Source organism: Physcomitrium patens, chromosome 9 (assembly GCF_059467195.1).
Source record: "Physcomitrium patens ecotype Gransden chromosome 9, ASM5946719v1, whole genome shotgun sequence".
Lineage (NCBI taxonomy): Eukaryota > Viridiplantae > Streptophyta > Bryopsida > Funariales > Funariaceae > Physcomitrium > Physcomitrium patens.
The window spans coordinates 2,531,218-2,592,165 of record NC_143418.1 but is presented as its reverse complement, the minus strand read 5'-3'; the positions used below and the strand labels follow the sequence as shown (position 1 = coordinate 2,592,165).

At 38.0% G+C, this 60,948-nt stretch overlaps 6 protein-coding genes and 1 pseudogene across 9 annotated transcripts in view; 4 read left to right on the top strand and 3 right to left on the bottom strand.

Annotated features, from left to right (window-relative positions):
* The first annotated feature begins 2,732 nt into the window (after positions 1-2,732).
* Positions 2,733-6,299, top strand: LOC112286773 (proline transporter 2). The gene is made up of 7 exons (XM_024529029.3): positions 2,733-3,786; positions 3,950-4,269; positions 4,413-4,605; positions 4,768-4,895; positions 5,105-5,323; positions 5,586-5,816; positions 5,952-6,299. Exons 1-7 carry the CDS (start codon positions 3,621-3,623, stop codon positions 6,099-6,101), a joined length of 1,407 nt encoding a protein of 468 aa, XP_024384797.1. The 5' UTR covers positions 2,733-3,620; the 3' UTR covers positions 6,102-6,299.
* Positions 6,241-9,203, bottom strand: LOC112286772 (uncharacterized). 3 transcript variants are annotated; one of them, XM_090252913.1, is made up of 3 exons: positions 7,114-9,203; positions 6,821-6,946; positions 6,241-6,552 (listed from the first exon to the last, which is right to left on the bottom strand). In XM_090252913.1, exon 1 carries the CDS (start codon positions 9,059-9,061, stop codon positions 7,391-7,393), a length of 1,671 nt encoding a protein of 556 aa, XP_090109039.1. In that variant the 5' UTR covers positions 9,062-9,203; the 3' UTR covers positions 6,241-6,552; positions 6,821-6,946; positions 7,114-7,390. The 3 variants fall into 3 exon arrangements, with proteins under 3 accessions (XP_090109039.1, XP_024384795.3, XP_073392442.2); XM_024529027.3 differs by lacking the exon at positions 6,241-6,552 and having other exon boundaries at positions 6,625-6,946; positions 7,034-9,203; XM_073536341.2 differs by lacking the exon at positions 6,241-6,552 and having other exon boundaries at positions 6,625-6,946.
* Positions 9,204-13,164: 3,961 nt separating this feature from the next.
* Positions 13,165-19,280, top strand: LOC112286602 (uncharacterized). Its single transcript, XM_024528621.2, has 15 exons — positions 13,165-14,007; positions 14,363-14,414; positions 14,619-14,701; positions 14,967-15,212; positions 15,529-15,600; positions 15,733-15,860; positions 16,134-16,172; positions 16,313-16,408; positions 16,631-16,733; positions 16,985-17,082; positions 17,191-17,322; positions 17,625-17,739; positions 18,032-18,160; positions 18,502-18,646; positions 18,906-19,280. Coding segments are annotated over exons 1-15 (1,716 nt in total). The 5' UTR covers positions 13,165-13,731; the 3' UTR covers positions 18,908-19,280.
* A 1,236-nt stretch (positions 19,281-20,516) lies between these two features.
* Positions 20,517-23,328, bottom strand: LOC112286601 (FACT complex subunit SSRP1). Its single transcript, XM_024528619.3, has 2 exons — positions 21,118-23,328; positions 20,517-20,985 (listed from the first exon to the last, which is right to left on the bottom strand). Exon 1 carries the CDS (start codon positions 23,181-23,183, stop codon positions 21,159-21,161), a length of 2,025 nt encoding a protein of 674 aa, XP_024384387.1. The 5' UTR covers positions 23,184-23,328; the 3' UTR covers positions 20,517-20,985; positions 21,118-21,158.
* Positions 23,329-43,126: 19,798 nt separating this feature from the next.
* Positions 43,127-45,661, bottom strand: LOC112287012 (uncharacterized). Its single transcript, XM_073536433.2, has 2 exons — positions 45,366-45,661; positions 43,127-45,093 (listed from the first exon to the last, which is right to left on the bottom strand). Exon 2 carries the CDS (start codon positions 44,939-44,941, stop codon positions 43,916-43,918), a length of 1,026 nt encoding a protein of 341 aa, XP_073392534.1. The 5' UTR covers positions 44,942-45,093; positions 45,366-45,661; the 3' UTR covers positions 43,127-43,915.
* A 3,731-nt stretch (positions 45,662-49,392) lies between these two features.
* LOC112286491 (isocitrate dehydrogenase [NAD] catalytic subunit 5, mitochondrial) lies at positions 49,393-52,998 on the top strand. Its single transcript, XM_024528418.3, has 7 exons — positions 49,393-49,798; positions 50,073-50,393; positions 50,723-50,884; positions 51,069-51,143; positions 51,624-51,733; positions 52,070-52,142; positions 52,478-52,998. Exons 1-7 carry the CDS (start codon positions 49,595-49,597, stop codon positions 52,667-52,669), a joined length of 1,137 nt encoding a protein of 378 aa, XP_024384186.1. The 5' UTR covers positions 49,393-49,594; the 3' UTR covers positions 52,670-52,998.
* Positions 52,999-54,697: 1,699 nt separating this feature from the next.
* The window catches only part of LOC112286490 (protein ACTIVITY OF BC1 COMPLEX KINASE 8, chloroplastic-like), a 7,216-nt pseudogene continuing 965 nt past the window's right edge, over positions 54,698-60,948 (top strand). Inside the window, exons 1-17 of the transcript XR_016504670.1 lie at positions 54,698-54,943; positions 55,890-56,025; positions 56,187-56,353; positions 56,484-56,604; positions 56,694-56,794; positions 57,210-57,301; positions 57,492-57,602; positions 57,824-57,931; positions 58,119-58,188; positions 58,390-58,463; positions 59,089-59,172; positions 59,350-59,483; positions 59,779-59,856; positions 59,997-60,057; positions 60,251-60,305; positions 60,456-60,554; positions 60,674-60,763. The product of XR_016504670.1 is annotated as a protein ACTIVITY OF BC1 COMPLEX KINASE 8, chloroplastic-like (transcript). The remainder of the gene's footprint in view (positions 54,944-55,889; positions 56,026-56,186; positions 56,354-56,483; positions 56,605-56,693; positions 56,795-57,209; positions 57,302-57,491; positions 57,603-57,823; positions 57,932-58,118; positions 58,189-58,389; positions 58,464-59,088; positions 59,173-59,349; positions 59,484-59,778; positions 59,857-59,996; positions 60,058-60,250; positions 60,306-60,455; positions 60,555-60,673; positions 60,764-60,948) is intronic.

Sequence of the window (60,948 nt, the reverse complement as noted above, 5' to 3'; positions counted from 1 at the left end):
ATAAAATTACCACAATTAACTTATCATTTTTTTTATTTTTTTTATTTTTTTTATGTTTCCAACATTTATCAGTGTAAACTGCAACACAGTCATATAATCCAACACTGGTAGGTTTTCCTTTTCTCCTCCTGCATTCAAAATTTGACGTCGAAGCTTTCCTACAAACAAACATTTCTGATTTTTCTGGTTACTTAAGTAAAAGCCAAAACACCGATCTCAAAGTAAAAGAGTTGATAATTAAGTATAATAAAGATAATTACATGATTATTTGCATGAATGCGGAATTAAAATATGGGTTTACTTCTAAAAACTTAGAAAAACTATTTCAAAATTGGTTAAAGAACCAGCTTGAAAGAATTGTATCCCATAAATTTATTTCCTACGAATTTGTCAGTCACAACGTTCTACAATCGTCAAAAACATATGCATTGATATCGACCCATATTAATATCACATGGAGAGAAGGTCAATGCAAACATCTTTTTGTGCATCCTGAAACTTTGAAATTACAATAAAGAATTAAAGTGAGACATTTTCTTTCCAAATAAAACAAACAGGAATTTTGTTTCTTAAGTATCCACAAAACCAACTATTCAATGCAAGAAATAATTATATGATTTGACATAAAACTTTTAAAACGTATGAATACATACCTATAAGTTTTATGAATAATTGTATAATTTAACATGCTCTCACTTCCATGTTTTCTTTTCACCCTTTCTCACTTCCTCCTTTATCCTCTTTAATATTTATAGGGTTCGATAAAAAGTTTAGTATTCAGAGTCTGAGGTTTACAATTTAGAGTTGTAGAACAAATCATGTTCATTTTGAAATAAAAGAACTTTGCTTAGCACACACAAATCAGTAGTTTTTCCTTCATTTCCTTCCTCCTTCTTACACGTCAACTTGGTGGATCTCATTAAATGTTATCACCCAAAATCATTGTCCCACTAACCAACATTTGGTGCTATACTTTGCCAGCTCAGCCTCACTCGCCTCTGCTAAATTCCAACCACAAAGTTTGCCTGATTCAACGCCCTCAGTTGTACTTTTTCATTCCATTATAATACAACTATTACTACACGCTTTAATAATATTAATATTATTGGGAGGGGGGGGGGTATTCACATGGCAAGCTCAGTTAAGACACCAGTTAAAGAAAGCAATAGTGAATGAAGAAGAACCAGAACCCTGTCAGACCCACTTTGAAAAATAAACAAAATAAACATTAAAAAATGGAAGTCGGTATGATTGAGCCAAAAACTCATTATTTTTTTTTTATAAAAAACAAAAAACTGCAACAGAAAGAGGAAGGAATTTGACCAGAGATTGAACATGAGGTGAAACTATGGCTGAGGCAATGCAGATTCAAAGCACCGGAAGCTCTCACAGCTTCCAAAACCTGCAGCTAAAAATAAATAAATAAATCAATCAATCAATAAAACTAAAAACACTGCAAATGAAATTCCTTGACGAAACCTTTGTTACAGAAAGCCAGGTGTGCCTGGAGATGGGGTGAAGCAGACTTCATCCGCAACTCCAGCAGCAGGCAAAATCTGAGAGCGCAACAATCGATGCGAAGCCGTGGGTTTAGTTATAACACTCATCATCCAACCAAGGATCTGAGTTCACGGCAATCGAGACCTGAAGCTCTAAATGGCAGTACAAGCTAAGTACAAAGCAGAAAGCTAGAGATTAGGAATAAAAAATCAGAGAATAAGAGAAGGTAGAGAATGCAACGGGGGAATGATTTTGTGGCCGAGTGGGGTGGTGGTGCTGAATCCGATGCGTGAATGATTGAGTCCTCCCATCCACGAGTAGATCCATCCCAAAGGCACAAAAGAAGATTGTGGCATCCGCAAGCAAGACCAGTCTGGAGGGGGAATTAAAGGCTTTTTGTTTGTTGAGGTGGGTGTGTGTGTGTGTGTGGGATTGTCAGTGTTTGTCAGAGTGAAACCATGGCCCTCTCTGCGGGTTTTGCAGAGCCATCACATGCTTGGCACTGAAGCAGCAGCTGCGTGCACGAAGAACCAATATTATTGAGTCCCTGCCCTGCCCCTCCCCATTCCCTTGAACAACTGGCTTGCTATGGTCCGAGCAAATATAATTGAACTCGGAGTTGAGGGCGAGTCTTCGCCTTTTCCTGCAACAATTGCGACTCTACTCATGAGACAGGGCTTGCTTGCATGATGAATGGGCGTCGGGGTTGTACGCCACGTGATAAGTTATCTGTGATTTTAACGCACTGCGTTTGTTTTCCTGAAGTGGGAAAGAAAACTAAAAATTACAAAATTACAAAAAAAAAGAGCAGTTGTGGGTTCTGAAAAAGCTTGACTTTGGTGTTGGACTTTGAGGGTGGTTGATTGGGGGCGTGAGTTCACGCACTGGTCACGAAGCGGAGAGTGAGAATAGGGCAAATAGATCGTGGTTCGTTTGTTTAACGTCTACTGAATCCTGGGTGTTAATTTCTGAGGTTTTTATGTATTTTGTGCATGGTTTTTTTTAATTTTTAATTTATTTCTTTGTTTACAGTTTAGTGATTTGTTTTTGTATCACTATTATTATTATTATTATTATTTAATATGTCGTGATGATGTTCAGCAAGTTGGGTTTCGTGTGACGATTGTGGCAAGACCTGTGTTGCGGGTCTGGCAGCAGCGGAGCGCGGGCGCTGGTCCCCAGGCTCTGCCATAAAAGCTCCTCGCCTTCTCTGCCACGATGGCCAGCTTCTCGGCGCAGCGCATCGTCTTGACTGCAGCTCTGCACCCAGCCCATGAGGAGGAGGGAGAGCTTGAAAGAGACAGAGTGAGAGAGAGTGAGAGAGAGAGGCGAGTGTTGTATGTGTTTTTCTATTCCTCACGAACTAGTTATTGCACTCGGTTGAGTGTACTTGGCCTAAAACTTGACTGAATTGTCGCTGGTTTCGAGACCATGCATTACTCTCGCGGTATCCGAAGCTGAGGATGATTCTGGTTACTCTGCATGTATGTGTGTGTGTGCGTTCGGGTGTGAGAGGGGTGAGTTATAAGTGTCAACAAACTTCAATTCGGAAGTTGGCACTGCAGGTTCATTTTCGACTGTGGTGGAATAGAATTTGTAAATAGCCAGGGACTTCTCGATAGCTGGACGATGTGATAGGTGTTGATGCGATATAACGGTGTGATCGAACTTCGCATCGTTAATTGGCCACAAGTGCCCTTGATCACTGTGATAGTTCCCGAACTGTAAAGCACTACTTTCTGTAAAACCAGTTGGATTGATACGTGCCCAGTGAATGCAGTTGGTCTTTGCAGCGCATGCAATGCGTTGAGTGGGAATTCCATTAACAGCCACTTCTTCTTCTTCTTCTTCTTCTTCGATCTTCTTGGATCTTCTTCATCATCATCTTCTATTACTCCTCTCGGCTGGGGATTCTTGTATATTCCATGGCCGTTTGTTCACAGGACAATCACACACTAGATCGTATGAAAAATCCGTCCTTGAAATTGTCAATTCTGCACGCAGCACAAATGAATCAGTCATGCTAAAAGGCTGGTCCCTTGTCAATTACTAAGCTCGAATCTCGGCCATCGACCAAGAGTTTCAGGTGACCAACTCCTTGGGTGCAGTCACTGGAGGCAATGGCGTTCTCCGGGGCAGATGCAGATGAAGTTGCGGTAACCACCGCAGAGCAGCCACCTTTTTTCCGGGTCGCATCCTCAACCGAGACGGCTCACGATCAGGAAGCTGCCCGCAGTAGCGACATAATACCCCTCTCCAAAGAAACATTTCACCGCGTGGGCGAAGGTAAATCTCCGGTGCAGGTCAATCTTCACAATTTGAGCTGCAATTACTGGTATCTAGCACGCTTACAGCTTTCCGTTGGCTCAGAAATGTTGGCACTTCTTCAACTGTGGGTCCTGCTGCATACCGCAACTGTTTGACGTTGCTGCGAATTGTGCGTGAACAGACACTTGGTACGAAGTGGGATTCCACATCATTGCTGCGCTAAACACAGCGTTCATCCTTGGTTACCCGGCGCTGATTATGGGAATTCTGGGCTGGATTGCTGGACCCATCTGTCTAGTCGGAGGCGCTGTGATCTCATTCTACAACAACTATCTGTTAGGTGGCCTGCACGAGACTGGCGGCAAGCGCCATGTCCGATACCGAGATCTCGCAGGCTACATCTATGGGCCCACCATGTACAAACTTACATGGGTAGCGCAGTTTTTGTGTCTCATCGTCATCAACATCGGAACGATCATTCTGGCCGGGCTATCTCTGAAGGTAGAAGTCTGCATCAAAACTGTGTGAATTCCTTGCAAGTCTGAAAAAAACAGTTCTAGCAATCAATCACCCCAACTGGCACCCATTTGCTGAAGAGGAGGGGGGGGGGGGGGGGATGGCCAACTTTTTGTGACTCGGTGCAGAGCATGGCCAGAGCATTCTCAGACGGCTCGGAAATAGTGAAGCTGCCAGGTTGGATTGCAGTCACAGGCGCTGTGGTTTGCATTTTCGCGCTGATGGTCCCAACCTTGCACGCGCTGCGGTTCTTTTCCACCTGCTCCTTGCTCTTGAGCAGCATCTACACGTTCATAGCCATTGTCGTCGCCTTTAAGGATGGTACCCAATTCTACACCCCTCTCCCAACTCATCCCTTTCAACCCATTTCAGTTGATTCCCCACTAGCACGGCCTGTCCTAATGCTCTCTCTCCGTCCCCTCCTTCCGATGCACGCACCTCAAACCATTGACAGGATTCTGCTTTGTGTCTCCGTGGTCACAGGATTGAAGGCTGAAGGTCCTCGAGACTACTCTCTGAGGGGGAACGTCACTGACAGGACTTTCAACGCAATCGGGGCGCTGGCAACTATCGCCTTCGCATTCAACACTGGAATCCTTCCGGAGATGCAGGTAGGGTACACCGAAATCCCCGAGATCCATGACTCACTGCTGAATTCATGAAGCAATCAGATCTTCTGAAGGTGTATGGCAGAGCTGGAACATTCTCATTCATTACCGACAGTTTCGATTGTGTGGTGACTATTTTCGTAATGTGAATCGAATACTATGAGGTTGCGCTAAAGAATGGGTTTCACTTGCTGTCTACGAATTGAATCTAGGCAACAGTGCGGCAGCCAACAACGAGGAACATACGAAAAGCTTTGGGATTGCAGTTCACTGTGGGCACTTTCCCAATCCTTGTGCTCACTTTTGTTGGGTACTGGGCTTATGGCAACACAGTCTCGGTGTACATGTTCAGCTCCGTGTCCAGGCCCAGATCCACTGCAGTCACTGTCGCGAATGCAGTCGCTTTCCTTCAAGCTATAATAAGTCTTCATGTGAGTGAACTCCTGAATCCCAAATGAACAAGAAAACGAACAATGCTAAGGTCGACCCCTTGATTGACTATCGCTGGAGTTCAATAAGTACTGTAGCCATGAAAACTTGTGGATGTCCGGACCAATTCTCAGTCACAGTATATTTATCAAGATAAGTGTAGATCTTGCAGTGCTTGCAAGCTTATTTTAGATCTTGACCTCAGCGTAAGGTTCTTTGTTCTTTTTTCTTTTTTTTCTTGATTGTAATTTGGTTTGATTCCAGGTTTATGCCAGTCCAATCTATGAGTTCATGGACACGCAGTTTGCAAGGAAGGGGGATCATGAGTGGTCGCGTCACAGCGTGCTTGTGCGCTTCTTCACTCGCACCGCATACATTGGAATAAGCACTTTCTTGGGGGCCTTGCTGCCCCTTTTTGGCGACTTCATCGCTCTTACTGGAGCACTCGTGGCGTTCCCTCTTGAATGGGGCTTGATACACCACATGTATTTGAAGGTACCATCACCCCTTGTCTCTTACTCGTCGCCTCGATCTCCTCTCTTTTCGTTGCTGCAACTGAAAGCTATCAACTGACGGAGGGAAGTCTGCCAATTGCTAGTACATGATTTTGGTGTTGACTCGGATCTTCAGGTTAAGGGCAAAGAATTCGGGAAGGGCCGACTATTATGGCATTGGAGCATGATTGTGATTGCAGTCGTCCTGACCTTCACAACCGCCACAGCTGGTTTGAGATTCATCATCTCCGACTCAATTCTTTATCATGAATTTGCCGACTTGTGAAACACGTTACGGTTATTTCGAGCACTTATAGGTTTATTCTAATGTCATTAATGCTTAACATATAACCCTTACTTAGGGTAACAAGTTGGGAGCACCCAATTGGTTTGAACCATCAAGGTTCAACCCTTACAGATCAAAACATTTGTAACCAGAGTGTTAACAATTCCTGTATAAATAAAGTGGTCGTACATTGTACAATCTTGACACATGCGATGCCGTGACTTTGCACGTCCATAGAACCTTGCTATGTGGGAAAAGCCAGAACAATAAGATTATATAGCAGCTGTTGCGTTAGTGTGTGAAGCAACCTCAAAATTTACAGTCTCCAACAGAGTGTTTACTTTCAGTCCAGTAAAATGGACTTCCAGACACAAGAAAAATTAAGAGAGAAAGCATACCAATAGAATCTAGGTTCCAAGATTACATGCGAGAGAGAGCGAGAGAAACTCCCCTACACATGACAAAGGCAATTTACCAGAGATGTCAAACAACATGCAAGAAAACTCACAAAAGCAGGCCATAATTCACATGGAAAGAAAGATCGGAGTCATAAATTGTGAACAAATAATTTTAGGGACATGCCAGACCCTGTATCAAAACAGTAAGAATCATTCCCATCATCTTCAGGGAGGGATTCTTTCAGCTGAAACTAACCCCAAGTGTCATCCGTGTACATACGTAAAGGCAGTATCTATCAGTTTCAATTCATGCTTCTATACCTGTGGAGCAATGGTGTGTGATTTTATGTGCATTCGGGTCCCAGCATGTGGGTTACTCCCGGAAGCTCCTGGCCAAGAACAATTGGAATGAATCTTCTATGCTCGTCATTCAGGCAGCAACAGCAGCTGCAAAGAAGTTTGTTCCAAACAAATAAGTATCTCCGATTCACGAATAACGATGAACGTCTCTGAATTCAGCACTTTTACACATACCTGTGACAAGAACGAGTTCATTGCAGGATTGAACTTTCAGAGATTTAGAATCAGCGAGGTTGTGAGCACCGGGAGAAGACCTAGCTTGTTCGCAAACATTGCCCTCGGCTAATGACCCAATACTGATCTTCGAGAGGCTGTGCGCATCCGGTCGACCACTACGGCAACTGTTGAGCCAGGATGGAGAGAAACAAAAAGGTTCTTCGCCGTTCGCATGCATGACAAATAAGGGCGCAGTTATGCAACTCACGTTATGACGGGAGCAATAAGGTCGTAAGGCTCCGACAACGCGTGCTATTGCAGCTCAATTGGCGCTGCCCCAGGCATGAGACTCTCTTTGAAAGCTCTGAAAGTGTTCTACTTGGAGGACAGGGCCATGGAAAGAGCTTGGGAGGCAAATGCAACAAGCGTCCCTTTGTCTGCATCAGCAGCCGTAGAGGGTTGCTCCAGGGCTTGGTGCACCCGGGTGGACAATTCAACGAGCTGTTGCTTCAACGCATGGATTTGAGACTCAGCTGCCGCCAACTTTTGTTCAAGCTCTGCAACCTCACTCGATGCCTCTGAGGGCGTCGTTGAGAAGTCATTCTCCCCATAGCCTCTGCCCAACCCCGCAGGCAAGCTGGAGCTTTGTGGATACCAATTCGGCTGGTCGAGCCAAGTGTTACCAGAAAATGTCCTCGTGAGTCGTCGAGGCTGGCTAGGCAATCGCTCTCTGTGGTCTCTACGTTCACTGTGATCTCTATGTGTCACTACTCCACTGTGCCTGATGTCTGAGGATGACGATTGCAGGTAGTCCCACATGCGGGAATTGTCAGCTTCGCCGTCACCGTCACGACGAGAGGCAGCGGCAGCAGCAGTTGACGCCAGAAACGCATACCTAGCAGCCTGCGAGATTGGTGGCAATTGTGCAGAGGAATCTAGTCGCGTGATGAGTGACGCAGAAGATACCGGCAACAAAGTATCAAACTTCGAAAATTCCACGCAGCGCCGACCGTTGGGCGACCTGAACACCATCGTCTCGTGCATTACATCCTGCCGGATGTCCTTGGGCAAATAAGAGTGGCGTGCTTGCAGCTTGCACGAAGTGGACGCATCCACGCCCTCCAAAAGAACTAAAAGCTCACAGTCTGCGTCCTCCAGCTCAGTGATGCTCATTCCATACAACGGGCTTGTGCTTGTAATAGGATGCTTCACCGTGCAAGGCAAACCCAAAAACACCTGGTTACCCCCGATCACTGGCAACGACGTAAAATGGAACACCGTCTCGTCATCACTCCCCCCAAGCGTATTATTAAACCCAATCAACAATCTCACATTCGCTTCGATGATCTGGTGCTTGCGAATATTAGCAATACGGAGCGAAATCACAGGCACACCGTCTTCCTCGTGCATTGTGCAATATCGACTAAAGATTATGGTCTGCGCCCGCCGCGCAGGCCGCGAAAATCTTACATAAAACACACCCAACAACGAATACGCCACCAGCAAACTCGCCAGTGATTGTACTACCACCATTATGTTCGTGAGCCGGCAACTGGGGTCTGGTGTCAAATCCCCGCCATACCCAATGGTCATGGACGTCTGCACGCTGAACCACAGCGCATGATCGAAAGTGAACACCCCCGGAATGCAGTTATTGTTATACGCGTCGTAATAATAGGGCACCCCAAAACCCACAAACAAGAAAAAATAATTAAGCAGCAGGATGCCGACGAACCGCGGCGTTGGCATGTTCACCAAGGTATGAAACAAATCGCCCCAGTACAAAAACGTCTTCGGCAGCCCCCTCGTCTCCACATTCAAACGCCCCTTGTGATCCACCAGCGGCAGCTTCTGCGGCTTCCGCTGCTGCCCCAACAGCAAAGTTCTCAGGTCTGCCATTCCCCCTCCCTCTTCCCCTCCCCCTCCCTCTTCCCCTCCCCCTCCCTCTTCCCCTCCCCCTCCATGCCCATCTCCCCCAATCCCCGCCGACCTGGCCAACCCCTCTACCTGCCGCCACTGCGCGCTCCGAAACGCATCACCCTTCATCTCCACGCCGTCAAACCCACCCACTCGCTCCACCAAAACTCAAATCTCGTCACACCATGCCCCGCCCACCTTCGTTGACACACGCCACAAACCATGCACGCAGCGCTTCCCCAACTCCACGAAACCTATTATCAATCCCACCAAAACCTGCTAAAACTTATCTTACAACAACAGACCACGCCACTAATGCATGCACGCCGTCTGTAAGCAACAACTTCTCTCCCTCCTCCGAACCTTTTCCTCTCTATTTTCGCACCAAACAGCTCAATCATTCCGCAATTTGGCACTACAGTTCAAACCTCACGATGCAACCTCAGTGCACAACGACACCCACTGCGCGAAAACCCGAGGCAGGAAATCCAGGAACGAGTCTACAGTCGTCATCATCATCACACTCATAGTTAGCACTATCGCCCGCCATCGGGTCCATTCGTCCAGTTGCCCTGCAGTGTACTAGACGTTGAACAAGAACGGGAACCAGGACGGAATCAGGGATTGTCGCGATGGCTCAATTCCCAAACACCACGCAAGAGACGACTTGCTGTAGCGAATTCGTATTCAACTCGTATTAAATTCAATAAAAGCAGCTAAAGTGCAACGGGACGCGATCGACAACCGCAGAGCGAGGCCAGAGTTTGAAAATTGTTCCCAATTTAGTAAACCATGCCTGTTATCAGGGGTCGGAGGCGAGCCAGTTGGCCAACCCCGTGTCGTCGAGACTTTCCATGCCAGATTCGGGAGCCGGCTCTCACCCGGGTAACCCTCCCCGTCACCAAGAAATGTTTGTTACATGGACGAACCAGTGTTCACTTCGTCGACGAAAGGAAAACCGGCAGACGAAATCATCATGCACCTGCGCAGCTGATGCGGCCCAGCAGCGCTTTGATTCAGGAGTTCATCCGCCGCTCAGACACAGCCAGAATCACACTTCACAAACTTGGAGGCAGGTATGTGCAGCTGAGGAAAGGTTAGTGAGCGATGGAGTCGGGCCCTATTTATAACTTTTTATCGCACAACTGGGCAATTGGGTAGAGCCCCGAGATGATAAGAAACGCCCTTCTCACCCCGTCTGCCGTTCCACACCACCATGTGAGTCTCATCCCCGGACTCGCGACCTTTCAAACACGCAACCCGAGGACACCTCCATCCCTGTGCAGTGCTTCTTCAACCGCCTGCACCAGCCGAGCTTTCGAAGTGGCGTCCTAGAGAAGCTCACGAAGCATGTCTCGATGTGGCTCTCGCGCTGGGGAGCCCAGCTCGCGACGGAATTTGATCCCTCGCGGCGGCCGCGCACCCAGCACGAGCGAGAGCTCGCGCCACTATGGCTCGGCGTTGTTTCTACGAAAGCGTTAATATTACGCATTCTTCAAGTGTAGAGAACAAGACAACCTCAACCACACAACTTAAGTTTTACTCAACTATTGACTACGAAAGAAGGACGCTTTTAATTTTTTTGGACTTTAAATATTGTTATTGAGAATTTGGTTTGTGGAATTTCTTTTTATGGTTTTGTTATGTGGGTTTTTGTGTTTTGTGAATTTTTTTTATTTTATTTTATTTTTGGTCCGTCTACATGGGTTTGTAGGAAGTTTGGGTTCTGAGGTGTTAAGTTGGGATAGAATACAATAGTTGTATTCATGAATGAAAATGATGTTCTTCAATCGTGTGTACATTGTTTGTGAGTGTGAAGTGGATGTATTGTGACAAAGGGAAATTAGTTGTGTGATTAGTTATTGCCAATAATGTAACATTGACTTTGGGATTTGATGGAGTGAGGTAGCAATGATTGGAATGAGATGAATAGTAGTTGATGTGATTTATGTAATAATTATATTTCAATGCAGTTGATATTTGATATTTGAGTTCTTAATGTGAAAACTATTGGTGTTTCATTAGGATGTCTATTTAACGACATATTCTTTTAATTTTTTAACATGCTTGTTTTAAAAATCAAAATCAAATAATATATATATATATATTTAATATTACATATATACTAAAAATATTATATATTTTTAAACATAATAAAAAGGAAATTTTATAACTAAGTGAAATAACATTATTATTTACAAACTAATATAATTTCTCTACACTTAAAATTTCGTATTTTTAAAAGTACAACCCAAATGAAGGTAAAGAGGCATAACTGTCGTAGTAGTCTTTGATACAGCATCCCCTTCTTCTTTCTTTTTCTTACTTCTAGAACACACATAATAAAAGAATTAAAAATAATTGAAAAGAAAAACATTAACTGCATTTTTCAATTGTTGCAAAGATCTTATTGACTTTTCAAAGTAGTGATTTACTCATCCAGACTTTAAACCATTAAAAGAATGCCTTTACTGTCGTTTATTTCTATTTATTGACAAAAAATATGTTTTGTATTTTTTTCAAAAGTATCATAAATAAAAACATCTCTCATTTGAGGTTTGGCACTATAAGATTAATCATGTCAATATTTACTCTGAATCATTGCCACCTTAAGAAATTAGCAACTTTCCACCTACAGTTTTGAATGAAATATTTTTTGATGATTTAAACTTGTTTTTAGAATTATTCCAAGCTATTTTCTTTGCAAAATTCTCAACAAAAATCTGTGATGTTTTGGCACCATACTTAAGAAATTTCATTTTTTTATTCTTGAATATTTTTCCACAAAATTCTAATGGTTATACTTTTGAATTCATTGTGTTAATTAGATGCTTATTTGTCCCTGAAATGTCTAGTTCATTATCAGTCATTTCAATTGATTATAGTATTTAATAAGTTGTAAAATCATTGTTTTTTGTAATTGAAAATAATTTTCAACGGCATCAGTAATGTTATTAGGCTGCTTTGTGATGGTTTGATGGTGGCATAACCTGTCTTTTATGTGTTGATCCTTATCATTGAAGGGTAGAATTTTATCTTAAAATATACAAAATTGAAAGACATAATCAAATCTTTGCACAAGAATATCAGATGCTTCAGTTCTAAAGAGATAATTAGCTTCAACTTCAAGTGATATATCATGTGGCATGTTCAATATTTAAGTAATTGTTAACTAAAAATAGAAACCATATATTTTAAAATTGTCTAATAACCTTTGGTAATCTTCTTTTACTACAAAAATTTTTGTGCCTACATTGCACACTATCTAGACCTATATTTGTATCTTAATAACTATTTTTTCGTATCATTAAAATAAAAGCCAAATCAAGAAGAAGATATAAAAGAAAATAATCTAGAAGAAAACATAGATTATATGCCAAAATTGAGAGTTGCTATTTTACATTGTGTTGTGAAAATTACTTGAGAATAATGAAAGGTTGCATAAAGGTGAATGGCAATTAAAAAATTGTTCATTTTTTTTGATGATTGGATCCATTTAATTTTAATTGTTAAAGACATACAAACCAAACATTCACAATCACAATTTACAATATATTATAATATCTCACAAATGTATCTTATTAAATTATTCCTTTTGGGGTACTAGTGAAACACATTTGCATGATCTTGGTAATATTATTTGAAGGGAATTATTTAATCCATCCACCCATCCATATGTATGCCAAGGGTGATGGGGGAGGAAGGGGGGGGGGTATAAAATGATGGGTGGGTCAATTTTACAAGTTCCTATTTAAATTATAACTCTTATTGTATTTTATACATGAATATAAACCAACAACTTACTTAATAGTATTACTCCCAAAGCAAAGGCACCCAATTCTAATACACAATATAGTGAAAGAACTTGACGACCTCATCCTCAACGGTTCATTTACATCCACGGACTTGAATCTCATCCATCCCCTCTTCTCAACAAAACTCCATCCAATAGACCTCTACCACGGCCCGAGACGCCTGCCACATCAGATACCCGGAACAAAGGCCAGGAACGACTCCCAAATACCCGGAACGCTTATGAGACACCCTGAGTATTCTGATTGACAACCGTTTTTCGTGTTAAGACGTCATATACCCGGAACCGGGTCGTCGTACTCAGTAGAACCCGCGGCAGGCCTGCGGCACTGAGACCTAGACCTCGAGGGGAAAACATGGGCCCAGCTGGGCACTGCTGGCGTGGATCTTCGACCGGTAACGCGAGAATTTTTGTTGTTTGCGTTGATCGTGCTGTTGATGGAGAGCAGCGTGGGTGTCGCATCATAAAGGGGAGACGAAGATTGTGGAAAATTGTGGATTATTTTTAGGTGCAGTGCGGTCTCGGTTCTGTCGGCAAGGACCCGAATTTGTTTTTAAATGCAGACCTCATGACAGAGGTCTGTGAAAGGGCAGTAGTGCTTCAGGTTAAGAGAGGAGGAAGAGTGTTTGTAAGCTAGCTTTGGTGCAGTTCTGTTATTGTATTAGAAAACGAGTTTGCTGTCTATATGGTTCATACCTTTTTGCTCATGTGCTAGTGCTTCAAGGGCGATAGCATTTTGGTTTTTTTCAGAGTTTGTTATGGAGTCTGTAGCGGTGAGGTTAGCTTGAGGCGATGGTGGTCCTCACCGGTGGATGGGTGTGATGTGGCTTTTTGAGATGGGAGGGTTGTGGTTGTGATGAATCTAGTCGAGGAGATGTTCGCATTTCATGGTTTTGCACTGGGCCACGAGAAGACACCTCGCCTGCGATATCCCACCTGTTGCGTATTGGCGAGTTGGGTGGTTTGTGTTTGCTAATTTCGCGAGATGATAGGCCTCCACCACTCCGTGATTTCGGACGATTCGGAAGATGTTTCAGATGGAGTGGAGGTTGAATTTTTTACAGACTCTAAGGCACAGAAGTTTAAGGAGTTTTCTGACACACAGCTTGATGATGAGATTGAGAAGTATGAGGGCTACGTAGCTGGGACACGGAAAGCTGCTCTGAATTTACCAGATGGAGGAAACAAGTTTACAAAACATTTGGAAAGTTTGCGGAGTGAGAAACACAAGCGTGCTAGGAAACTCAAGCGGGCGTTAGCGGTATGTCTCTGCCGTCGAGCTTCTCTCTTCCGGATTAGTGTTGCAGGGTTCCCTTCATCATTCTGGAGTTTAGTTGCGGCTCAGCACTAAAATACCCAATTAACAGGCAAATCATTTGCTTTATCCATTGCCGGCAGACGTGACTGGAAGTTGAAGAGTGGACAAAGAAAATTGCACAGAATGTGTAATAAAACTGGGTTAAAAAAAGTGTCATCACAGCAACCTGAAGTTTCTGTAGCAAAAGAGCTTTGAGTTAGGGTTTCTGTCGATTTTCCCTTTTGATTTCGCTCAATACCTTCACGGTGAACTTACTGCATTGAGAATTATATCTCACCCCTTTGATCATGTTTTCTAGGTTGGTACCCAAAAGCTACGCGATATTGGGTACTTAAGCAATCTCGGAAACGGTACTCTACATGATTTTTTCTCTAGTGGCTCTAGTGTCGACAGTGCGTGAATTCTATCAACTTAGGTTGCTGAGTTCGAATCCTCTTGACGACAATTGTGTGAAGTCTGGTGTGACTATTGTGTTTTTGCACAGTTGTTGTGTATATTTGGGTATGTGTCGAATCTCATGCAGCGTGAGAACATTGTTGAAACTGCGTGTGTAGGGAATGGGGGTACGCGTTGGGAAACCAAGTCGGCAGCACAGTCTGTTTCAACCAAACCTCAGAACACTCGCTCTACCATCAAGGTAGTTTGAGGTGCATTTGCAGAGCTAGTTCGTTGTTTTGGTTGAGCTGTTTCACCTAAATTATCTTCCTTAACTTTAGGAGAATGCAAATGAACTGTTGCAAAATTGACCAAATGCTTCTGATCACGGCAGGAGTCTGTTTAGGATTGAAACTTCCTCATTGACCTGTTGTATGTCCATTCTAATCTTGTAGTGATGCTGAGTTTAATGGTATGGCTACGTTGCAGAGTAACACATCTGATAAAAACTAGCTCTGGATGTTCAGGTAGAGAATGTATCAACGGATATTTCTGCTAATGGTTTTGTATCTCGCGAAGCCTCCAAGTCTGTAGACTACAATAACGGTAAATCTATAGTAATCATCAGGCGGTCTCCTTCACCAGAAGAGAAAGCCTCATCCTCGGAAGGAGCAACCCTTGTGTTATCTGGGGAGCAATCAGGACCTTCTAGTCGAGAGTTGTTGACGCCGAAGACACCTGATCCTTCTTTTCAAGTAGACAGTGATCGGAAGGTATGCTGCATCTTATACTCATATGCTTTTATCTACACCTGTCTACACGCTTTGCATACAGCCCTTCCTCTTATGGGACATTCTGGTGGTTCTGATTATTACTTTTTGATCCTTTGTTGTGGGATCCTCTTGATTACAAATGTGGCTGAAATAGCCGAATTGATAGTCTGCACTTGCAAGTTTGTCAAAAAAATGTACTATTGTTGCTTCTTTTTTTCATTTTTCTGCGATGCCTAACCTTCATATTAGATAGTTGCTAGTCTTAGTTGTCTTCTTTCAACTCCTAACAATTTTTCTCTATTGCGTCAATTCGCAGAGACTTGTTGCTGAACCGATAGGGAGAAGTAGGAAACGAGCACGTGAGGCCGAATTTGTTGGCAGAACACCTGTAAGACTGCGTGTCAAAACAATGGCCTCCTGCCTTTTCATTTTCTTATCTTATTTTTTTAGCGTTGGACGTTCAAGGTTCAATACTAAGGAAGGATGCTTGAATACAAGTTCTAATCTCTGTTTAATTCAGGATACAGCAATGGAAATTGATTCCTCCGATGAGGAAGACAAGACTTCTGTAGGCAATAGATCTTCCTTCGATGGTTCATGTGTTGAGGTCTCTCGCCGCGCGGGGCTCCGAAACACTTTTAGAAGAAGGTAATTTTAGAAAAAATTCCGGTCCGGTTTGGGAAAAAACCTTTATGTTTTTGAGCCAATACTAACAGTGATTGCATTGTGTACCGTCAATTTCTCAGTTTATTTATTTGCTTTCAAAGTCCATCTCAATTTAAGTTTCCACATGACGTTAGTGAGAAGGCAACAGTGTATGAGTTCTATAATTTCTTTTTTTTTCAATGACTGGAAATATACGTTATTAGAGTATTTTGAGTCTGAATTGTAATTATCAGTTGGTTGGTGTTGCCTTTTCAGGATGGAGAAGCTGAAAGTGAAAATTGCTTATCCGTCAAGGTACGGAAGCCTGTTCTAGATATTTAAGTGGTTGAGAAGCCCCTGACTGCAGTTGTACAAATATGATGGAGACTGGAGTGAAGAAGCTTAACGATTTTCAGTATTATATCTCAAACTTGATCACCTCTGTGACAATGCAGGACTGATCCAGACGCAGTGGAGATTTTACCATCAGATCTGACCAGGCTTGAACCATTGGAGTTCCTCAACGACACTATTATTGATTTTTACATCAAGTATGTTAGTATGTGCTTAACTTCCCTCTGTCCACTCCCCATCAAAAACAGAACAAAACAAGGCTAAAACACAGGAACATAAAGTAGACGGAAATCATCGCTTCTGTTTCACGACCAAGTCACATTCCTTGTCTATTGAAGTTGTGGTAGTCATTAGCAGTTGCGTACTTGGCTCGTATCTCGGATATACGATGTTTAAATAAGGTTTTGTGTTATGTTCAGATACATTCAAAGGGATGAATTTCTTGGTGCGGAAGGAAGGCAACGTTTTCACTTCTTTAACAGCTTCTTTTATAAGAAACTCAGTGAAGTTGTTAATTCACAGGTGTATTTTAGTTTTGCAGAATCTGGGTGCTGTTTCTCCAATTTTTTAATTGCTGTGTGCACAATCTTTAAAAATTGCAGTACCCTCCTTTATTTCAATTTCAACTGTTCATAGCCACATCAGAGTTCAACCCTCGAAGGCTGAGCTGGTTATTTGTGACTTATTGTTTGAATAAAGTTTTTGTGATGGAGATTAGTAAGGAAGGTGTAGCACACTTCAACTTTTTTTGAATTGTGGCTTTTCATGATCAGAAAAAGAAGGGTGAAGCTTACTTTTCCAAATTGCGGAAGTGGACAAAAGGGACAAATATATTCGAAAAGGACTACCTTTTTGTACCAATTCACGACAAGTAAGTAATAACGAGTATCTGTGCTGCAAGAAATGGAATTTAAAGATGTCTCCGGTTACGTTGACAATGTCTGGTCACCATCTGTATCTCAAAGTTTGCTGGTTGCAGGTTACATTGGAGTCTTGCAATCATCTGCTTTCCTGGTTTTGATAAGGGGGGTCAAAGTGAGCGATGTATCATCCATCTCGACTCTATGACCCATGGCCATGATAGTCAACGGGTATTTCGGTTGTTGAGAAGGTCAGCCACAAAAATATTTTTATCGATTTTTAAAATTTCAATACACACGAAATTAGAATGCTTGTCAGTAAATTGAAGACTTGACGTGTAGTGAGGTGTTCTGTGCAAATCATATTAAGTCCTGTATTCCCTCTTATAAAGTCGAGTCCCTACGATATTATACTCTATCAGCAGAGAATGAGATGATTTATTTAAGAGTATTGGGTTAAACTCCTTACTTCTAGCAAGTTCTAGATGATTTGTTCTGATTAGTGTACCTTGACTTTGTGTTATTGTTTATTCGATTCATTTGTGACTGCCAGTTACATAGTAGCAGAGTGGAAGCATAGTGTCGAAACATGTGAAAACGAGGCGGATGAATGCACACTCTCAGTGCAGAGGTTGAAGGCCGACGAGATTATGTGTAAAAAGGTCCCGGTAAGTCCTGTACAACCATGCTGCAAATAAGTAGAGTGCCACTTTTATCAAACCTTCAAAATTTTGTTAGCTTGGGATTTAATAGTTAGTAGTCAGATACCATCTATCAGAGTTTGCACAGTGGTTCCTCCAGATAGTTTGTAGCTGGTGATCTAAACCAAGCTGCATCTAGTTGACTCTTTTTGCTTTTTACAGCTCTTATTGATGATTGTTGTATGAAACCAGATCTGCTGTTTATATGTCATCACTACTGTACAAGATGATATTTTTTTTCCGTCTTCTTTTGCATCAGGTTCCCTTGCAAGATAATGAATCAGATTGTGGCCTCTTTCTACTTCATTACATCCAAAAGTTTGTAGAATATGCTCCCAAGACCTTGAAATCACGTGATTTGGACGGAAACTGGGAAAATCTTGGTGTGGTAAAATTACTCTCAAACCTGTATGATCAACCCATCAGCAAACTGAACTGGTTGTTTAAAGGCGGTGGATCTTCCATCCGATTATGAAAAATTGACGCATTTCAGTAACGTCTTATCGGGTCAATAGTTGATGGCGATCGGTTTTACTTGTGAAGAGTATGGCAATTGATTTTCTTTGGCACTGTTTGGAATTCATGTCTGATTGTTTCTCTTTTGAATTCATCTTTATCAACGTATTCATTAAAATGCAAAGAGACAGTTTCTTGAGCCTCATTTATGGGTCCATACCAAATCTCTCTTCCAATGGATTATTAATTGATGCTTGTCTTCTTCATTTGCAGTTTGGTCGTGATTGGTTTCTTTCGACTGAAGCATCAAGTTTGCGGACATCAATCCTGGAGCATCTTTGTCGGCTGTTCAAACAAGAATACAGTATCCTTGAACAAGCAAATAACCCTGTTATACCTCTGGATGGGGAGGCTACATGTAAGTACTGTCACCCACACCAACTTCAATGGGCTCCACATATATGCTTGTGGCATCACATTGGATGCTCCGAGTGCTGCAGGTTATACCTCAATTGATGGAGGCAGTTTTACATGGGTGAAAAGCATGTAATTCGCTTTCAGTAGTTTAGCGCTAGAATCTGCAGTATAGGTGTGTTCATTTCTAGTATTCACTTTTCTCTCACCTTCTGAATTTGTCTATGGATGTAACCGAGACTGATAGTGGCTTGTTCATACAGAATCAAGAAAACGAGAACGCATGGACATTTTTTACGTACTTTTTCCCCACTCTGAACTGAACTACAGCACTGCAACTTGCTCACTTCAGCCGCATCTTTTTTTTCTTGTTCATGAGACTGTCCAAGGAGTTTCTAATCAGTTCATGTGTAAAAGAGAGCATGAACTGATTAGAAAAGAGAGCTTACGGCATTAAAAGTGAAGGGAAGGCTTCAAATTGTGCAGATTTATGTGAAAAACTTGCCCCAAACATGGCGCACTGTACATGATATCAGACTTTAGAGTTGAGTTAGTCAATCCCAAGAATCTATTCTCTACGCCTAAGATACATCTTATATGGAATGCAATTAAGAACTTGGGCATTTTAACCTATCATACACTATCGGTTCATCAGGGTGATATTTAAATTTCTCATTCCTGAAGTTTCTTTAATTAGTTTTCTGTTCACAACTATGGGGAAAGACATTACACTAAAAATCATGTGAAAAAGAAAACCTAATCAGAGCACGAATGTGAGTCCCTCGCAATTTTTGCACTTCATCTTAGAATATAGTCATGTCCGTGCTCTGTTGTGTCATGAAAATTAAATAAATAACTTTAGTTCCCCAAATAAAAAAGTACACCAGTCAATACCACAGCACTGAATCACAGAATTGAATCTGTGTACGCTATGCCTCACAAATGCGAATATTACTTAATTCGCCTGATATGCTATTATAATTATAATTTATAATTTTTAACGTGTAAAGTATTACAAAAACAAACCATCAAGATTTGTTGCAATTAGAATGAATGAATCACATACTTTTATAGTCTGTAATAATAAAATTGACGTCTTTTAGAATGTATTGCAGTTTTTTAAAAGATAAGCTTGTGTGTCACAAGTGTAAAATAAATTATTAGTTAAAGTACGAAACATACACAGAAGACTAATAAAAGTTAAAATACTGAAAAATGACTATCGATTTGTGTAAAATACTCATCATTTTTCTCGAAGAAGCATTCTTCTCTGTAAACGAAATCTATCTTATTCCTTGTCCTACATTAACCTACATTACAAACCTAGAGTTAATACACTGTTGGACAGAGTACATAACACTCCACATAGCAATAGTAGCTGCAAAAAAAAGTCAGTTTGTTTGTGGTTTAGGGATTAGGGTTGTTAAAACCAAAATTATGGCGAGAATAAAGTGTACGTATGAATCAGTACCTCACGAGAAAAATAACCCAACCAACGTGGTGAAACTGTATCATCGTATGAAGTTTAATCTATACCGGACACCCATCAGTCAGATGGGCACTTCTGGGTTAACCCTTGATTTTGATTGTTCGTTGTACTTCAAGTATTACTTGATTCCAACTCAATCTGTTGATGACAATCACGGCTTGTGAGATTTAGATAGTAATCAATCAACGATAAAACGACACCCCGAAATTTCAACTCATCTGCACTTCATTGTTCACATTATCATCTGAACCAAATTCGGGAAGGCTGTACATTGAGGGGAAACGGTGACTACCTCACATGTAAGTAGAGGATAGCACGCTCTTCGTTGATATTCTGATGATACGAAAGAACATTCAACGAATGCCACATAATCAAACAATACAAAGAAATAAATCTCTAGCCAGGATATAAGATTCATTCATACAATTATACAAAGCATACGACACTCTCCAGAGTTCAAACTCCGGCAGCTTCCTACACAGGAAGCAGCTGGATTTACATTTAGCAAATCTGGCAGGTGTGGCGAAGTCTACTATTACCAACATATTCAAAACCACTTAATGCACTCATCCCCACAACTCATGACTTAAAGCGTCACAATATTCGCCACAATGCGCACATTGTATGCTGAGGACAACCCCTACTTCGTTCATACCCGACACGCTGATGCTTTTCTACAGGACATTCTCCCTTAGCAACAGTGGTCAATCAATATAGAGGCTACCCAGTATCAATTGCCAGTTGAATGTGAGCTGGGGCAAGTGGCAGCATAGTCAATCACTCAACGGAAAGAAAATTGCCAGCAACTTCTTCAGTCAGTGTTCAAGAATCTGATTCCTATTCCTTGTATAGTTCTGCGGTCAAACAGCAAAAAACAGCCAATCCACTCCTTAGAAAACTACATTAGGTTCAAACCGCAGCAATTAAGTACCTATGCAAGTGCAGCATTCAACCAAAATTGATCGCACCAAGATGTTCTCCATTACCTCTAGAAGGACCGAGCAATCGAAGACACAACATGAATCGCCTACTCATCGTCAGATCCTTCGTCCTCTCCATCGTCATAGGCTTCTGATGGACCAGATTGACCACTTTTGTATCCTGCCATAGCCTTCTTGTATCGCTCCTGATCAACCTTCGCATCAGCTTCATAAGGTGCTTTGTCAGAGGCCGACATGTTTCTCCATTTCTCGCCCAGAGATTTGCCAAACTCCCCAAAAGACATGGATGCTTGACCTGGGTCAGCCTTCATCTTCTTGCGTTCTTCTAACTGAAAGCGCATGAAGGCAGAAAGTGCACGTTTAGGCGCATTGGGATCCTTCTCCTTCTTCTTCCTTTTCTTCTTCCCACCATCTTCTCCATCGGCTTCGTCTTTCTTCTTTCGTTTCTTAGGAGCAGATTTCGGAGCCACGTCCTCTCTCTTCTCTCTCTTCTTTTTCGGCCTTTCTTCTTCCTCGTCCTCTTCCTCTTCGTCGGAACCACCTCCACCATCGTCGCTACCATCAGGCTCCTCTCCATCAGATTCATCAGTAGGAGACCCAGCATCATCCTTCTCAGCAACGAAATCTTCGTCCTCTTCATCACTGTCTTCGTCGCCAAGCCCAGCGCCGCCACTTTCCCGAGCACTTCGAATACGATTCAAATGAGGATCAACTCCTTCATCATCAGAGCCTTCAAGCGCAGCAGCAACGCCACTTGTACCTTGAGCGTCTCCTAAGTTCATGATCTTCAAATTTTTGCCGCTGATGAAATTGAACAAATTGTGATACTCATTACGCTGGATGTTTCGAAACTGATGCTCTTGCTCGCTCTTAAGGCGGATAAGCAGATCAAAGTAGTGCGATGATATGCTGCTGGTGCCCGCTGCACCATGTCTCTCAAACTCCAAATATTCGATCTCGTCGTGAAGAATAAGAGTCGGTGGCTTAGGCAAGAAAAAGAAACTCTTCTCCAACGGATACAACGTGCCTTCCTCCGCCTTGAGTGAAGTACGTACACAGTAGCCATCCTGAGCGCTCCGAAACTTTCCTGGACGTGTAACTTTAGCACCCGAGAGACCTTTCAATATCTGCGTGAAAACATCATGCGACAGATCCTTATATGCAGGTTGGAGCCGATCCTTGTACTTAGTATTTAAAAGCTCTTCGCCGATAGACAGCGTACACTCTGCTATCTCTTCTGATGGAAACTGTAATACAATGTGCGGATAGAACGTCTGTCCCTTACGAATGGGGGGGTCTAAGGTGATCACCACAAAGGTGTGCGGCTGGTTGCTCTTCGGCAGAATAAAAAGACGAACAACACTACTGTACTGGATTTTGAAGTCATTAGCTTGCCCTTGCAACCGCAAAAAGGAGGCATGGAGCTCCACATTGTATCGTCCCCTAGGCGTAAGAATATGAACTTCCTCGAACAATGCAATCGCTTCTGCACCAGAGGGCCCAACATCTCCCATGGATAATATCTTCTCCCGGAAAATCTGCGCAGGTGGACGCTCTTCGTCTCCGATGTAAGTAGTATTCGTAGTAGGTATGTGGAAACTCAATTCCATCAAAGTATCCTTCTCGCTCGCACCCGTCGTGTCATCGACATGAAATTCAAGCATCACCTCATTCTTTCCCTGCATTTGAGTTTGCGAAACATCCGCGATGGAAACATCAAACGCATGCTTCCCACCGACACTAAAAGCCAGGGAGCTCCCTTCCAAAGTCACATCTCCCCAATTCCTACCGCTGATCGCCAGCGGCTTTTCCTCAGACGTAATCCCCATATTCGTAGTGAAAAACGATCCCAGATTCGCCATGTCCGACTCGCGAAACCCATTGAACTTCACGTCTCGTCCTGCCTTCAACTTCACCCCTAACTGGAAACCCTTGGGTACCCGTGTCCAGCTCAAGCTGGCGATGTCACTGGTAGAAACCTCCACCACCTTCCCACCCCCTGCCTTCCGCCATTGGAAACCCCCGCTATTGATCTTCAGCTGCCCTGGATTTGTCCCTCCCCGTCCTCCGAGCAAAATGCTATTAAACTGGTGCACCGCGGTGTCTCCCATCGCAGCACCTCGAAACAAAGCCCCTCCACTCTTTACCTCCCTCAAAACCGCACCTCGCCACTAATCCTACCACTTCGTTTCCTCTACCGCACAGCAACGTTCTCCACCTCCATCCGGTAAGTAACAAAATCCCTCACCGCGCACGGTTGCTCGACACAATAGCTTCAAATCTGTCCTCCACCTCTTAAAACCATTCTAGGGTTTCCTGGCCACGAAGGGGAGAGAGGGAAAATGAGCTCCAAACCCTAATTTAGAATCTTCGGTGTCCGCGACCCGATTCGAACCCTCGTTGCGATTCCTTCTTCTTCACTTTACAATTGTCTGTTATTTTATGGATGTATTTATATTTCGTGAATTCGTATTCTACGTACTTTAATACCAGTCTCAACTGTTCGTAGAGGGTTTAAGAGTGTTGCGTTCATCAATATAAGTGCATGTATTAATTCCAGAATCAATTTACTATATTCATTTCAAAAAAAAATTGATGAGAAATGAGGTGATTTGAAGTCTTTGTGTGTTAAATTTTCAAATTACATGGTTAAATGTTTGGATATGCATATATTTTGTTAATTTTTGTGTTTACTAATACTTAGATATGTATACATTCATTATTTCTATCATAGTATCTATTATTTACAATACTTTTGAATACATAATTTGATTGGATTGTGAAATTTGAACTTCAAATTTAAAATGGTGATAATCATCTAAGGTCTTAACATTGAAATATGTTAAAAACCAATAGGCATGAAGAGAACATGAATTTTATATGACAATAATTCATTTTTCAGAACATATAAACACACAAACATAATCAAATAAATATTTCTTAATTTCAAATGCATAAAATAAAGGAATAGTTTTTTTTGGAATTTTTTTAAAGTAATTCTATTTTGTTATTAAATATATACAAATATAATTCTAAATTATTATTATCATTGCTCCAGTTTGATTTTTTATATAAAATCATACAAATTTACACCAAACCTAGGATTTACTGAATTTGGTGAGTGTAATTCCAAATATTTTATGGATTTTTGTACAAAAGTTTAAGAATTTAAACATCCAATTCACCATCTCACTATGTTACATTAATGCTTATAGAAGTTTTTGGATTTCTCAGAATTTACATATAAGAAGATGTTTCTAGAAAAAGAAGTCTAAATATTTATATATGATTACTACTGATAGTGATACATTGAATAACCTTTTAGCATGAGATAATTCGTTCTTTTATTTGAATCTCTTCACCCTATCCATAAATAATGTTCTTTGCAACAAAAAAATTACACAATTTTCTCTTCAATTTTCGAATAAATAATCAAGAAATTAAAATTTGATTTGATTTTCTTCATTTGAGATTTCTTATTTTATTTCATTTAAATGAAGGTTGTAAATTTTATTTATTTATTATCAAGTACAAGTTTTTGAATTTTTATAATAAAAAATTAAAATAAAATTCTTAATTTTATGTTTCTTTATTTTATTTTGTTTTCTTAATTTTATGTTTCTTTATTTTATCACAAAAACATTGATACTTTATGTGTCCTTTGATACTTCCATCAATGTTATTAGTGATAAACCTAACAATAAAATAAAATAAAATAAAATAATCATTAAAATTAATAATTTTTAAATGAAATATCTTACAATCAATATGATTTATTTTTATAGCTTGAGCTTAATTTGAATTTTTTAATGATTAAAACAATGTAAATGTTGTTTTGTATGAAAAAATTAAACAATTAAAAATTAAAGATCATTTTCACAAAATAAAATTACAAAATCCTATACGAAGCATGAAACTAGTGAATTTGATTTTTATTTTATTTAATGTGTTAAAAGTATTTTTTTGGAATGTTGCTAATACTACCACAATCTTTGTTTTTGCTACAAAACTTGCCATCTACTACATGCCATCCCATTTTTTGCAAATGTCACAAGTTGTACTAAATTTATATTACATATTATAATTATTATTATTAAATACTAAAATATATATCTATAAATATGATACATTTTATTCATTATGATATGCATTACTTGTTACAAATATCTAATAAGAAGATTGTAGGAATATTTTATTAAATTCTAGAAAATTTTAAAAGATTCTTAAATCATTCTTTAAATATTTTTGTAGGTTTCAAAAAGTTCTAGGATAATAAAAGAAGTTGTATAAGAAGCTTCATAAGATTGCTTCATCTTCAAGCAATATGGAAACTTCTTAAGAAGATTCCTAATACTTAATATATATTGGAATCAAGAGTGGGAGATCTTTAATCTTGACAATACATCTCTTGAAGCTCTAATTCATCCCTCTTGCTATTGTTCTTATACTTATCTGGTTTAATTAAGTTCTTGTTAGCTTTCTTCTTGAAATTCCTTTGTTCAATTTCTTATTTGATCTCCTATATATTGTATATGTGATAGTTTGTTGAAACTACCCTCTTATTAATATTAGAGCTTGATCTTTCTTAATAGAGAGTGGATTATCCTTCTTCTTGAAGGCATCTAAGCACTTTTAAGAATTACAGATTATCTTCAAGTAAACTGATATTATTTTAGGAATTTTTTTATTTTATCTTTAAAATAGCTAGAGATGAAGATATTAGTATGGTTGAATCTATTGAGTCCAAATTAGATGTTATTATGAACACACTAAATTCTTTAGGTCATAGAAGTATTGAAATTAAGAGATTTTTTGTAAGATTTCATGGTGATACAAGACTTGGAGCAAGTCAACCTATGATGAGATCACTTTCTCAAGCTTTTATATCCAAGGTGGTAATAGCATCTATACTTCAAAAAGAAAATTTACCTATTTAATAATGTAAGGCCTTAGATTAGTCTTTTAAAAATGTTTTGATGGCACACGCTGAAATTTTCAAGGATTTATTAACCAAATTTGATTGGTAATTCTTCTACAACTTGAAAGCTATCCAACATAGGAGTCGCGAGTTGGTTTAGTTAGAACCTTTTTCATAGGACAAGCCTTATCTTAATTTGTTCCGTTATTTAAGAAGAGATCTCCAATCTTCATCAACTTTGAAGCTTTTTTAGAAGCATTTGCAAAGGCATTTGGAGAACGTGACAAGGCTTAATGGACAACAACAAATATTTTTTCATTGCATCAAGGATCACATTCTACATTAGTTTATGTATTTGATTTCATGTAATTGGCATGTAACATTAATTGGCATGAATAAATTGTTAAGAATCAATTCTATTGGAGACTAAAGGATGATATAAAAGACCTATTACTATCATTATTTGAACCTCAAACTATTAATGAAGCTACTAGCTAAGCTGTGAAGTATAATAATCAATTATTTCAATGTCATTAAGATCAATACTCATGAACTTTGACAAAGCAATGAACTAAAAATTTGCATTCTACTGCTTCAACAAATATATTACTTCCACACTTCAAAGTTGAGGATGTGCAAATTGATGTAGTATAATTCAAACTTCTTACAAGAAAGAAGGAGTGTCAATTTTAACAAGGCCTTTATTTATACTGTAGTGAAGAAGGTCACAAATTTAGATATTATCCAAACAAACAACATACAACTAGGAATAGGAGTACAATTTTTCAAGAAAATAAAGAAATTCAACCACAATAGAGATCATAGAGCTCGACATTTCAACACCTCAAATTCATCAAGCTTTGTCTCTCTCTACCTATCATGAATATATATATTTACCTCAATAGTTACTTATATGATTAAATAGAAGTAGGTAAATATAAAATAATTTCATAAAGTCTTCTAGAGAAGCTTCCTAAAAACTTCATAGATGTGGTTTTGACTTTAGATGTGTTTGTAGGTTAGAAACTTGGCCAAAAAGTTAACCATGTATTGGTAGCTTATCAAACAAGTTGTTTCCATGTAGTAGCTTGTGGAACAAGCCAACTACGTGGCACATATATAGATAACTTGCCTTGCAAGATAAGACATGTGGCTAGCAAAGTCAACACATGTTGAATATCCTATAGGACATCGCCACATAGCTCTTAGTTAGATAGTATATATGGAGGCAAGAGTGAAGCCTTCTTCACTCTTATCAACGCCTTTCTAGTCTTAGTCTTGTTTCAAGTCTTTTTAGTCTTCTTGTTTTTGGCAATAGCCATTCTAGTTAATATTACATCATCTTTTGAGTGAATTTCTAATTCTCTTTAGTAATAGAAGAATGTATTGAGGATTCTCTTTCTTTGAGATTCATGTCCTTCACAGTTTGACAAGAATGCTAGTATACTGTTTTTGTCTTGTTTTAGGAGTGAGTGGATTACCCCACTTCTATTATTATATTTTGAAGGTTGCAGACTATCCACCTTTAAATAAAAAAATCTGATTTTTTAACATTGATGTTTTCCTTAAAAAGAGTGGATTACCCCTCTTTGTAGGATTTGTTTTTAGAGGTTGTGGATTACCCTCCTCTAATTTAACTTTTGAATTTGTTTGAGTTGTCTATGGAACGATTATGGATGCTACTCTCAATGGAAGTGAGAATAGATTTGCAACTATGGCAGAACTTCATGAGCTTGTCAACACTCTAAGAGTGTAAATCTCACGTATTTCCAACGTGAATCATGGAAGTACTATGCCTACGCCTATAGAAGAAGTTCAGAGTCTGCGACAATAAGTTGTGTAGTTGAAAGAAGCAAATAGATCAACGTCACAACCAAATCCAGGGAGTTTTGCTTCTACAAATATGACAAGGAGAAAGATTAGTATGCCTGAGAAGTTTGATGGAACAAGATCAAAATTTTGAGGATTTTTGTAATAAATCAAGCTCTATCTAAGATTGCACTCTTTCCAATATCTTCATGGATTTATCCAAGTCGGATTCATAAGGGCGCTACTATCAAGAAGTCCTCTCTCTTGGTTTACACCTTAAATGGAAAAAAATTCATGACTCCTTTATGATTTGAATTCACTCCTAGAAGTGTTTACGGTCACATTTGAAGAAAATGATCGAGAACGAGTAGCAAAGATCAAGCTTTTATCCTTGTGATAAGGATCACAATCAGCCACTATATATGCTACCAAATTCCAAAACCTTGCTTGCGACGTAGACTGGAACAACAAAACACTTATCAACTAATTTTGATATGGATTGAAGGATAGCGTCAAAGATTTATTATCAACAATACCGAAAGTAAAATCTTTAGAATAAATTATTATTCAAGCCATTGCATGCAATAATTATTTATTTGAAATGCGTCAAGAACAAAGATTTGATTGGAGAGGAACAAGTCAAGTAATGGTAGCAACTCCCAAGTTTTCTGAAACATATTCGTCAAAGCTGGAACCAATGCAAATTGATATGATACGTTTTAAACCTCTCACGAAGCAGGAAAAGACTCAATGTCACTAAGAAGGATTGTGTTTATAATGTAAAGAAGCTAAGCACACTACTCAATATTGTCCAAAGAAGCAACATAATAACAAAATGAAGAACACAATTACCAAAGAAGATAATGTGTCAAAAAACGAGTTTCTCCAGCTACAATAGAGACCGTGTGGCTGAAATCATGTGCAATATCTAGTAAAGGTCCTATCCTCACCTCAGATCCCTCACCTTGTTTTATAATAGAAGTATATTTAGGACCTAATAATCACAAAGTCTTTGTCATGTTAGATTCAGGAGCCTCAGCATGTTTTATAAACAAAGATTTTGCTAAAAATCAAAAAATATCTTTAGTAAAGAAAGTTAAATCCATACATGTAGAAGTCATAGATGGTCATTCGTTGTCTTTTGAAAATGTTATCTATGAAACTATTCATTTAGATATAATAATTAAAGATCATAATAGTGTAGTAGTATTTAATGTAATAAAATCTCCCTCTAATCTGGTTATTTTAGGATTATCATGGCTAAAAAAATATAACCCTCAAATAGATTGGATTTCTCATAACCTTAACTTTTCTGATAGTATAATCTAAGATTGCGTTAGCAAAGTAGAAGCACGTAAGTCTAGTATGTCCAAACTTTTACTAGTAGGTGCAAAAGCTTTCATGCATTCTACAAAAGAAGGATCATCTTTTGCTATATATGCTACACCCATTTCTAATGCTAAAATAATGTCGAGTGATATTCCTAAGCAATATCAAGAATTCACAGACATTTTTGAAAAGAAGAATGCAGATATTTTCTCAGAGCATCGACCTTATGATTGTTCAATTGATCTACAAGAAGGAGTTCAACCACCATTTGGACCAATCTATAGCATATTGCAGAATGAATTGGCTGCATTAAAGAAGTACATTGATGAGAATTTGGTAAAGAACTTCATACACTATTCTAAATTTCTAGTCAGGGCTCCTATCTTATTTGTGAAGAAGAAAGATGGATCTCTGTGAATGTGTGTGGATTATCGAGGATCCAACAAGATCACCATCAAAAATAGGTATCCTTTGCCTTTGATTTCAAGATTTCTTGACCAATTCAATCAAGCAAAGATCTATACCAAAATAGATCTACGAGGAGCATACAACTTAATTTGTATCAAAGTAGGAAATGAATGGAAGACTACTTTTCGAACTAGGTATGGATATTTTGAATATAATGTCATGCCTTTTGGACTCACGAATGCACCGGCTGCTTTTTAATATCTTATAAATGATGTTTTTTTGTGAGTTTTTAGATGATTTTGTTGTTTGTTATTTAGACGATATTCTAATATATTCTAAGAACATAGAAGAAGATGAGCTTCATGTTTGTTATGAGTTATAGAAACTTAGAGATGTAGGATTATATGCCAAGTTGGTAAAGTGTATATTCCATACTACTCAAGTTGACTTTTTAAGATACATGATTTCCAACTAAGGCCTTATGATGGATCTCAAGAAGGTTCAAACTATCATAGATTGGAAGATTCGAAGAATAGTATGAGATGAGCAGTGCTTTTTGGACTTTGCTAATTACTATCAAAACTTAATCAAGAATTTTTCTCAAGTTGCAACTCCACTTACATATTTGACTTATAAAGACAAACTTGAGTGGAATAAAGAAGTAAAAGCATCATTTGATGCTTTAAAGAAAGAATTTATTTCTACACCAATCTTATATTATGTTGACTTTTCCAAGGTATTTTTTATAAAAACAGACACATCAGATTTTGCTATAGGTGCCGTGTTATTACAAATGGAAATAGATGACAAACTCCACCCAATAGCTTTCCATTCAACGAAATTTTCAATAGCCAAAATTAATTATGAGATCCATAACAAAAAGCTCTTTGCAATTGTGGATTCATTTCAAGAATAGAGTCACTATTTAGAAGGCACATTAAGTCCAGTTACCATTGTCGTATTGTACTTACTTATAGTATGTAAAAATTAATTAAGACATATAATATGTTTGTAAGTCTTGATGTAGATTAGAGTGGTTAGTAAATAAATTTAAAGAAAATTGATATAAGGAAATTTATTTGGAGATTTATATATTTTGATTATAGTATTTATATTATGTAGGATTTATATATTTATTATAAAGCTTAAGAGAAGGTTGGGGCCTAAAGAAGAAAAACTTAACTAATAGGAGGCTTATTGGAAGGGCTGAAAGTAAGGTATGGTTGGATGAAGGCAAAGAATGGAAAACTTCATTCCTATTGGTCAAAGGACATGTCCAATGGGCTTCAAGGAGGCTGCCCAAGGCCTTATTAGGGATATGGGTTTCTCTTTCGAATTCATTCGAGCTTTGAAGGCTAAATTCAGCAAGTTCAAGGCTTTGGATATAATTTGGGTGAATAATTTGTGTGATTTCAAGTTTTTTTGAAGGAGATATAGGTATTCAAAGTTAAGGTGTCAAATTTGTACCTACTGTCACTCTTTGAAGCATAACATATGCGTACGGAGAACAATGAAAAATCGACGACTAGAGTTGGAAAGAGCACTTTCTTGGCTACACTTTATATATGTTGATTAATGAATTCTAAGTCTAGATGAAGGAGTTATAGGGCATTGAAGATAGCACATGTAATTCAAAGGCAATAAGTGAGTCATTTTGTTGATAGTAATGTTTGGAGCCATATCTTGAGTTTCTAGACGAATTTTTGGCTTAAAATTTCAAGAAGTGTGAGTAATTAAGTTAAGAAGCTATAGATCAAAGTTTCATGGTATTTGAATATTTATTTTGTAAGATATGATGAAATTAGCACATAGGTGTATGTAAGCTAGGATTTTAAGCTATCATTAGGATTTTAAGCTATCATTAGGATTTTGGTGATATCTCAAGATCCGTGATGAATTTGCAATTGAATTTTTTTGTAATAGGTTTTGAAAGCATATCAGTACCACGTAAAATTTAGGATTGTTTGGACATTCTAATCGTGAGATATGAGCTATTGAAGTTCAAAAAACATTTCTCACAAGGATATATAAGGTTTTAAGATACTTTATCATACATTTGGGTATTTTCTTAATATTTGGACTTATGTTTTGATGTAATTGCCCAAAAAAGAAAAATATTATATATATATATATATATATATATATATATATATATATATATATATAAACTTGTTACTTTTATATCTTATATTTGATTGAGCATTTAGTGGCAGTAAGAAGCCCAGTGCTTTCTTGAGGCAAACTCTTTCTATCTCGACACCATGTATACAGACTATAAGAACCTCGAGTATTTCATGTCAACATGTATCTTGAATCATCGTCAAGCCTGTTGGAGCATGTCTTTATCTAGATTCAATTTCAAGATCACTTATCAACCCAAAAAATAACAAGGTCTATCAGACTCTCTTTTTAGACGTTCTTATCTTGCACTAAAAGAAGGAGATGCATCTTTTGATCAATAAAGATCAATTCTCTTGAAGCTCAAAGGTTTTCATCTTTGGGCTATAAAATCAACATTGATTGTCGATTCAACATTTATGAAGCAAATTCAATCAAGCATGTCCTCTAATCCTCATGTTTAGGATATCAAGGATACTTCCTCTAAGTCTCATGATACTTCCAAGTTTGAATTCAAGAATAATCTATTATATTTTTAAGGACGCCTATATGTTCCAAAAGGTGAAGCTCGATTACGTGTTCTTCAATTTCATCATGACTTTCCGGCAGCATGATATTTTGGGTACAATAAAACTTTGGAACTAATATCCTATGATTTTTGGTGGCCGCAAATGTGAAAAGCAGTCAAAGATTTTGTACAATCTTGTGATATTTGCTCAAGATCAAAAATTCCTTGTCATCAACCTTATGGACTTCTTCAGTTGTTACCTATTCCAAAACAACCATGGTCTTTTGTTTCTATGGATTTCATCATGGATCTTCTAATCTCAGATTCTTATGGCTCTATATTCATGATAGTAGATCGTTTTACCAAGATGGCATATTTTGTACCATGTACAAAATCTATCACATGTGAAGAAACAGCTAAGCTTTTCATTGACAATATCTATCGCTATCATGGAATATTAAAGGATATTATATCAGATAGGAAGATTCAATTTGTATCAAGATTTTAGAAAATCCTATTTAAAATTCTAAAGGTGGATATAAAGCTTTCTTCAGCTTTTCATCCTCAAACTGATGGACAAACGGAATGGATAAATCAAGTTCTGGAGCAATATTTGAAATGTACCATCAACTATCATCAAGAAGATTGAACAACTCTTTTACTATTGGCAGAGTTTGCATATAATAATTCGATACATTCTTCTACTCAATAAACACCTTTCTTTGCCAATTATGATTATCATCCACATTTTAATATTTTTAATTTTTCAAAAGTTGATAATTCCATGGTAGAAGTTTTAGTAAATTGCTTGTCAGAGCTACATACAACAATGAAGATACAATTAAAGGAAGCTCAAGAACGACAAAAGACCAATGCGGATGCCTATCACAAGGAGCAACTACAATATAATATGGATCACAAGGTATGGTTATTTTATCATAATATCAAGACTACTCGTCTTTGTTATAAATTAGATTATCATAAGTTGGACCCTTTTCCTATTTGTGAACAAATCAATCCTCTTGCCTATCGATTTTATCTACTGGAGTCTATGAAGATCTACCATGTATTTCATGTGTCTCTTCTGGAGCCATATAAGACAGTGAAAATCTTGGGAAGAAGACAAATGCCACCTCCTTCTATAGAAGTGGATAATAACCAAGAGTTTGAGGTGGAAGAAGTCTTAGACTCAAGGTGGCGCCGAAATGGGTTGTAATATCTTGTTCATTGGCGCAGATATGATATTAGTGAACGCACATAGGAGCCATCAAAGAATCTTACAAATGTAGCAAAGAAAGTTAAAGACTTTCATCAACGACATCCATCAAAACTAAGATGATAAATAGCAAACATTTGCTATAAAAGAAACAAGATGAAAGGAAAATAATATTCTACCTTCTATCTCTCATTGTAACTTTTGTGTATTTGTGATGAGATAGAGTACCAACAACCAGCAAATTCAGTTCAAGAGCTTTAATTTGTGGACTTATCAAACGAGATATTACGATTGTCACAACCTTTAAGATGATGGAATCGAGATGAAGATCCTCAAGAATGACATGTCCTTCCTCAAATAGATGGCGAGATACAACAACCTTGGTATCACGACCTTGGAAGAGACTCCGGATGTTTAGTGATTTTATTAGAAGTAGGAACAACTCTTGAGAGTGTTCCAAATCTTTTATTTAAAAGAAGTTATGAAGGCCCCAACAATGACCAAATAATAGGTTGGTCTTCTTGCCCTGGTATGGAACACTATAGATAGTTGAAAGGACCTATCAACCATCTTCAAAGAGAGCAAAGATCAAAATATGTAGCAAATATAATTCACTGCATCTTGGACTTCTTCAACATATGAAGACAACTCCTCGTAGAATTCGTCCTTAGAAGGAGGGATAATATCACGACATATATATTTACCTCAATAGTTACTTATATGATTAAATAGAAGTAGATAAATATAGAATAATTTTATAAAATCTTCTAGAGAAGCTTCTGAGAAACTTCATAGATGCGGTTTTGACTTTAGATGTGTTTGTAGGTTAGAAACTTGGCCAAAAAGTTAACCATGTATTGGTAGCTTGTCAAACAAGTTGTTTTCATGTAATAGCTTGTGGAACAAGCCAACTACATGGCACATATATAGATAACTTGCCTTGCAAGATAAGACATGTGGCTAGCAAAGTCAACACATGTTGAATATCCTATAGGACATCGCCACATAGCTCTTAGTTAGATAGTATATATGGAGGCAAGAGTGAAGCCTTCTTCACTCTTATCAATGCATTTCTAGTCTTAGTCTTGTTTCAAGTCTTTTTAGTCTTCTTGTTTTTGACAATAGCCATTCTAATTAATATTACATCATCTTTTGAGTGAATTTCTAATTCTCTTTAGTGATAAAAGAGTGTATTGAGGATTCTCTTTTTTTGAGATTCATATCCTTGATACTATCCAATTTGCTTATTGTTTTATTATACCTTTATTTCTTGGTCTACAAAAACTTCAAACAAATGCCTTATTAGATTTAAGAGCATCTGCTTACTTTTTAGATGAGGTATTTTTTAAACTTCATAGAATTCATTTAGTATAGAAGTCAAAATCTAAACATGTAGAAGTAATAGATGGTCGAATTTTATCTTTAAGTAATCTTATTCAAAAGAAATACTACTAGAAATATCATTTGATGGCCATAGTAGAAAAATATTATTTAATATTATTAGAACTTCATCCAATTCTATCATATTAGGACTTTTGTAGTTAAAAAGATATAACCTATTTATAGATTAGAGGTTTCATAAGATTGAATTTCCTATAGAATTTCTTCATGCAAAACCTATTAAGAAGTTATCAACAACAAAGCCCTTATTTTTTAGAGCAAGGGCTTTTATGAAGATGGATAAGAAAGAAATACCATTTTTTATTTATGCAACTCCAGCTCATGTAAAAGCAAGCTTGTAAATAGCTATCTTAGAGTACTATAAAAAATTTCAAGATATCCTCAAAAAAAAAATATTAATATATTATCAGAGCATCAATCATATGATTGTACTATTAATCTTCAAGAAGGGACTCAATTACCATTTGGCCTAATTTACAACCTATTATAGAAAGAACTTTTGGCATTGAAGGATTACATCAATAAAAAGCATACAAAGAATTTTATTCAATATTCCAAATTTCTAACAAATGCACTAATACTTTTCATGAAGAAAAAAGATGAATCTTTGCAAATATGTGTTGATTATTGGGGCCTCAATAAAATAATGGTGAAGAATTATTATCCATTATCTTTGATATCAGAGCTTTTGGAACAATTTAATCAAGCCAAGATCTACACCAAAATAAATCTCTAGAGAGCGTATAATTTGGTGCAGATTAAAATAAATAAATAAATAAAAGACAACATTTTTGATAAGATATGGACATTTTGAATATAATATCATACCTTTTGGATTGACAAATGTTCTAGCTATATTCTAGCATTTGATGAATGATATTTTTTAAGAATTTTTGGACAAGTTTATTATTTGATATCTTGATGATATCTTAATCTACTCAAATACTCTTAAAGAATATGAAGAATATATGAGATTAGTCTTACAAAAATTATGAAATATAGGATTACACACCAAATTGAAAAAATGTATATTTCATTAGCCAAAATTAAAATTTATTAGATATATTATATCTAAAGAAGGCTTGTTGATGGATCCAAAGTAAATTCAAGCTATAATGGAATAGGCAATTTTAAAAACAATACAAGATGTATAATTTTTTTTTATATTTGTTAATTTCTATCAAATATTTATGAAGAATTATTTCTAAATTTCTAATCTTCTTACTTAATTGGCATTTATAGACAAATTAAAATAGAGAACTCAAGCTTAAACAACTTTTTAAAATTTGAAGGCAACTTTTACTACAAGTCAAATTTTACTACAATTATATTTCATGAAGGCTTATCACGGATATACACATGTAAACCAATAATTACTTATATGATTTAGATAATAGTAGATAAAAGTAAGTCAATTCCATAATATCTTCTATAGAAGCTTCCTAGAAGCTTTATAGATATTGTTTTGACTTTATAGGTGTGTTTAATTGATTTTTTAGGTTAGAAAAGTAGTCAATAAGTTGGCCATGTGCCACACATGTTGATAGCTTAAAGAACAAGCTAACTATGTGGCCCACATATAAAAAACTTGCCTTATAAGCTAAGGCATGTGTCCTACAAAGTCAACACATATTAGAGGTCCTATAGAATATTGCCACGTAACTCCTAATTAGATAATAAATATAAAGGCGAGAGTGAAGCCCTCTTCACTCTTGTCAATTCCTTTCTTGCTTCTAGTCTAGTTTCAAGAGTCTCAAATTTTCTTGTCTTTTGGCAATAAGCCATTTCAGTTTCTTTCTAATATACATACTTCTTTATTTCTATTTTGTCACTTTTTCTTTGACACAAATTTTATTGATTTATGCATCATCTTCTAGTTCATGTCTTTGACAAGGCCTTCTATTTGGAGATTGATGCTTCTAACTTTACATTAAGAGCTATATTATCACAGATGGAAAATGATGGAAAGTTTTTAATGACACAGATCAATTATGAAATTCATAATAAGGAGCTTTTTACAATTACAGATTTTTTTAAAAAATGGCATGATTTATTGGAAGGCGCTACATATCCTATGATTATATATACAAATCACAAAAATTTTGAATGTTTTATATTTGCTTAGATTTTGAATTACTGCCAAGTTTGATTAAATATGTTATTATCTTATTTTGATTTTATGATTACATATCGACTAAAAAAGCAAAAAAGACTATAAAAAACTTTATCAAAAAGATCATATCTTACTCCAAAGGCCAAAGAAGTAGTATTTGATTAGTAACATATCACTCACTTGAAATCAGAATAATTTTGTCTTTGTGCTACTTTTATGCTTACACCATTGATTTAAGTTTTTTTGAATAAATTTATATAGAATTAGCTAAGGATTCATTAGTTTGTAATATTAAGCAATACCTTGACAACAACAAGTTCAAGTTCATGGAAGATATTTTGTATTTTGGAGTTCGTTTATATATTTTAGAAGGATCAATGCGACTTTGTGTTCTTCAATCTTATCATGATTTTTCAAATATAGGATATTTTAGAATTAAAAAAATATTAGAGCTTATCTCTCAAAAAATTTAGTAGCCTCAAATGTCAAAGATCGTTGTTATGATGTAATACAACTATATAGTGAAATTTTAATCAAAATTTAATTTCTAATTAATATCTAATTATTTAGATTCAATAATAATTCAAGGTATCTAAATATGGCTTTTATAAAAGCCTCTTAGATTATTTTCTTATCTTAATAGTTAGTTGATTGAAGGTTAATTAGTAATTTTACCTCTAATTGTAGAAACTTTTTTACTACCTTAGAAACACCATAAATTGATAAAATCAGATTAAAAGAGGTAAATAATTAGTATAATTAATACTAGGATTAAGTTGAGGGTAAGATTGGACTAAAAAACCCTTAAGATAGGTTAAATTGATATCCAAGGATTGACCAATTGTGAGACAAGGTCAAAATCAGACCTCTTGCCACTAAAATGACCGCTTAGGGCAAAATAGAGTTTTGTTCAAAGATCGGAGATTAGGATTTGAGAGTTTCATTAGAACTTGTTTCAGAGACATAAGTTTGGTTTTCATAGGATTTTGGGAGACTTAACAATTGTTATTGGAAGTCAAGGTTTGTATTGGCAACTTAGGATTTATGCAATGAATTAGAGCTAACACTCTCGGCTAGTTTGTAAAATTGGTGTCACATCTATCATTCAAATTTTTTAGTGCTTGATTAATTAGGTGCTCTTAGTGTATGTGAAATTTTGTAGTAATCAAATGGTGCAATTGTGAGATATTTGGTTTTTGGTACAAGAACATATCGGAAGTTGGCAGTTTGGGGTTGGGTAGGATTTCTATGATATCTAGAGATCTACTAGTTGGATCAAGGTGAAATTTGGCATGGTGTTGAAGGACTTAAAGATCAAGGTGTACACCAATTTTGAGTCAAAATTAATTATTATAGAAGGAAAGATCACTACTATAATTTTTGCTTCACCTTTCAAGTTCGTGGCAGAGTGACATCAATGTAGTTTTTGGAGGTTTTTTTACAATTTGTAAGTTGGATTGGGCTGAAATTTCTTGAGCGTATAAAAGACTTATATTAAAAATTGCAAACAAAATTTCACATCAAGTAGATAGTTAGATTAGAAGTTACAGCTTGTCAAAGCTCACTAATTAGAATTAGGGCTTATAGGAAAAATCTAAATTGCTTAATTATGAAAGTAACAAGGTAATTGAGGTTTATGTGTCATTGAGGCTATTAATAAGAATATTTTTTAGCACTTTTGAATTAGAATTTGGATTATATTCTTCTCACATAGGTGAAACCTATTGAGATTTTTTGGATATTTGTAAAACAAAATCTCACCTTCTACAACTAACTGCTTGGTGCATTTCCAAGGAAGACAACATGTAATATGACACCGTGAAGCACTTTGTTGTCTTGTGTGATATTTGTTTAAGATCCAAAAATTCTTGATATTGTCTTTATAGATTTTTATAGCTATTATCAATTTTGAAGTGACTATGGTCTTCAATATCAATAGATTTCATGACTCATTTAGTGCCATCAGCTACATTTGACACTATTTATGTTGTTGTCAATCAACTTACAAAGATGGCATATTTTTTTCCTTGTAAAAAGACAATTAGCAATCTAGATCAAAATCAGACCCTGAGGCACAAAATCAAGCACCTATAGTAACTCGGAGGTTCTTTTGCAAATCAGAGAGTGGAATTTGATAGCAAACTAAATAAAGTTTCTATGAGCATTAGTTTTGGGCAATTTGGAGTTGTTATGACTTTGTAAGAGCTTTACAAAGTCAAGATTGTTTTCAGATGACTTGGGTTTTGTGAAATAAAATAGGATTGACATTTCTAGTGATTTCAAGAGTTTTGTTACAGATCTACAAGTAAAATTTTGTAGATTAATGGTCATAGTTGTGCTTAATATGTGTTGTAAATCTTAGCTTGATCTAATGGTTGAATTGAGGATTATTGAGGTTTAAGTGGGTCAAGGTCTCCAAAAGTAGAATTTTAGGTCTAGTGAGGATTTTTAAGATTTTTTGAAATCTACTTATTGGATTAGAGTGAAATTTTATGTGAAAGAATATTAGACTTATTTTTTTATATATATATAAATTTTGAGATCAATCGAATATTGAAAAGGAGAGATATTGGTTCTAGAAGATTGGCATCAAGATTGGAAAAGGAGGCCAATCAATATCCAAGCATGTTTTTGAGACTATTATCTATTTCGTAATTTTGATTCTTTTTAAAAAAAATTGTGCTTATTGTTAACTTAATTGTTAAAAAGTATACAAATTTTGAGTTAAGATTAAAGGTTCATTCATTAATAATTGAGGTTTAAATCTGTTGTAGGAATTACCAAGGTTTGATTTAGGGTTTAGGGTTTGATTTAGAATTTGGTTAAGATTTGATTTAGGATTAGGATTTGATTAGGATTTGATTTAGGATTTAGGATTTGTTTAGGGTTTGCTTTAAGGTTAGGATTTGATTTAGGATCTAGGATTTGATTAGAATTTGATTTAGAGTTAGGATTTGATTAGGATTTGATTTAAGATCTAGGATTTGATTTAGAATTGGTTAAGATTTGATTTAGGATTAAGATTTGATTAGGATTTGATTTAAGATTAGGATTTGGTTAGGATTTGATTTAGGATTAGGGTTTGGTTTAGGATTTAGGGTTTAGTTAGGATTTGATCTAAGATAAGGATTTGGTTAGGATTTGATTTAGAATTGGTAAGGATTTGATTTAGGATTTAGGATTTGATTAGGGTTTGATTTAGGATATAGGATTTTATTTGAATTTGTTTAGGGTTTTAGATTTAGTTAGTTTTTGGCCTAAAGTTTGAATGAAGTCCAATAGGATTTTAAGTAGGATTAAATTAAGATTGAATTGAGATATATTTGTGATCATTTTAATATTTCTTTAAGATTTTTTATTCTTTCTTTGTAATTCCTTTGAGGTTTCTTTGAATTTGATTAAAGCTTGCTTAGTATTATTATGGTTTAATTAGAATTTAGTTAGTATTCTATTAGAGTTAGGATTTTGTTGTTGCAATTTCTATTCTACCTTCCACAGTCATGTACTCAGAGCATTCTCAAGCAAGACTTTACATATTATGACAACGGCAAGATTCTTTCTTATTAATACATAACAATATCATAAACTACCTAATAATATCATTTTTAATCAAGGACCTAAATTTTTATTAAAGTTTTGGATATTCTTTTTTGAAATATTAAAAGTGGATATCAAACTTTTTTTTGTCTTCTATCTTCAAACAAATGGTCAAATATAATAAATCAATGAAGTTATGGAGCAGTATTTCTAATATACCATCAACTATCAATAAGATGATTGGACCTCATATTTATCTTTAGCAGAGTTTGCTTATAATAATATTCTTCATTCTTTAACTTAATAAACATCATTTTACTCTAATTATAATTACCATAAAAAGCTTGATTTGTTAGATACATCAAAGGATGAAAATTGAGTAATTGAAGATTTTATCAAACAATTGTCACAACTCTAGACAACTTTGAAGCTCCATTTACAAGCACCTCAAGATTCTCACAATGTATTTTTAAACGAATTTTGATAGAAATCTCCTACTTTTTAAGTTAGAAATAAAATATGATTTCTTTGACAAAATATCAAGACCAATGGATCTTGTAATAAGTTGGACTACCAAAGTCCAAGGCCATTTTGTATTTAAGAGCAAATCAATCTAATAGCTTATCAGTTGGAATTATCTACATCTATAAAAATACATTCAATCTTTCATATTTTTCTCTTAGAAGCATATTTAGAATCAACTATTCTAGGAAGAATACAACCATCATAGCCTTGTATTAAAATAGATAATCATATAGAATATGAGATAGAAAAGATATTTGATTATCAACAAAAAAGAAACAAGTTGGAGTATTTTATTCATTGGCATAGCTACAATATCAACGAGCATATGTAAGAATGTGCAAAAAATCTAGATAATGTGTTGCAAAAGATATAGGAGTTTCATCAATGCTATCTTCAAAAACCTAAACTTATTTTAAAATGACTTTTTTATGAAGCTTGTGCTAGGATGTTGCATATAATAAGAAAGTAGATATAAAATTGATGTTCCTCATGGAACTTGAAGTTAGAAAGGAATGTGATGCTACAAACATCCAACAAGAAGATTTGAAGAATATTATTAAAATATTCTATTAAGTTCTAGAAGGTTTCAAAAGATTCTTAGAAGATTTTTTGAATATTTTAGCAAGTTTGAAAATTTTCTAAGAAGATTAAAGAAGTTATCCAATAAGCTTTCTAAGATTGCTTCAGCTTCAAGCAACAAGGAAACTTCTTGAAAAGCTTGCTTGACAACATATCTTTTAGAGTTCTAGTTCATCTCTCTTGATATTGATCTTGTACTCATTTGATTAAATCAAGTTCTTATTAGTTTTCTTGTTAAAACTCTTTCCTTAAACTTCTTATTTGGTCTCTCATGTAGTGTATTTGTGACATTATCAATGTTCTATAAAGTGCATTAAAAATCTTTTAATCATCTTTCTTATCTTTATATATTATTATTTTTCTTATATATTTTTTAATATGCACATAATTATAACAAGTAATATCTATTTGATTATCTATACAATATGTAGATTTAATGAACTTTTTCTACTTTTGTATTACTGAAAATTAATGTTAAGTATTAAAAGGTTTGATATTATTATAGATTGTTCTTTTATATATAATCATAATGTTTTTTACTTGACTATTTTTATTTTTATTTTATCTCCAAATGAACTTAAAATTAAAGTGTTATAGGATGTTTTAACTTGCATTTTATACCACTATTAATCTATAATTTGAAGACATTTCATAAGATTTATTGTGCAACTCTTTATGATAAGCATCTATCATAGAATATTAATTAATTTTGTATCAAATTATGATGCTTCTACAAGACTTAGTATTATCCCTCTAAGAAATTTTGACTAGATTTTGTTTTGTTTTAAGGTGTGATACAACCCAAAATTACCGAAAGGCAACAGTTCAAGTAACTTTGATTAAGCTGTATAATAATTCTAAAACAACTCAAAGACTTAAAATACTTGGAAAAGTGAAGTAAGGATTTTTCCAGTACTGCCACAGTGCCAAGTGATGTTTGCAAGATCTTCTTTTCATAGTTTATCTGTTTAAATAATATAATGTTTAAAATAATGTCAAAATTTGAAATAATACATACTGGTCATTTCTATATTATCATTAATCTTCGGATTTCTTCTATGGAACAAATGCCTCAGCCAGTGTGATAGGTTGTCAGTATGAAGGTGCAGAATGCAGCCATATTATAATGATGATTTAATGCAGTTCGGATGAGAATGCGAACATGAACGAGTCAGCAATCTCTATATGCAATGAAAAGGGTCGAATGTGAGTTTTGAGTTGTTCCAACATGATGAGCTGACTGAAGGGTAGGTGGAAAGGTGTCCCACCCTTTACAAGCCTTCTTTGAATTCCCCAGTAGTTGCCAATGTGGGTACTGGATGTGGCAGTGTGGGAGATACGGTAGGCACATAGATTCTCGGTGTTTCCAAACATGTCTGCAGAATCTGTGAGCTCACAACCGAGGCCTGCATGTGCTACAACTACTGATCCGCAATAACATGATGGAGGTTGCAGAACAGGAGAGATGGCACTGAGAAATGGTCAGTGAACTCGATAAGATAGACGATCATAGTAAAATACAAACGCTAAGTGAACTTGATGATATAGACTTGTACAAACCAGGAAAACCAGCACCAACAGAATGCAAGCGAATTGTGGGTAATAAAAATAATGCTTGGATTTCTTAACTACTGTACAAGAGCTCGGGTATAGTTACTGATAAAATACATGAGGCCTCGCGTCACAGAATCAGTGTTTGATCCCGAGAGAGTGCTTTATCCCCTGGCAACATCTCCCACCAGCGCTTACACCTGAGTCACTCCCTGAATCCATGTTTTTAGGCAATTTGTAACCGAAATTATGTGGCTTGGATCTTCGATATTTCAAAGGTCCTGTAGTAACGATAACATTGCCGAACCCCCACCACACCATGGCTAAAGAGAATCCTGTGGGGTCCTCAGGTACAATATCTTTTAGTATCCTAGAAGACGTTCCTCTGCAGATGACAAGACGAGTCAGCAATGGAGAAGGACGAATAGTTTCCCTAGTTAGGCGATGATGCTATTCAGAAGCACAGCCTTGGAAATCAGGACCACATTCTTTCGGATTGTGCCTCGTTTGTAGAGCTCAGGGTCGTAAAACCCAGCGTAGCATTAAAAACCTCCACCTGTCAAAATATGACGTGGCCGCTGATGTAGAAATCTTTGCATGGATGCATGTGAGAAAGATGGCGAAAAGAATCAAGTCGAAGTGAAAATTCACTGTTGAGAGGGCCTCAACAGCATCCGATCATGAAGCTCGGCTCTCAACAATTCTGACGCTCCATACTGACCGGGATAATAATTACAGACTCCCTGATCCAATACAGTATCAATACTCACAAGCGTAGGAGTCTGTATTGCATAACGTATGTGTAATTACTGCACCTCACATCCTCGCAACTCATGCACCCAACAGTTTCTTCACGCCTGATTTCTGCTCACTGCTCAACCTGGTTGGGAAAACAACGTCGAACTTGATCCGCAAATTTCCTTTTCTCCCTGATTCCTTTGCTACCGGCATACCCTCCTTGGGGATCACCTTCTCATAACCCGGAGTGATGACGTCGGAAATGCTAACGCTCAGCGTTCTGCCGTCTAGAGCCAGAAGTGAGAAACTGCACCCTGTTAGAGCCTCCACCAGCGATATTTTCTTCGAGACAATTAGGTCATTACCATCGCGTTTGTACGTCATGTGGGGTTTATCTTCAATTACGAACACCAAATCCCCAGGCGTTACCCCCAATTGCCCGTTGCCCTTCTCAGCGAAGGTAATTTTCGTTCCTTTCTTCCAACCAGGCTTAATATCGATAGTGAGGATCTCCTCTGCAGGGACGATCCTGCCGCTGGCATCGGGAACGCTCCTGGAGATCTTCATCTTCCTCGTCGATCCTTTGTAAAGCTCCTCTAGACTGCAGAGAAGTTTGTTCGACACAGCAGGAGCCTTTCGCTGCGGAGGGGGAGCATCACCGAACGACCTGAATCCCTGACTTCCATCAGTCGTGCGAAACATGCTGTCACCACTGCCAAAACCGCCATACATCCCACCTCCCCTCCCACCCATACCGCCTATGCCTCCAAACGGGCTCGCACTTCCAAAAAACTCTGCGAAAATATCCTCAGCATTCCTTGGATTAAACCTAAACGATTGTGCCGCTCCACCATTTGCAAAACCATGCGATGAACCAGGAGGAGGCATGCCACCTTTCAACCCCTCCTCTCCCTCCTGATCGTAAATCTGGCGCTTCTGCGGATCACTCAACACATCATACGCCTCCGATATCTGCTTAAACTTAGCCTCTGCCTCCTTCTTACTATTCGGATTCTTATCGGGATGCCATCTCATCGCCAGCTTCCGATACGCCCTCTTCAAATCATCCACGGTTGCCGTCCTCGGCACCTTCAACACGCTGTAATAATCCACCCCCATCTCCCCACCCTCTACCTCCTCTTCCTCCTTCCTCTTTCTCTTCTTCCCACCTCCGCCACTCCCCGCACCCGAATCAGCCACTCTCACCAACTCTCAGCACCCGAAGAACACCACCAACTCACCGACCACGACTCACTCCGCGACTCTTAAAACTGTTATTCGCAATCGTAACAACATCACTCCTCAATTCTTAATTTTAAAAAAAAAAAACGCAATGGAAAACCAACTCTCTGCACATTGTACAAACCGACGACGGGGGCGTGCGACTCCGATCGAATCGCCACCACGCCGTAGCGATGGAGTCAAATACAAAAATCCTACACGAGAATCCCAACAGACGATAATGCTACATGCAATACAACAACAACAACAACAACAACGACCACGCCAATGTCAACAACGATAACAGCAACAGCCTTCTTACATTCGAGACAGGGAGTGTCTAGAATCTTCTACAGTACAAGACTCTACGAGCTTCGTCTTCATCGTCTTCATCGTCGTCTTCTTCGTCTTCATCGTCGTCTTCTTCGTCTTCATCGTCGTCTTCTTCGTCTTCATCGTCGTCTTCTTCGTCTTCATCGTCGTCTTCTTCGTCTTCTTCATCCTCTTAACCTAATTCTGGAGTGCCGGGGAACAAGAGTCCGTACCCAAGAGCTTCGTTCTCGTGGGTGAGATCCATGCGTTCCAACGACCTCGCCCCGCTCGTCTGACTCGATGGGGGGTGGTGGTGGTGGTGGAGATGTGAGTGTGAGAGTTTGCGTGTTTCTGGAGGCCCCGTGACTGGGCCGGCGATTCCTGCAATTCGACATCGCCTAGTCCAATCTCTGCGGGATTCTGGGGAGTCGAACTGCCACTCCTGTGTCAGCTTGACTGGGGAAATCGCTGCAGACTGAACAGATTTGGACCACTGCTCCTGCTTCGAACTTCACGTGGATTATCGCTTTCATCGACTGCTAAGGAAAAATTCTTCTCGCCCTCCTGTCGTTTCCTGCCAGTCGCAGGGGAGGGGAGACGCTTTCCAAGTCGTACTACTACTGCGTTGTCTGTGGTAACCTTCTCCGGCGGTAGTTTCTTCGTCCCAGGGAGAGAAACAGTGAGAGTGCACTGTTTTGCGCTAGTGTCATCGGACTTGTTACACAAATGCTCTTGTGAGCGATTGAAGCACGCGCTTAATCGGCATTACAAACACAACTTGCACACAGTCTCCGGTGTTTCTTCTTCTTCTTCGATTGAACATCGCATTGCCTGCGTGTATCTCTACCGCTCTCTCTCGTACTCTCTCGAAGGCGATGCTTGTAACCCTAAAAGGGAAGAATTTAGGGTTTGATTTTCCCCTCTGGCAAGGGCCTTAAATTTTGATTAGAAAGAAATTAGCGAGTAGAATGACAGCGTGCAAAGGAAACGAAACATCATTTTAGATAAATCAGAAGTAGCTATAGTGATGTGACGAAGTTTCAACATGAGTGAAAACTCTTGCATGACATTAACACTTAAATCCTATTGGGATTAGTGTTCACACAAACATAGATTTATTTTTTTATTTTTTATTTTTTTAATCCTTCGGTTTTGCAAATCTCTATGCGTTGTATATGTTATGTTATAAAATACTTGGGTGCCATGTGTTTCTATTTATATATATATAAGTTAATAAAGTTTATACATTATTTTAGATAAGTGCAACAGTGATGCTTTTACCAAAATCTAACGTAAATTAGGTGAATATCCCATTGAATGGTGGTTTAGATACAAGTTGTCTCTATCTAGAATATTGTGCTGGAAGATATTCCATTAGATTTTGTCGTCACACAATAATCTTTCTCTCATAATTAGTTATTGTTTATTATAAACAATCTACATGTGTCCTGTGTAATTAGGACTCTGAGTGAAAGTGTTTTAGACTATATTTCATGTTAACAATTTGAAAAAATTACAAATGATTTGTTTCATACGGAAATTACCATCTAATTGGATGTAACTTTCTTCAAGCAATTGGCAAATTAACAAAACATTCAAATAGTTCATTGCAAGAACCTTTTGTTTTTGCACACAGATTGCATATCATAATTGAGATTCATCTATATGTTTATTATAAATATTGATTGACTGTAAAAATAGGACCCACCATTTCATTCAGATCATGATAATAACTTACTATATAAAAGCCTCCAATTGACAAACGCCCTTTAGTGTTACTGAAGATCAATGAATGAGCTAAAGATTATACTGAAAGTTCTTAAAGCAAGTGTCAAAAATAAATAATTGGATTGCTTAACTACTAGATACTTTGTGGAGACTAAAGCGAGGTTGATAACAAAATTTGTCAATTCTAGAATAATAAATATGTATTGCACGTTATTAATATTGTTATTATTATTATTTTCCTAAAGATTTCAACCACTAGTTGTAATTTTACATATCGATGTAAAATTTGTTTTCTGTATTTATTTCTTTTTTAACTTTTAAAGTACCAATTCACTACAATATTTATCATCCTTAGTGTGGCGTGATTTCTGCGTGATTTCTGTTGTATGCTGTTTTAGTGAAATCGATTTTTATTTATTTTTTTCTGTATATATGTATATATATAAATATGTTCTTTAATTTTTCTAGTCTATGTAATGATTTTGTCAAGTTTTGTTTTGTTTAAGAAGTACTCAAACAAGCATAATTATTTCATTAACATTAGATCATGACAACTAATATCATTGCTTGATGTTGTCATAAATTATGGCCATAAAGTCCAACATTTTATGATTTTACATGTTCAAATAATTTGGATTCATGTATATTTGTGTATATATATATATATATATATACATATATATTAGATTTTGGTAATGTCATCATAGTTTTTGCTATTGCCACCACAAGATGCCCTGAATTTGAATTGCATGCCACACTACACTTTATGGAACATTGCTAATGCACATCACAATACACTTTGTGAAACAATGCTTATAAATGCATATTTTAATATTCTATAAAGTGCATTATTGTATACAAAACAAATTTAGGGCAGTTTGTAGTGGTAGTAGCAAAAACTGCGATGACATTAACATCACTCTCTTTCTCTCTCTATACATAAGTGTTGTAGCATTTTGTCACTAGTAGAACAAATGTTTTTACTTCATCATATGAATTCTAAACAATTTGATTTACTCAAAATCTTTTGAACTTCCCATCTACATTAAGTGATATTTTATATATTTTATAATTTTAATATTAAAAAATGTGTTATTTTCGGATGCAAGTATATGAAATTAGAGATGATGCAAAGGTGTTTACATCCATGCAGGATCTTTTTTGCAGCACTGTATCAAGGTAGTCAAGCATATGATATAGTCCAGAATGTACAACCATGAGATCTTCATTACACAAGATTTCCCATTGAATTTAACACCCTAAACCATGTGAATGAACATATAATTTTCTCAGATTATTGAAATTTACAACAACTAAGAAAAAACTAACCAAAAGAAGTAGGAAATGAATCACTTTTAGTTTTTATCACCCAATTTCAGAGGTGAAACACAATGCTACAAAATGTTAATATTGTTAGTATTGAGAAAATATCATTCACATGAGCAGTATAGTTAATTTGTTTTTCTATCAGATGGATTTAAAAAAAATTATATTCCGAAATAGTAATAAATAATAATAATGCATATTTTCAATATCTCTTTTTTCTTTTTGCATGCATACATGACAGATATTGTTACATACATGTACATATATAGCTTATGGTTTTTGAAGTAATTCAAATGTTGCTTGTGCAATTGAGTGTTGGAACAACAAGGATTTTATTTTTATTTTATTCTTATTATGGAAATCACATAACAGTATATCTATACTAATAGTTTGTAATCTTCTTTTGGTAAATTCTTGTAGACATGCAAATTAATGTAAATTTACTTGCAAGCACATCGAAAGTCAGCGTGGTGAAATCCACAACGAAATAACATTCGTGTTCAGCATCAATGTAGTTTTCCAAATTTCACTTAACTTTAATTGCTATTATTATTTACTTATTTATTTATGTTACTATATATATATATATATATATATAATGAAAAACGTACTGCTAACGTTGCAACCAGTTGCAAAAGACAAGGGCATAAACTACTAGAACTAGAGACAACTTTATTAATCGACGTGCAAATAAAACCAATTCAGACCCACATCCAGTCGCCGTTCGTTCATCCACGTACATACTCATCCATCAAAGGATCGAACATCCATCTACGAGTATTCATCCACCAGCGTCGTGGTGGTGGTTTTCGACGCCGCGCGGGGTGGGGAAGAGGGGGAGCCGAACTGGACCACGGGCTCCGCCAAATTTAGGGGGAGAAGCGGCGGAGTCCTGGTGAGAATCTTCAGGGCCTCCGTGCCTTGCCCTGCGTGCGTGCTTCATCACGCTCGAGCAACGACATCCAGCAAGCAAGCAGCTCTTCGCCTCTGCAATGAGCTAACTAGCTGCCCCTCATCGCTCAAGGGGGCCAACCGTTCGACGACACCACAATAACACCAACAATCTAGCCAGCAGTCGCGCTTGCTGAGATCGCCATTGAAGCTGTGTGCTCGTCCATTTCTTCGCCGCACTTGAGTCGCGTGCCGCTGCTTTTGTCGCTGTGATTTAGGGGTTGGGCCGCAGCCATGGCGTTGCTGGGTTCACGCTGCCGGCTCTCGGGCCTGTCCCGTCGGCTCTTGTCGACCCGCGCAGCATCGTCGGTAGGGAGTAATAGCTATGGCGCGTCGCGCCGATCGTTCTCTAGCGACAGCGAGGAGGAGAAGATCATCACGGCTACCTTGTTTCCGGGTGATGGCATTGGGCCCGAGATCGCTGTTTCCGTGAAGGAGGTGAGGGGTGGTGTGCGTTCGTTTTTTCCGGAATTTGCGATGTTGCAATTTGGATTCCAGTAGTTTGCGATCTTTTTGGGGTGGTGGTTTACGTGGGGAGATGAGATGAGATGAGCTTGGAATTCGTTGGGTAATCTTCTTTGGAAATTCCCCCCTCATGTGAAATCTTTGTGGGTACTTCGTTTAGTTCTAAGTTCGGGCGTTCAGCATGTTGCCTGCCCTGCGGTAATCGAGATGGTTTCAAAGGCCGGAATTTGCTATCTGATTCTTGCAGATTTTCGCTGCCGCGAAAGCCCCAATTGAATGGGATGAGCATTGGGTGGGTACTAAAGTTGACCCGCGAACTGGCAGCTTTCTCACTTGGGAAAGCATGGAATCTGTGCGGAGGAACGGAGTAGGTCTGAAGGGCCCCATGACCACTCCCATCGGCAAGGGTTTCAAGTCCCTCAACTTGACCCTAAGGAAGGAGCTTGGTTTGTATTCGAATGTCAGACCATGTCTGAGCATCCCAGGGTACAGGACACGCTATGACAATGTTGACCTAGTTACCATCCGAGAAAATACTGAAGGCGAGTACAGTGGTTTGGAGCATCAGGTGAGTTCTGGATACTGCAAGTGTTGGATTGTATTCGGAATTCTACATTCTTAGGGTTTTTGTTTTAAGCGAAACGAGCTTCGAGTGCTACTAGGGTAATGTGTACTTTGTCGCTGGGTTTTATGTTTGTACTGTTTGGAACGATGCTTCCATTGTGCTACGAACTCGATGTAGGCTTGGTCTTATATGATTAAGGATTATGGTTTATGTGAACCAGTAACGCGCCTTTTTTTTTTTTTTTTTTTTTTTTTTTTGGAAGATTTGGATGTCCTGTGAACAAGAATGTGGTAAGCAGATATATCAAGCTCCACGTTTGTTTGCGTTATCAGGTGGTGAGGGGAGTGGTGGAGAGCATAAAAATTATCACCAGGAATGCCAGTTTGCGTGTGGCTAAATACGCATTCCATTATGCTCGGCTACATGGCAGGAAGCGAGTCTCTGCCATTCATAAAGCAAATATCATGAAGAAGACTGATGGACTGTTTTTGGAGGTATTTATCTCGAAGTTGGACCCGTAGGTTGCATTGTTGTCCAGTATTGGTGTATAACCGAGGTGGTCTACAGAGGCCCTTATCACTGAGGTGAATTCGATTCAGCTTTAAAATCACTTGAGCAGCGGGTAATTTTAAAGATGTAACAGCTGACATGACATAAATAACTCGAGGGATGTTACAGTGTTGTAGGGAAGTAGCTGCGGAGTATCCTGACATTGTGTATGAAGAAGTTATCATCGACAATTGCTGCATGATGGTGAGTCTTCCATACTTTGTGCGTTTGAATTGACTGTATATCCTACAATCTAATTGACAGTCTTAAAATCAGGCATACTTAAAAACGAGGTCTTCAAGGACCCCTTACTTTGTACTACTATTCAATATCCCAGTGTTTGGTGCTGTCAGAATGCACTGATAAAGAGTTAAACTTGCAGTAGTAATTGCTACGGTAGGGTTTCTGGTAGATGTTTGTGGGCCAATTGGTTTTCTTGAGTACCATGAGCTTTCTCTACATCCAGTATGATTTCTGGAACAACAACACCTTTGCAACAAATTATTTGAAGCTTGATATCCTTGAATCCATTTATGTCATAAAAAATTTCCACAATTTGCTGGCCTTGAGAATATGCTATTCATCCATTTCCCTTCGACTGTTTTTAGTGTGTGTATGAATATGATCGTTATCCTGACGATGACGTAATCTAATATTTCTTAAACGTGCCTTGCACTTGTACAGTTGGTGAAGAACCCATCATTGTTTGATGTGTTGGTGATGCCTAATCTTTATGGTGATATCATCAGCGATTTATGTGCTGGACTTATTGGCGGTTTAGGATTGACCCCTAGGTAAGTTTAGCCTCTCAAAGCTTACATCGACCTTCGATCACATTCCTCAGCTGTGAGGATTGGTTTTCACCACAACAAAAGTAGTAGCTAGGATTTAAGCCTCATTGATCGCCAGTCCTTTTGGAAATGTTTGCATAAAAAGTGTCACCGAAACCTTAGATTTTCTCGTCCGTGCACATGCAGTGGTTTAAACTTAAGTGAATTACTGGTGTCTTTTGGGGCTTGAAAAAGTTCACAAGTTTTGTGCCGCTCTTAGGAATCTGCTGCGTGAAAATCATGCATTGATTTTGGACAGTGAAGCTGATTATGGTGTGTTATTTGAGTTCTGGGTAATAGTGGAAATATTGGAGACAATGGATTGGCCTTGATGGAAGCCGTTCACGGAACAGCTCCTGATATCGCTGGCAAGGTTGTTTTCTTCACCATCGCTTTTTCTCTTGCCTCTATGTCCCCTTGATTGTGGTCGTGCATGATGTAACTCAATTAGTACCTCCTCGTCAGGCCTTAGCAAGTGTTCATATTAGAATACTTTGCACTTTCTGGCATTTCTATTTATCCTTTCTATGCACAAAGTCTTTATTGTATGTTTGTGATGTGTTGAGGATGTTAAATTGAGGTGATGGACATAGTAGAAAAAAGGGGTGGCAGCACCTTTTACCTGGTGCGGTAATTTGTGTCGAGTTCTGAAGCAGTTTCACTAACGTGGAATATGGACTTGAATGTTTTTTCTTTGTAAAAAAACAGAATATGGCCAATCCGACGGCCCTGTTGTTGAGCTCTGTGATGATGCTGCATCATCTGAAGTTGCACAACCACGCAGATCAAATTCACAACGCTGTACTCAAAACGATTTCAGAGGGGAAGTATCTTACGTCTGATCTTGGTGGCAAGTCTACCACCACTGACTACACCAAGGCACTCATTGACAACCTTTGAGCTATTTATGACATTCTCTACCAGGAATGGCTCGTGTGCTTTGATCAGCATTGTATTGGGGGTGCTTCTACGACGATATTAATTCCAGGAGTTCCCAAAATCTTACGAAGATAAATTAGGAGTATGAATACAAAGCAAGTGGCAACTTGTGAATAAATACTCCCTTGGCTGATATTGTTAGCAAGGATGAAGGTTCATCTAGCACCGGGTGGTTCACATTATCATGAATGGGGGCTCTTGCACTTTCCTTCTGTGCGCCAATGGGCACATTTGGGGGCATTGTAATTTTGTACTGTGTTCTCTGATCAGTAAATCATTATTTCTCTGCACTCCGGAAACTTTTCCCCTCCTTTGTCGGCATACTATACCACAGGTTTCGATGTTTACTGGTTGACCTCCAGATTTGCAGGTTAGCAGGATAACCTTTGCGTTTAGCCATTTTTGGAAACTTTTTCGTTTTTTCCACTTGATCAAATGGAGAAAATCATCATTGTAGGCAATGAATCCAGGACTGTTGACCACTTTGTATTTGGTACATTTTCTTACAGGACTCTGTATTCGCCACCCTGGTTATAGTGAGAACCCTTTCTCTCTTTTCTTTTTCTACGGTTTCTGTTTACTGTTTTGTTTCGTTGGTTCGTTTGTTTTGTTTTGTACATTGTCGTCTTTGTCCTCTTATTGCAGTTACAAGGTACACAACAAACAAAGTAGCGTTGATAAACACGCGGATCATTGCGATAACAGGATGTTAGGTCTAGTGAGAGTGAGGAAATATTCACGATCATTGTGCTTGGAACAATATGTATTCCTCGATGCTGTAGAATTGTTACAGTATCATTCTACTGTTCACAGTTGCAGTACTTACACACAGCTAACGAACTGTCTAGGTCCCAAAGGACACCGCTAGGAACGACTCAATCCTAGAAGATCCACTGTTTGTGCACCCAAACCCCCAATTGTGCGCATTTATGTACATTCACAAATGAATCTAAACTCCAAACTCTGATCTCTACAATAAATGCGGAGATATAGAAAGAAAACGATCAGAACCAAGGTAGTGACAGAAACAGACACCGTGGTCTCCACTCGCAACAGAGAATCAGGCTCACAGTGCTGGCGGCCTTAACTTGAACCCAAGTATCAGCCTAGAATAGAAGACACAAATCACCGTGTTCCAGCAAGGCTCCTGTCTGAAGCGGTGACTTGCAGTGGCAAATTTGCACACGACCAAAGCCCAGGAAATTGGCGGGCGCCGCATTGGGCTATGGCGATCTTTGTGTCGGCAAAGTCCCCACCTTCATATCTGCATCGCCATCCTAGCTTTGTCCTGTCTCCTTGTTGCTCTGATTTGGCCTTCTCCGAGTCGCACTTCGGTCGGGCTTTGTGCCCATCACCCAATTCTGTGCGTCGATCTCTGGTTGACTAGTTTCGGACTGCATGCGCAACGAGCGACGGAGTTTCATAGAAGAGGGTTCATTGATTTGTATGTCTCGGAGGGTGGAGAGAATTTGTTTAGCGGAATTGATTGATACTCTGGGGCGGACTTCCGCGTGTTTTGGGGTTGTGGTGTGGTGGCTCTTCTCCGTTGGAGAGGTTTCGGAGATGGCGGCGTGCGTAGCAGCGTGCGCTGCGAAGGAATTTGTCGCCGGGGTGCGAGATTGGAGGACTGAGAGCGCCGTAAGGTGGAGTTGGGATGGGAAGGCTCCGGGAGCAGTGGCGTTGTTGGCGAGAGGAGAGGGAATTGGGAGGATGAAGCAGGGGCGAATTGTCGTGAAGTATTCAGAGGATAAGTTGGTTGTGGAAGGAAGATGGAGTAGCGGCATTAGCAGGGCGCAGATACAATTAGATGAGTTGGGGAATGAGGTGGAGAGAGGCGAGGAGGGCCAATAATGGTCGCCTTCTCCCGATGCGATCAAGGCGTCTGGTTGCTCGAAGTCTGAGAATGGAGCTTCACTTGGTGCTGATAACAGTGTGATTGAGGTGGCCACGAACAGATCCACTGAAAACAGTGCTGTTAAGGTGTCTTCGATGGTTGCTGGGGGACCGAGCAATGGTGGGGCCGCGGTGTTCTGGAATAAAAGCACATTGTCAAATGGGAGTCGTAGCAGTAACGGATCATCTGATGGAGGAGCGAACGGCTCCAGCCGTGCTCCCACAAACGGAGCAGGTCGTGCCACTGTAGACGCGATTAAAGACGTGAAAGCTGTGTCCAAAGTGAAGACGATCAAGGAAGAAGATCCATGGTTTAAGAAAGCAACATCTTCACATTCCAAGGTGTGAAATATATTGTGCCTTCTTTTCTTGGTTGCGCAAAGGTGAGGGTTCTCTCATCGAGGGCGGAGAATGCATAGTGTGTGTAGTTATCGACATTTTACTCTTTATTCTCATGCATTCCATGGAACCCTCCCGCGTATAACTCGACATTCTTAACGCTTAGATAAGGTTTCATGTTTACGTTAGAGCACGTATACCTCATTTCTGAATCGTTTTTGCATTTCCAAGAAAATGAGGGTTGGGTTTATTGGTTATGGCATGTCAGAGCAGGACTGCCACTGCTCTAAATTTTGCTTAAAGGAGATTGCTGAAGGGATTTTTGGTGTTTAAATTCGGTGATCTACGGTGATACCCTTGTTTGTGTGGTTTCATTTATCCAAGACCCTTGTGTATAGAAAAATAGATCTGGTGCTTCGGACGATCTTGTGGTGTAGGCGAGAGGAGTTTTTCATTTTTTCATTTTTATTTTTATGAACAAGTGATAGTCATTTATGAATCCATTATAGATGTTTGATTTTGCGGTTTTTAGCAAGTCTCTGGATCTGTGAACCGATTGTGGAGCAGGAACGTGCCAATAACGAACTTCCCTGATGTCTTATACAACACCTTTTATTCTGTACATGCGATGAGTTTCGAACGGATAAACCTGTAGTATTGTCTATAGGATGGTTATGTTCTAGCCCGTTTACAGTTTGGTATGAGCAGAATCCTTGTCTAATAAATTTTGAATGTCAGGATTGTATCGAAGCAGATTCCTTTTCACAGACTGCACTTCTGATGCAAACGATTTGCTATCTGAAATTTGCTGTTCGGCATCAGCTACTAACCGTTTAAGTAGGTAACTTTTAAAAGAGAGTTAGTTGATGATTTTTAAAATGCACTGCAGATACAAATTATTCATTTGCTGCTGAGTACTGAACCTAGTGCATCATTATGTCTCAAACAGGTCTCCGTTGCTCCTGGAGGGGGGTGGAATAAGTTCAAGACCTACTCCACAATTCAACGGTCTTTGGAAATTTGGGGGTTCGTAATCACCTTTCTCTTCAAATGGTGGGTTAACAATCAAAAATTTATGTACAAAGGTACATATTATTCGCCTGCTTTTTTTCTTTTTGTCATTTCTTTGTGCGGATTGGTTCACCTTGGGAAATCAGGATGTAAATGAAGAGGTTTTAAGAATCTTGGGAGTTGTAAAGGCTTTTGGGGGCGAATTGAAAAAAATGGATTGTTATGCGATGCTCAGGTGGAATGACAGAGTTGAAGAAGCGGCAGAAACGCAAGGTTCTCGCGACATGGTTAAAGGAGGGTTTGTTGCGCCTTGGACCAACTTTCATCAAAATTGGTCAACAGTTCTCAACACGAGTTGATATTCTTGCCAAGGAATATGTTGACGAACTAGCTGAGCTGCAGGTCCGTTGAAATTATCACAATGTGTAAAAGTACAAACATAGTTGTGACTGTATCTAGTTTACATATTGGATAGGCATCCTGTACTGTTGTTACTGTGTGAAATTCACTGCGAACATTTTGTGATGTGCAGGATCAAGTTCCTCCGTTTAGCTCGGATACTGCACTGCAGATTGTAGAGGAAGAATTAGGCCGGCCTGTGGATCTTATTTTTGATCAGTTCGATCGTGATCCAATTGCTGCTGCTAGTCTTGGTACGTGTTTTTCAAAATTGGAAGATCTTGAGTTTGGCGCCTCCCATGTGTGTTTAACAGGAAACTTAACACTGAGAGTTTGTACTCAGGTCAAGTGCATAGAGCGAAACTTCGTGGCAGGGAAGTCGTCGTTTAAGTACAACGACCAGGCCTTAAAGCTCTTTTTGATATCGACCTCAAGAATTTGCGGGTTAGTCCCATCTTGTTTACCCCATCACTGTGGTGTGCTTCGCATGTTTTTGTCTAGATATAATTTTGTCAATCCTACTTCGGTGCTGAAAAAAAATACGACATCTTGAAGCAAAGCACTAAACGAACTGGCAGACATTTATCTACTCCTAATGCCGATAACTTGGTAAGTGCTTCGGGTCATCACTAGTGTTTAAATCATGGTTTCTTACGTACTTCAGAAAATGGTTTCTTTAGGTTCAGCCTTTTTGCGACACTGTTGTTAATATTGCTCTTCTGTTTGTGGACATGTAAGCTGACCATCGTATTTCATGAAGCTGTGAAAATAAAAATGTTTTGTTGCTTTCTTTGTTTGCTGGAGGAATCCTAAATTCTATCTTCTTGAGGCTTATTTTCTACTTTGTTCTTGGTCGTAGCTCAAAATTTGCAAAAAATTGATCCCAAGTCAGATGGAGCAAAGAGAGATTGGGTTGCAATATACGACGAGTGTGCAAATGTACTATATGAGGTTTGCAGCTGCATTTAAACAACGTTAAGAGTTTAAAAACTCTTTTAGTTGAAAGTGTCTTACATTGGTATATGTATGACCAAAACATACTTGAAATACATCGATCAATGTAATTGATCACGTGTTTGCGAATGTTGCACGAAGGTCAAAGCATGGTTCTCGATTTTTTACAGATTGTTATTTTGGTTAGGAAATCGACTACACTAAAGAAGCTACCAATGCAGAAAGATTTGCGTTTAATTTCAGGGATATGCCATATGTCAAGGTTCCCGCAATGTATCGGGAGTTTAGCACCCCCCAGGTTTGCAATAGATGAAGAAGTCTTATTTTATTTATCTATTTACTTATTTATCTGATTAGTTAAATTAATTTCAAACTTTATTTTTTAAAATTTGTCTCATTTTAATTTTCAAATTCACGATTCTACCACTGGCAAAAACATGTGTAGAAAGTTAGATTTTGTTAAAACACTTCTGGAGAATCATTTACCTTGAACTACCAATCTGACATGTTCTCTGCTAGTGCTCGATTCAACTTTTGTATGGGACAGGTTCTAGTCATGGAGTATGTACCTGGAATCAAAATCAACCGGATAGCTGCTTTGGATGAGCTTGGAGTTGATCGGAATAGGTGTTACGATTGTACACTTAACATTCATGTAGAGAAAGATGAAAGACCCACATACCCTTTCATTTTTGGAGATTTTCTGTTCCTTTGGTTTGCCTGAGACTCATAAGAACATCTTATGCATCATTCAAAATAAGCTTGCCAATTGGAGTAACTGACTACATTTTCTTTCTCACTCGGTGACGTGCAGGCTTGCTAGTTATGCAGTGGAGTCCTATTTGGAACAGAGCTTGCGGCATGGCTTTTTTCATGCAGATCCGGTATATACTCTAACGCTTCCAGCTTTATTCATTTTCTTCTTTTTTGTTTTGACTGCATGAATAGTTGGATCTTGTTTATGGCCTTGTTTATTTTTGTTTTCCTTTGTTTTGTTCAAGTCTTGCACCAAAATATCAATGTATGAGTGTTGAATGAAACGTTCTCTTTCTAGAGTGGCTCTGAACAGTGTCTTGCTTTTGCAGCACCCCGGAAATATTGCCGTCGATGATACCAACGGTGGCAGATTGATCTTCTATGACTTTGGAATGATGGGCAGGTAAATTATTTCGTTGTTGAATGGCTGTTTATCAGGGAATTTGCTTGTCGCACATGTCTATTCCACTTTGGAAACAGCATTCTGATACTAGTTTCAATGGCATGCACATTACAGTTATGTGATAGATTCATCCTTCTGGTTCTGTGTAATGTTCAATTTGTGCAGCATTAGTCCGAACATCAGGGAAGGACTTCTTGAGGTGTTTTATGGTGTGTATGAAAAAGATCCTGACAAGCTATTATTTTTTTGCTTTCTCATGACATCAGTTTGTCGTTAATTCCATATCCTAGCAAAATGTTGATATATATATATATATATATATATATATATATATATATTCACACACACATACATCAACAGTGATGTTTTAGTGATGAAAAGATGCGTATTCTTTATTTTGAATTAGTTCAGTAGAAAATCTTACTGTGACTGGGATGAACTTGTGACTTAGCCTAAGACGTCCGCTTTCAGTTTTTAAAGCCCTTCACATTGACTTAATTACAATTTATCTTATCACATTACGCATGAGGAGTGTTGGCTTAAGACTAATGATTATGTAACTGTGGACTTCATGAAGAATCTGGTACTCGATCGGGTGATAAGTGGATAAGTCTTCGCTCTGTAGGTTTTGGCTGCCATGGTGCAGATGGGGGTATTGGTACCGTCAAGCGACTGTCGTTCGGCGCACCGCACAGTTTTTTCTGAACAGGTAATGGTTGAAATTATTGTATTTATTACTCCAGGTCTCCTCCCTCTTTATGTAATCTTTTGATGAGATTATCTTTGGCTATTGTGTCGTGCATCTGAAGTGCGTGTGTTACTATTATGGACCATTTTATCAATGAACTTACAGTTTTCCGAACTAACTTTGCCATTGGGTGCTTAGCTTTGAGGAGAGATTAGCAGCACAGCGAGCAGAAAAAGAACGGATGAAAGCCGAAGCAGCTAAACTGAGTTTTAAGAAACGATTGACGAAGGAGGAGAAAGCTGAAAAGAGGAAGATGCGGCTGGCAGCAATTGGTAAGTGCGGAACCGCATATCTTGATTTTCATCACTGGTCAATGGAACGCTGTGGATATGATTCCATTAAACTGAGGCAAGTGAAGGGGTTTTTCATATTTACTATCCTGATGGGATCACAACCATCGGTCTTTTATGTTGTGTACATGGAAAGTGCACACAAACAATTATGTACAAACCAGGAGAATATTTTCCTTCGGTGTTTACTCCAGCCTCATGGTGTAGGGCTTGATAACATGTCGAGGATAGGATTGTCTTCCTAACTGGTTAAACTCGAATCTTTTTGATGCAAGAGAGGATCTGTTGTCTATTGGAGCAGACCAACCTTTTCGATTTCCAGCCACCTTTACTTTTGTGGTGCGGGCATTTTCAGGTTCACGAACATGTCATGGTTTCAATAATGTCGGCATTCGTCGATGTATTATCTTATTTGTAAGAAAAGAAATACAAATACACATATACGTTCTCCTCATTGCTATAACTTGACAGTGTTGCTTCTTCTCTTGATTGCAGTGTTGGATAGAATCGGGAAAGGTTTAGATCCTCGATTTGATATTTCAGAAATTGCAAAACCGTAAGTGTAGTGTTCTGTCTTCTATCACTGTAGGCACCGTTCAGTTTGCATCTCTTGTAGATATCTCTCTGGTTCGGTCAACTGATTCATTTTTCATTCTGCGTAGTGATGCTTATTTTTAAAACATTATTTAGACTAAAAACATATATCATACTTCGGTGTATAAGTGTTGTTGCAATTTTTTGACCCGCAGATATGCGTTGGAGCTTCTCAGATACCGAGAGGCTGGGGTGGAAGTTATATTAAAGGTTACATTCCTTTCAAATTTATATTCGCTGGTGTAGCCAATGCAATAATCAATCAGTCTATAGGCTGGAAAATTTGCAAGGTAAGAACGTGATAAACATGTTAATTGTGATTCACCTCTCATTGAATGGTGAGGACCGTTGAGTGTGAAGGATTTGAGAAAACGATGGGACAGGCAGTCACAAGCATTTGCCAACGTTTTCAAACAAGCCGACCGAGTGGAGAAGATCTCCAGCATTATTCAGCGTCTTGTAAGTGGCCCTTCTCAAGTTCAGGGACAATTAACAACAATTGATGCCTACTTTTTTATATCTTTCCGTGTAATCTAGCTCAAGGTAACCTAGTGTGTAGTATGATTTCTTGGTGGCAGGAGCAAGGTGATTTGAAATTAAGAGTGCGCGCCTTGGAGTCTGAAAGGGCATTCAAACGTGTTGCTACAATGCAGCAAACAATTTGCCAGGTGAAGCAGGACTAATTATTGTTACTGTCTAATAATGAATTACATCGTTCAATCCATTACTCTCATTGAGAGCTGATAACGCCCATTTGGTCTTTTGATTGTTGTAACTGATGATTTTGTACCTACGACCCTATGGAATTACGTATTAATGTCAAAGTATGAATCTCTATCCCTTATTGCGGTGT

What these genes read in the sequence shown, in the direction of transcription:
- LOC112286773 (XM_024529029.3), top strand. Translation starts at nt 3,621, where the DNA reads ATGGCGTTCTCCGGGGCAGATGCAGATGAAGTTGCGGTAACCACCGCA. An exon ending in TGTCGTCGCCTTTAAGGATG is followed by an intron (nt 4,606 to 4,767) that starts GTACCCAATTCT and finishes CCGTGGTCACAG; the next exon opens with GATTGAAGGCTGAAGGTCCT. An exon ending in TACACCACATGTATTTGAAG is followed by an intron (nt 5,817 to 5,951) that starts GTACCATCACCC and finishes TCGGATCTTCAG; the next exon opens with GTTAAGGGCAAAGAATTCGG.
- LOC112286772 (XM_090252913.1), bottom strand. Translation starts at nt 9,061, where the DNA reads ATGAAGGGTGATGCGTTTCGGAGCGCGCAGTGGCGGCAGGTAGAGGGG.
- LOC112286602 (XM_024528621.2), top strand. Translation starts at nt 13,732, where the DNA reads ATGATAGGCCTCCACCACTCCGTGATTTCGGACGATTCGGAAGATGTT. An exon ending in AATTTGTTGGCAGAACACCT is followed by an intron (nt 15,601 to 15,732) that starts GTAAGACTGCGT and finishes TGTTTAATTCAG; the next exon opens with GATACAGCAATGGAAATTGA. An exon ending in TTATGTGTAAAAAGGTCCCG is followed by an intron (nt 17,740 to 18,031) that starts GTAAGTCCTGTA and finishes CTTTTGCATCAG; the next exon opens with GTTCCCTTGCAAGATAATGA.
- LOC112286601 (XM_024528619.3), bottom strand. Translation starts at nt 23,183, where the DNA reads ATGGGAGACACCGCGGTGCACCAGTTTAATAGCATTTTGCTCGGAGGA.
- LOC112287012 (XM_073536433.2), bottom strand. Translation starts at nt 44,941, where the DNA reads ATGGGGGTGGATTATTACAGCGTGTTGAAGGTGCCGAGGACGGCAACC.
- LOC112286491 (XM_024528418.3), top strand. Translation starts at nt 49,595, where the DNA reads ATGGCGTTGCTGGGTTCACGCTGCCGGCTCTCGGGCCTGTCCCGTCGG. An exon ending in ACAGTGGTTTGGAGCATCAG is followed by an intron (nt 50,394 to 50,722) that starts GTGAGTTCTGGA and finishes TTGCGTTATCAG; the next exon opens with GTGGTGAGGGGAGTGGTGGA. An exon ending in TCGACAATTGCTGCATGATG is followed by an intron (nt 51,144 to 51,623) that starts GTGAGTCTTCCA and finishes GCACTTGTACAG; the next exon opens with TTGGTGAAGAACCCATCATT.